The sequence below is a fragment of the Aegilops tauschii genome, chromosome 5, assembly GCF_002575655.3.
Source record: "Aegilops tauschii subsp. strangulata cultivar AL8/78 chromosome 5, Aet v6.0, whole genome shotgun sequence".
NCBI classification, from domain to species: Eukaryota; Viridiplantae; Streptophyta; class Magnoliopsida; order Poales; family Poaceae; genus Aegilops; species Aegilops tauschii.
Window position 1 is genome coordinate 354,960,156 of NC_053039.3, and position 72,089 is coordinate 355,032,244.

Sequence of the window (72,089 nt, forward strand, 5' to 3'; positions counted from 1 at the left end):
CTCGAGTTTGAAAGCAAGCACACCAGTTCATGGAAGGATTTGAACAATGTATTGGCAATTAACACATGGCTCTTTCTCGAATATGATCTGTATTTTGCGCACGCTATTTCCTACTAGGATTTTGCTGTTCAATTAGCTCGAATTTGACAGCAAGCGCACCAGTTCATGGAAGGATTTGAACAATGTGTTGGTAATTAACACTCAGCTACGCATGGCATACATGAAATTAAAATTATGTGTACTAAAAGTGGATCTAATTGGTCGTATACTCATCATCCGTATGCTAGGAATGGTGCCATATCCACCTTATAATAGTTTCGAGTTAGGATGTACTGTATAATAGTTACTTGGTGTTGATGTGGTGGCCGGTTGAGTACCGGCTACTGTTTTATGATACCTTGAGTTGCTCGCTTCTGTAGCTTCCCCGTTCTGGTTTCTAGTTATTAGTGATTGTTAGGAGTTCGGGCTGGGACTAGAAGGTGCTGCTCAAGGTTTCTAGTCCATCTCCGTCTCAAGGTTTCTAGTGTTAATATTCAATGTCAATTGCTTAGTTGCAGGCGTTCTCTCCTGCAGCATCTTGCACTCATCCACCCATGCGCCATCCAATCTCTATTTTGTTTCATGCAAGAAGTCAAGAACTATCATCCAACTTGAACTTTTGGGGATCACTGTTCACACCTTACAATTGATTTGCAGGATAACCTTCGCCCCGACTGTGTAGCACTGCAGTATGGCTACGGTGCTTGGCCTGTGCCTCAGGCTTAAGTTGATGCAAAACCCGCGAGACTACACCACTGGTCGTCGACCTGCCCCACAGCAGGCAGACCCTCGACATCATTGTCATCATGGCCGGGACGCCAGGTGAGACGCGCCATTGCCAGATTCCTTGTTCCTACTGGTCGATACTCTTTGCTGCATTGACATGACCAGCTTGTGCTGGAAGACAGTGTAATGAAACTGTCTGAAGAACAATTTACTGAAACTAAACTGTTGTTAATCTTCAGTTAGAAATTCGGAGATGTCTGGACTCTTGTAGTATTATACATAAGTAGAAGGAGTTGAATGGAAACAATTGGTATTTGCATTATGCCTACCGTAAAGATGCTAGAAGGCAATCTGAACCAGTTTGCGAGAAATTATTTCATAGTACTATCCTTGATACAAATAATTCAATTTTCGGATACATATTTACACTACAGAACTCTGGCTAGTTCGCTTGGAAATGACAGTAGGATTATGCTGAATAAACTGAATGTATGTATGATGGCAGCAGGCTGGATACAGGCATGTGGACACAGCCACGACCACAGCTCTCCGGCAACCAAGACGGCGACAGCGTCGACGAGATCCTTGGACGACCTGCGTCCTTCCCCGACCATGCCCGTGACCTGCATCCAGCTGCTCCTGCCCCGGCCCTCCTCAACTTCGCTCATGGTGAGCTGCTGTAGGTGAGACAATTGACTCGATCTGTTGCTATCGGTAGAACTGTTGATGTAGTTTGGGTGTAGCCGCAACTGCTGTAGATTGGGTGTATAGGAGGCTGACCTACTGCTCTTCTTAGTACCATGGCTGCTGTAGGTTGGTTTTATCTGCAATACATACTATCTTGGTTTAGTTTAGGGGCAAATAGAGATGTTTCTGTTGGACTGTGTTATGTGATTGATAGGTCACTGTCCCATTACATACTATCATGTAAACCTCCTGTTTTCCTGAAATGCTATTATTGATAAGTCACTGTCCCATGACATACTACTCTATTTGAGCAGGAATAGGTCGTGCCAGCGGTGCTGGGTGCGGCATGAGTGGTTTAGGTGAGTTCTTTGGTCCCTCCCCTTTCTTGCCTACGTGGTCTTTGATACCACGATCGTCGAGGCATGGCTGGCTTTTGTTACACTGTTATTTAAACGCGTTGAAACTATTATAACATCCAAGTAGTTCTCTTGAACTTTCAGTCTTGATGGACAGATAAAGTAAAACATTAAAGGGACCTGTGTCATTATAACTTAGTTCCTGTATTCGCAACCATGACATGGTTTCAACCTATTGTTTGCGAGCAGAAAATATGTGGCTTATTTTTTATCTTATCTTGTATTAAGCTGCCCTGTATTGAACTCTGTAATTCCAGCAGCGACCACCACATCTGGTGAGAGAGACACTCTCTCTGCTGTATTTTCTGTTTATTGTTTGTAGTGAATGACTTTCTATGTCTTGGTAGGTAACTGGTATCATGTCCATGTTGTTCCTGGCTAGATGGTAATGGTTATCAGAATATGTACACATGAGTGTATCATGTAACGAATGACAGGGTCACCAGAATATTGACACAGTTAATCCATTGTTCTGTTTTATCATTATGCTTCATATGTTAACGTGTTGCAGTCAAGTTTTGGAAGTTTTGCTATGCCATGCTTAGTGCTTGCTGAACTGAGGCATTTGGGCATTTATGTATAATTTTTATTCTCTTGAATGGATATATTTTATTGGCAATTATTTAACTTCCACTATATCTCACTAATAAGGTCGTTATTTCAGTTTACGACCGCCAGCTTTTGACCTTCTGTTTTTGGTCAAAAAAAGGTCGCAAATGAAAAACTATGACCTTTCAGCAGCCAATAGTGAGGGTCACAAGTTGACATATTTCTTGTAGTGGAACTTTGGAGTGATTCTTTATCGCACTTTAAGGGATGGTTATATGATCCAATTATATTAGCACTGTTGAGAGATTGCACTAGCGAAAGTACGGACCCTAGGCCTTTTCAAGCATTGCAATACCATTTTTGTGTCCGTTTACTATTTGCTACCTTGCTATTTTTATTTATTCAGATTATAAAAGTATATTTCTACCATCAATATTACACTTTTATCACCATCTCTTCGCTGAACTAGTGCACCTATACAATTTGCCATTGTATTGGGTGTGTTGGGGACACAAGAGATTTCTTGTATCTGGTTTGCAGGGTTGTTCGAGAGAGACCATCTTCATCCTACACCTCCCACGGATTGATATACCTTAGGTCATCCACTTGAGGGAAAATTGCTACTGTCCTACAAAACTCTGCGCTTGGAGGCCCAACACAAGTCTACAAGAATAGAGTTGCGTAGTAGACATCAAGCTCTTTTCTGGCGCCGTTGCCGGGGAGGTGAGTGCATGAAGGTATATCTTTAGATCTTGAAATTGAATCTTTTAGTTTCTTGTTTTATCACTAGTTTGGTTTGTAAAAGAAAACTACAAAAAAAAATGGAATTGCGGTTAGATCATATTGCTCATCTTTATAATGTCTTCTGTGAAAATGATGGAAAGGAAAATTGTGCTCAATTGATAGAAGAAGAATTCAATAGAATATCTGGTATAAATGATGAGCATGATTGCAATGTTGTTAGTATGAATTCTTTGAATATCCATGATGCTAATGAGATGCAAAGCCATAAGCTTGGGGATGCCATGTTTGATGAAGATGATCTTTTTAGTCCCCCAAGATTTGATGTGCAAATTTGTTATAATGATTGCATGCCTCCTATTTATGATGATAATAATGATGAAAGTGGATTTGGAGAGGTCGTGACTTTATTTAGTGATGAATCCACTATTTTGGAAAAGGCTGAAATTGACTATGGCAACAAAGTTGCTATCTATGATGATTATTGTGGTGACATGTATGCTATATTGAATAATGATAACCATGAACTTGTCATCATGATTTTAATTTTCACTCTCATGATAGTTATTTTGTTGAGTTTCCTCCCACTACTATTGATGAGAAGAAATTTGCTTATGTGGAGAGTAATAAGTTTTCTATGCCTTTGTGTCATGAAAAGAATGCTTCATGTCATAGTTATATTGTTGATTTTCTTCATGATGCTACTGAAAATTATTATGAGGGGGGAACTTATGCTTGTAGGAATTGCAATAATATCAAGTTTCCTCTCTATGTGTTGAAAGTTTTGGAGTTATGCTTGTTTTGCCTTCCTATGCTAGTTGATTCTTGTCCTCATAAGTTGTTTGATCTCAAAATCCCTATGCATAGTAAGTGGGTTAGACTTAAATGTGCTAGTCATATGCTTCATGATGGTCTCTTTGTGTTTCAATTCTTATCTTTTATGCAAGCATCACTGAAATCATCATGCCTAGCTAAAAGGCATTAAAGAAAAGCGTTTGTTGGGAGACAACCCAACACTTTTACCTACTGTTTTTGTGTGCTCACATGATTATTATACTGTATTGATCATGTTTTATTGATTTTGTTTCAATAAAGTGCCAAGTAAAGCCTTTGGGATCATGGTGGGTGAAAGTTGATTTGACCTTGCTGAAAAACAGAAACAATTGCGCTCACGAAAATAAGTCTCATTTTTAACAGAAGAGTGATTTTGAGTTTATTATTTTTGCATAAGTTTAATATACAAATGTCTCACGTGGTCCTAATTTTTTTATAATTTTTGGAGTAGCATAAGTATGGTAGTTATCCAGATCATTACAGACTGTTCTGTTTTTGACAGATTTTGTTTTCAATGCATAGTTTGCTTGTTTTTTAGTTTCTATCGCTTATATTGCTTGATATAAATTGTGGAAATGATATGCTACAGTAGGCATTGTGTGGAAACAATTATGAATCTTGTATTTGACAGTACCAAAGTGAAATGGTTTGCTCTTTATCATACTAACCTATCTCACGAAGTTCCGTTAAGTTTTGTGTGATTGAAGTTTTCAAGTTTTGGGTGAGATATCGATATGAGGAGAATAAGGAGTGAAAAGACCCTAAGCTTGGGTATGCCCAAGGCACCCCAAGGTAATATTCAAGGAATATCCAAGCAACTAAGATTGGGGATGCCCCGGAAGGCATCCCCTCTTTCGTCTCCAACATCATCGGTAACCTCACTTGGAGCTATGTTTTCATTCGTCACATGATATGTGTTTTTCTTGGAGCGTCAATTTACTTTGTGAGGATTTTCTTTCTGTTATTTAGAATAACATTTTGCATCTTTTATTTCAATAAAAGTGGCAATTATAGCCTTTACTATGCTTATTTTGCAAGTATACATGTTGCTGTTTGAAAACAGAAAGTTTATCGATGTTGCAAAAATTCCCGAGGAAAGTCAGAATGTCATAAATGTTGAATTTTATTGCAAAATGAGCTTTGACAAATTTTCTACAGTGTGGCAAATTTTCATAATGTTTGGAGTTGAATAAGTATTGATACTCTTGCATTCTTTACAGACTGTACTATTTTGGCAGATTGCTGTTATGTTTGCATTGTTTGCATATGCTTGCTTGTTTAATGAATCTATTTGAGGATAGGAGTATTAAATATGCATAGGCATTTAGTATGCAATGTTGAATAATAATTTTAGTGATTTGCTACAATAGAGAATGATAAGGTTTTTGCATTGGTTTGTACTAACTTATCTCACGAGTTCTTGTTGAGTTTTGTGTGGATGAAGCTTTTGAGATTTAGGGAAACCGTGATATAAAAGGAATTAAGGAGACACAAAAGCTAAAGCTTGGGGATGCCCAAGGCACCCCAAGATAATATTTCAAGAAGTCTCAAGCATCTAAGCTTGGGGATGCCCCGGTAGGCATCCCACCTTTCTTCTTCAACAATTATCGGTTAGTATCGGTTGAGCCTAAGTTTTTGCTTATTCACATGATGTGTGCTATTCTTGGAATCTCATATTGTTTTGCTTGTTGTTTTAATAAAATACTTAGATCTAAAAGTTTGTAAATAAGAGAGAGTCCTCAAATAGCTACCCATTTACATAACTACTCGCTTGATCTTCACTTATATCTTTTTGGGGTAACTTATCATTTACTCTTGTGCTTCACTTATATCCTATGAGTAAATTGTTAAATAAATTGAATGTCATGAAGTTGAAATCATATCATGCCTAGTGGTAGCTTCACATTGGGTTTAGAAAGTGAATCTTTTGAGGCTTGACAATCACAATATTGGTCATACAAGCAATTCACGAATAATTAGTATAAGGAAGTGAACTTTCACATGCAAATACACTATCTTGGAAATCTTTTGTGATTGTGAGCCCCCATCAAAATATTATATGCCAAAATTGTTGACGTTGGACAAGGAAGACAACGTAATGATTTATGTTTGTGCATATTCACATAGAAGTTATATTGTCATAGATCCTTCAATATGTGGTGCTTGCCCCCTATCTTTGCTAGCCAAAAATTCCGCACTAAGTAGAGATACTACTTGTGCATCCAAAAACCCTTAAACCCAAATCTTATTTTCAAGTCCCCACCATACCTACCTATGGATTGTGCAAGATCCTTCAAGTAAGTTGTCATCGGTGCAAAAAGGCAATAAAAATTGCTTCTAAAAGTGTGAGATCATTTAGTGTAAGAGAAAATTGAGTGTTGCACGATGATACGTCTCCAACGTATCTATAATTTTTGATTGTTCCATGCTATTATATTATCTGTTTTGGATGTTTAATGGGCTTTAATATGCTCTTTATATTATTTTTGGGACTAACCTATTAACCGAAGGCCCAGTGCAAATTGCTGCTTTTTTGCCTATTTTAGTGTTTCGCAGAAAAGGAATATCAAACGGAATCCAAACGGAATGAAACCTTCGCGAGGATCATTTTTGGAACAAACGCAATCCAGGAGACTTGGAGTGGAGGTCAAGGAAGCCACGAGGCGTCCACGAGGTAGGAGGGCGCGCCCAGGGGGGTAGGCACACCCCCACCCTCGTGGGCCCCTCGCAGCTCCACCGACCTACTTCTTTCGCCTATATATACTCTTATACCCTGAAAAGATCCAGGGGAGCCACGAAACCACTTTTCCACCGCCGCAACCTTCTGTACCCGTGAGATCCCATCTTGGGGCCTTTTCCGGTGCTCCGCCGGAGGGGGATTCGATCACGGAGGGCTTCTACATGAACTCCATAGCCTCTCCGATGATGTGTGAGTAGTTTACCACAGACCTTCGGGTCCATAGTTATTAGCTAGATGCCTTCTTCTCTCTCTTTGGAGCTCAATACAAAGTTCTCCTCGATCTTCTTAGAGATCTATTCGATGTAATTCTTTTTGCAGTGTGTTTGTCGAGATCCGATGAATTGTGGGTTTATGATCAAGATTATCTATGAACAATATTTCATTCTTCTCGGAATTCCTATATGCATGATTTAATATCTTTCCAAGTCTCTTCGAATTATCAGTTTGGTTTGGCCTACTAGATTGATATTTCTTGCAATGGGGGAAGTGCTTAGCTTTGGGTTCAATCTTGCGGTGCTCGATCCTAGTGACAGAAAGGGAAACGACACGTATTGTATTGTTTCCATTGAGGATAAAAAGATGGGGTTTATATCATATTGCTTGAGTTTATCCCTCTACATCATGTCATCTTGTCTAATGCGTTACTCTGTTCTTATGAACTTAATACTCTAGATGCATGCTGGATAGCGGTCGATGTGTGGAGTAATAGTAGTAGATGCAGAATTGTTTTGGTCTACTTGTCACGGACGTGATGCCTAGCTCATGATCGTGCCTAGATATTCTCATAACTATGCGCTTTTCTATCAATTGCTCGACAGTAATTTGTTCACTGTAACGCCCACGATGCGGCTATATCTCCCACGTGTCGAGGCACGACTTAGAGGCATAACCGCATAGTGGTTTTGTCGCAAGAAGGGTCATCTTCACACAATCCCATGTAATGAAAAAGAATGGGATAAAGAGTTGGCTTACAATCGCCACTTCACACAATACAAGAATATAAATCATACATCATCCAAAATACAATTATATAGACCGACTACGGTCAAAATCCAGATGAAAATAAGACAACCCCAAATGCTAGATCCCCGATCGTCCCAACTGGGCTCCACTACTGATCATCAGGAAAAGACACATAATAACGACCACATTCCTCGTCGAACTCCCACTTGAGATCGACCCCATCCTCTGCACTGGCATCGTCGGCACCTGCAACTGTTTTGGTAGAATCTGTGAGTCACGGGGACTCAGCAATCTCACACCCGCGAGATCAAGACTATTTAAGCTTATAGGAAAGGATGGTGTAATGAGGTGGAGCTGTAGCGGCAATAAGCATAATGGTGGCTAACATACGCAAGAGAGAGCGAGAAGAGAAGCAACGGAGCGGTCGTCATCTAGCAATGACCAAGAAGTGATCCTGAACACCTACTTCCGCCATACATAACACAGACCGTGTTCACTTCCCGGACTCCGCCGAGAAGAGACCATCACGGCTACACACGGAGTTGATGTATTTTAATTGGGGTCAAGTGACAAGTTATCTACAACCGGACATTAACAAATTCCCATCTGCCTCATAACCATGGGCACGGCTTTCGAAAGATAATACCCTGCAGGGGTGTCCCAACTTAGCCCATCATAAGCTCTTACGGTCAACGAAGGATAAACCTTCTCCCGGAAAGACCCGATCAGTCTCGGAATCCCGGTTTACAAGACATCTCGACAATGGTAAAACAAGACCAGCAAAGCCGCCCGAATGTGCCGACAAATCCCGATAGGAGCTGCACATATCTCGTTCTCAGGGCACACCGGATTGTCCAAGCTTCCGATAGGCCAGACCAGAGTTGCCCCTGGTGGCCACCGGCGACTGACAGTTTGGACCAATACTCAGAGGAGCACTGGCCCGGGGGTTTAAAATAAAGATGACCCTCGGGCTCTAGAAAACCCGGGGGGGAAAGGCATAGGTCACAAATGGTAAAACCAAGGTTGGGCCTTGCTGGAGGAGTTTTATTCAAGGCGAACTGTCAAGGGGGTCCCATAAATCACCCGACCGCGTAAGGAACGCAAACTCAAGGAACCTAATCCCGGTATATCAGTAACTAGGGCGGCAAGAGTGGAACAAAACACCAGGCATAAGGCCGAGCCTTCCACCCTTTACCAAATATATATAGATGCATTAATTAAATAAGAGATATTGTGATATCCCAACATATCCATGTTCCAACATGGAACAACTTCAACTTCACGTGCAACTAGCAACGCTATAAGAGGGGCTGAGCAAAGCGGTAACATAACCAAACAACGGTTTGCTAGAAAAGGATGGTTAGGGGCTGACATGGAAAAATGGGTGACATGATATAGCAAGTGATAGGTAGCGAGCATGGCAATAGAGCGAACAACTAGCATAGCAAAGATAGAAGTGATTTCGAGGGGTGGTCATCTTGCCTGCAAGGTTCTCAGAGTTGTCGAAAGCTTGATCCTCGTAAGCGTACTCAACAGGTTCCTCGTTCACGAACTCGTCTCCCGGCTCTACCCAAGACAAGAACACAAGCAAACGGAACCACAATCAACCACGAGAAATGCACAAGCAACATGATGCAAAACATGTATGGTATGCAAGATATGATATGCGGTGCATATGCGTGCTCCGGAAGGAAAAAGATGAACATGGAAGTAACATGGCAAACCAAGCATGCCACTGGAAAGATGATATGATTTCGGTCGAAATCGATATAAAGATCACCGGAATCGGATGCACGGTTTGCAAATGGCAAGCAAAACAAGAATGACACTAATCTGCGATAAACAGCAAGATAGCACTTAAAATGCAACAAACAACAATGCTACAGCACCCCAATATAGCAACAAAGCATAAGAAAGTAATCTACAGGAGATGCTTGACAAAAGATGAACACTGAGCTATGGCTAGATCACAACATATCAAGCTCAAACAAGCATGGCAAAAGTGCAAAAGATAACAGGATCACAGACTTAGTGAAAAACTGGACATGGCAGAAAACAGCATCAGGTAGCAATGTTCAGAGCACGAAATCAACATGCTACAGGAACTTAACATAGCAAAACAAGGCATGGCAGTGTTCTACTAAATGCACATGACAAAAGTCCCTTACTGACCATAAGCCAAAAAGGACAATAATAAATGATGGCAAGCATGTAAACATAGCAAGTTTCGTTATCAGGTTTCAGACAGCAGAAAACAGAGCATGACTGAAATAATAATATGTAGGCCTCTTTGGGAGCTTGATGCACTCACTACAAAGCAATGCACTACAAACCAAGCACGCCTACAGCAAGATGGAATGTTTATGAAGCTAACCATGGCAAGAAAAAATGCATAGCATGTATGGATCAACTACAATAAGCTAGGCAAAATTGCATATCATGTTAAGAATCTGCCAGAAATATTTTATAGCAAAAGTAAAGCATGATTGAGTCATGCTGTGGCACTCCATAATTGCAAACAATTCCAGTAATGGATCAATTACAACTATAGCTACAAAACATCCTTACTGAACATCTCCAAAATATGCATAGAGCTCTCTGTAGCATCAAGTTTAGATGGCAACAAAATTACAGCAGACAAGGACTTCGAGAAATCACTAAGTCCCTGAAATCAGAAATATTACGGGGCCTACTTTACATTCTTGTGCTAGTCACCACAGAGATCACAAAAATACATGGACTACACCACTGGAAAGATGGCATGGCATAATTCAAAACACATGTAGAGCTCATTCCCAAAATATGCACAGATTTAATGATACAAAAATGACAAATCTCCAAGTTCTGTCAAGAACCAGAGAATAACAGCAACTAGCCCTCTTCCAACAGAGATTTGGGCATCAAGATGACCTCTAATGAACATGGTGCAATTGAACAAAATGAAGAGCATCATGAGACAAACAATTTGACATATTACACGGCGAATCGGAGCTACATGCAAGGAGTTACGCACTGAGGAACCTGAGCATATGCTGTGAAAAAATGAGGACTTGGAAGAATTTCGGGGGGCTCGGGGAAAAAGTCAACCGTACGGGAATGATCGGATCGGGCTCGAGCTCGGGCTCCGGTGGCCGGTGCGCTGCTCGCCGGCGCGGAGGAAGGAGCGGCGCCGGCAGTCGGAGCTGCGGGAGGAGGGGGGCCGGCGACGGGAGAGGACGAGGCGCCGGCGGGGTCGGGGTCCCCGGGAGGCGCGGCTGCCGGCAGGGGAAGGGGCGGCGCCAGCGGAACGACGGCGGCGGCGCGGGCACGGCGGCCGCGACCGCGGCGGAGGGCGCGGGCGGAGGAGACGGCCGAGGAACGGGCGCGGGGAGGCGCCGTGGGCCGCGGGGGCCGGCCACGGGCTCGCCGGGCCGCGGGCGGCGCGGGGTATGGCCCGTGACGTGGCGGCCTGCGATTGGCCGGGCGCGGCGGCGCGTTTTGTCCGGCGGCGGCTGGACGCGTCCGGTGGCGGCGGGGATTTTTAGGGTTACGGAAGACTGCGAACGTATTTCGGTATGCCCACATATTTATAGGTAGAGGGAGCTAGGAGGCTCCAAATGAGGTGCGGTTTTCGCCCACACGATCGTGATCGAACGACCTAGAGCATGGAAGAGAGTTTGGTGGGCTTTGGGCTGGTTTTAGAGGGGGGTTTTGCTGGACACTCAAATGGACTTTGCGGATGCCCGGTTAACCGTTGGAGTACCAAACGACCTCCAAATGGAACGAAACTTGAGCGCTGGTCTCCGGGTGGTATATTAAGGCCACTTGACAAGCCTCGGTCCATTCCGAGAAAGTTTGACACCCGCACACGAAAGAAAACCAGAGGGATGCGCCGGAGGAGATAGGAGCGCCGGATTGCAAAACGGACAACGGGAAAAATGCTCGGATGCATGAGACGAACACGTATGCAAATGCAATGCGCATGGTGACATGATATAAAATGCATGACATGAAAAAATACAAAACGAAAGACAAAACCCGACAACGGAGGAAAAATCATAACACATAGCCGGAAATGGCAAGAGTCGGAGTTACCAATATGGCAAGTTACATCCGGGGTGTTACAACACTCCACCACTACGAGAGGATCTCGTCCCGAGATCTAGGACTGAAAGAACTCCGGATATTCGGAATGGAGATGGTCCTCGCGTTCCCAGTTGGCTTCCCGGTCGGAATGGTGCGACCACTTCACTTTCAGGAATTTGATTGACTTGTTGCGAGTCTTGCGCTCAGTTTCTTCAAGAATAGCAATGGGGTGCTCATGATAAGACAGATCTTCTTGGAGGTCAATCTCTTCGAAGTCGATAGTGCACTCAGGCGTCTTGAAGCACTTGCGGAGCTGTGACACGTGGAACACATCGTGCACGTTCGCGAAGTTGGAAGGAAGCTCAAGTTGATAGGCGAGGTTGCCTCTTTTGCCAATGATCTTGAAAGGACCCACGTATCTAGGGGCAAGCTTCCCTTTGATACCGAAGCGACGAGTGCCTTTCATTGGAGAGACGCGGATGTAGACATGGTCTCCGATCTCGAAAGCCAAATCACGATGCTTACTATCATAGTAACTCTTCTGGCGCGATTGCGCGGCTTTGAGATTATCACGGATGACTTTACACATTTCTTCAGCTTCAGTGATTAATTCATTGCCAAGAAGTTGGCGTTCACCAGACTCTGACCAATTGAGAGGAGTACGGCACTTTCTGCCATAGAGAATCTCGAATGGGGCCTTGCCCGAACTCGCTTGGAAGCTGTTGTTGTAGGAGAATTCAGCATATGGAAGACAATCTTCCCATTTCATGCCAAAGGAAATGACACAAGCCCTGAGCATATCTTCAAGAATTTGATTGACTCGCTCGACTTGCCCACTAGTTTGAGGATGGAAAGCTGTGCTGAAACGAATGTTTGTGCCCATGGCCTTCTGGAAGGAGTCCCAGAACTTAGAGGTGAAGATGCTTCCACGATCAGAAGAAATCAATTGTGGAATGCCGTGCAAGGAGACAATTCTGGAGGTGTATAGCTCTGCCAGCTGAGCTGCTGTGATAGATTCTTTGATTGGAAGGAAATGAGCCACTTTAGAGAGCTTGTCAATGACAACGAAGATAGCATCACTTCCGCGCTTGGACTTTGGAAAACCAGTCACGAAGTCCATTTCGATATGATCAAACTTCCATTCTGGGATAGCAAGAGGTTGGAGGAGACCAGCTGGTCGTTGGTGTTCTGCTTTCACTCTTCGACAGACATAACATTCATTCACGAATTGAGCAATTTCTCGCTTCATTCGAGTCCACCAATACGACTGCTTGAGGTCATGGTACATCTTCGTACTTCCAGGATGAATGGACAGGAGGGAATTGTGCGCCTCGTTCATTATGACTTTCCTTAGATCACCTTTCGGAACCACAATCCGGTCCTCGAAGAATAAAGTGTCTCTGTCATCAATGCGATAGCACTTGTATTTGGAAAGACCCTTGTCGATACCACGTTTCACCTTCTTCACCATGGCATCAAGGAGTTGTGCCTCACGAATTTGATCTTCCAAAGTAGGAGATACTATGAGGTTGGCAAGAAAGCCTTGAGGAACAACTTGGAGATTCAGCTTGCGGAAAGCTTCACAAAGATCCGGTTGGAAAGGCTTGAGAATTAAGCTGTTGCAATAAGCCTTCCTGCTTAAAGCATCTGCAATGACATTGGCCTTGCCTGGAGTATATTCAATACTCGGATTGTACTCTTGAATCATTTCAACCCATCGAGTCTGCCTGAGGTTGAGGTTGGGCTGAGTGAAGATATACTTGAGACTCTTGTGATCGGTGAAAATGTCCACTTGTCTTCCCAACAAGAGATGTCTCCACGTTATCAATGCATGGACAACTGCCGCCAACTCAAGATCGTGAGTGGGGTAGTTCTTCTCATTGGGCTTCAACTGACGAGAGGTATAGGCCACAACTTTCTTCTCTTGCATTAACACCGCACCGAGACCTTGGAGAGAAGCATCACAGAAAACTTCATATGGCTTTGATTCATCAGGAGGAGTCAAGACAGGAGCTGTGACTAGTTTCTCTTTGAGAGTGTTGAAAGCAACGTCACACTCAGGAGACCAGACACACTTCACATGCTTCTGAAGGAGGTTGGAAAGAGGCTTTGCAATCTTGGAGAAATTCTCAACGAATCTTCGGCAATAGCTTGCAAGACCCAGAAAACTGCGAAGCTGCTTGACATTTTGAGGAGGTTCCCAATTCACAACTGCGGACACCTTCTCGGGGTTAACAGCGATGCCCTTGGCAGAGATGATGTGACCAAGGAAAAGAACTTCATCGAGCCAAAACTCACATTTGGAGAACTTCGCATAGAATTGATACTCTCTGAGCTTGTTGAGCACCAATCGCAAATGTTTGGCATGATCCTGCTTATTCTTGGAGAAGACCAAGATATCATCGAGATACACCAGGACGAATTCATTGGTATAGGGGTTGAGGTGAAATTCATCATCTGAGAAAAAACTGGAGGAGCATTGACAAGGCCGAAAGATACGACAGTATATTCATAATAACCAAAGCTTGTTCTGAAAGCTATCTTGGGAATATCTTCTTCACGAATGCGAATCTGATGATAACCCATACGAAGGTCAAGCTTCGAGAATACTTTAGCCCCTTTGAGTTGCTCAAATAGCTCATTGATGTTGGGAAGTGGATACTTGTTCTTAATTGTCTTCTTGTTCAATGGACGGTAGTCGACACAAAGTCGGTCCGTGCCATCCTTCTTCTTGACAAAAAGAACACCACAACCCCATGGAGAAGAACTCGGTCTGATCAAACCCAGACGCTCTTGTTCATCGAGCTGTTTCTTCAATTCCTTCAGCTCGTTGGGTCCAAGCTTGTATGGACGCTTGCAAACGGGTTCAGTGCCAGGCTCTAGTTCGATAACGAAATCAACTGGCCGATGAGGAGGCATACCCGGAAGCTCTTCCGGAAAGACATCTTGATACTCGCAAACGACTGGAATTTGAGAGATGGCATTCAATTCGCCCTTCTCATTGAGAGAGAAAAACTGAATGGTTTCATCACGAGCGGCGAAAATAATCACATCCTCAGAAGAGTGTGTTAGTTGAATTTCCGTGGCAGCACAATCAAGTTGAGCCTTGTGCTTAGAAAGCCAGTCCATCCCGAGAATAAGATCAATATCCGAGTCACCAAGAACAATTGGAGAAGACTGAAATTTATAGTCGCCCATCTTGATGGTAACATTCGGAACCATGGAACTTGCATTCATGCATTTGCCCGGAGAGACAACTGCTAACGGTCTAGGCAATCCTTGGAAATGCAATTCATGCTTGGATGCAAAAGGTCTTGATATGAAAGAAAGCGATGCACCAGTATCAAAAAGAACTTTTGCAGGAATATCATTAACAGGAAGATTACCCATTATCACATCAGTAGATTCCTCCGCTTGAGCTGCATTCATCATGTTCACCTTTGCAAACTTTGGATTATGCTTGACCACTGCATTGCTGGAAGATCTGACAGGAGGAGGAGGAGGCAGACGCCTTTGGTTGAAGCACTTGTTAGCATAGTGACCTTTCTGCTGACACTTGTTGCAAGTCACCTCTGAGAGTGGACGGTGATAAGGAGCATTGGACTTTGGCGCTTGATTCTGAGACTTGTTCTGATAGCCAGAGTTGGAAGAGTTGGAAGAACCATGGCCACCTTTGTTCTTCTGCTGATAAGGCTGACGAAACGGAGGAGGAGGAGGCAACCAGAACTTCTGTTGCTTAGCTGTCACAAGTGAGGAAGAAGAAGACTGAACTGCGTCTCTGACTCTCTTCTTAGAAGCCTCACACTTGAGCTGAGCAGCCTCTTGCTTCAGTGCCATATTGTAGAATTGATCAAATTGAGTAGGCTCAACAAGAACGAGAGCTAACTGCAGATCCTCTTTAAGGCCACCTCTGAAGTGATAGATCATGCTCTTTTCATCAGGAACGTCCTATTTAGCGAAGCGAGCAAGTTTCTGAAACTGGATGTTGTATTGATACACGGACATGTTGCCTTGCTTGAGATTGCGGAACTCCTCACGCTTGCTCTCAACAACACTTTGTGGAATGTGGTGCGCTTTGAAGTCCCGACAGAAATCAGTCCAAGTGGTCACACGACCTCCTCTGGAATCTTTGTATTGTTGATACCAATCAGCAGCTTGGTCCTTGAGCTGGAAAGAAGCGAACTTGACATAGTCCTCAGGCCTGACATTGCTACATTCAAAATGCTTGTTGATGTCCACGAGCCAATCATCGGCATCCGTGGCCTCGGCACAGTAGCTGAAAGACTTGGGCTCATTTGCGAGAAACTGGTTGAGAGTGGCAAAGTGAAGCTGATTGTTGCCTTGACCTTGATTGCCTTGATTGCCTTGCCCTTGAGTACGTTCTTGCAAGAGTTGCAGAATCATTTGAGCATTGGCGTTGGTGGCTGCCATGATTGCTTGCCATGCCTCCGGAGGTGGAGGTGGTGGCGGAGGGTTCGCTTGACTCCCTTCATTGCGATCCGGATTCTGACGCGTTGGCGGAGCCATCCTGAAGAGGGTGACATCCGTTAGCATCTTGATAGACAAATAGATAAGTAGAATCGACGGATAGAAATTGCAACATATAGTCTTCACAATAAACATTCGAACGAAGATGAACGAATGAATTCCGTAGTAAATCATCACACTTCCATAAGTTGAGAAGCCACTTGACAAAGATATGGAATGAACATATGAATTCGAAGCAACTCGAATGCCACAATACAAAATAAAACAAAGTATTGGCTTGCAGAATAAGCCGGAACAAACATATGATAGAGGTTTCGTCCAAAGTTTTCGTGGTGGGGCCCACACGGGCTCAATCGTACAGCACCATCATGTACAAGGCTGTGCACATGACATACGAAGCGTCCCCGAGTCGGCATAGCCATGGACTCTTTAAGACACTACGAGACCACTGTAAAATCAACCGTGTACAGGCAGACCACTAGACGTCGAACCCCAATCTCATATCATGCGTCTGTCGGAAAGATATCCTAAGGCTACTTGAATTCCCACTTATAAACTCCCGAAACTTTCTGGTTATGCAATCTGGTGTAGGGGATACAGGGGACACAAAATATATCACCCAAACTAGCAATCCCTAGATCCAGCTGTATCCATCCGTCAACACATAACCAAGAAACCTTCGGAAATCGTTTACCTCAACCTTCGAAAAACATCCGTTATACAAGTTATGGCAATACTCCCGAACTCTCGCCCCAGTACTGGGTGGCGTCGAGGTGATCTCACCAACAACTGCATAAAAGAGATTTCGATGACGGCGAAACTCAGGTATTCCAGAACTGCAACGATAAAATTGTGACGACAACACCTCGGAGCTCAACTCCCCGGGACACTGCCACAACCCCTAAATGTCAGGAGGCACCAAGAACAATGTTCTCGTCACAAAACCATCGGAACGATTCCAAGATACCCGCGTGATCCTAAAAAAAATTAGTGAAATTTGAGGAGAGAATAGTCAAAACTTCTACGTCAGGAGACCTCACCAGAGCGACGAAGGGACTGAGGAGTAAAAAGAATCCTACTCTCCGATATATATAATCCTAAGACTCAAAACATTTTTGTTCTAGACTCAACAACGCCAGCGATTCGATCAAGCAGGGGGCTCCTAAGTCGGGGATGGCTCTGATTACCAACTTGTAACGCCCACTATGCGGTTATGCCTCTAAGTCGTGCCTCGACACGTGGGAGATATAGCCGCATCGTGGGCGTTACATTCACCCACCGTAATATATGCTATCTTGAGAGCATCCACTAGAGAAACCTATGGCCCCCGGGTCTATTTTACATCATATTAGTTTCCCGTCAACTAGCTATTTCTGTCGCCGTTTATTTTGCAATCTTTACTTTCCAATCTATACAACAAAAATACCAAAAATATTTATCTTATTATCTTTATCAGATCTCACTTTTGCAAGTGGCCGTGAAGGGATTGACAACCCCTTTATCGCGTTGGTTGCAAGGTTCTTGATTGTTTGTGCAGGTACTAGGCGATTTGCGTGTAGTCTCCTACTGGATTGATACCCTGGTTCTCAAAAACTGAGGGAAATACTTACACTACTTTGCTGCATCACCCTTTCCTCTTCAAGGGAAAACCAACGCATGCTCAAGAGGTAGCAAGAAGGATTTCTGGCGCCGTTGCCGGGGAGATCTATGCACAAGTCAAGACATACCAAGTACCCTTCACAAACTCTTCTCCCTCGCATTACATTATTTGCCATTTGCCTCTCGTTTTCCTCTCCCCCACTTCACCCTTGCCGTTTTATTCGCCCTCTTTTTCCGTCCGTCTCTTTTCGCTTGCTCCTTCTGTGTTTGTATGTTGGATTGATTGTTTGTCACGATGGCTCAAGACAATACTAAATTGTGTGACTTTTCCAATACCAACAACAATGATTTTATTAGCACTCCGATTGCTCCTATTACTGATGCTGAATCTTGTGAAATTAATGCTGCTTTCTTGAATCTTGTTATGAAAGATCAGTTTTCTGGCCTTCCTAGTGAATATGCCGCTACCCATCTAAACAACTTTGTTGATTTGTGCGATATGCAAAAGAAGAAAGATGTGGATAATGATATTTTTAAATTGAAGCTATTTCCGTTTTCACTTAGAGATCGTGCTAAAACTTGGTTCTCTTCTTTGCCTAAAAGTAGTATTGATTCATGGAATAAGTGAAAAGATGCTTTTATCTCTAAGTATTTTCCTCCCGCTAAGATCATCTCTCATAGAAATGATATTATGAATTTTAAGCAACTTGACCATGAGCATGTTGCACAAGCTTGGGAGAGGATGAAATTAATGATACGTAATTGCCCTACACATGGTTTGAATTTATGGATGATTATACAAAAAATTTATGTTGGATTGAATTTTGCTTCTAGAAATCTTTTAGATTCGGCCACGGGAAGCACTTTTATGGAAATCAATTTAGGAGAAGCTAATAAACTCCTAGATAATATTATGGTTAATTATTCTCAATGGCACACCGAAAGATCTACTAGTAAAAAAGTTCATACGATAGAAGAGATTAATGTTTTGAGTGGAAAGATGGATGAACTTATGAAGTTGTTTGCTAATAAGAGTGCTTCTTATGATCCCAATGATATGCCTTTGTCTACTTTGATTGAAAATAATAATGAATCTATGGATGTGAATTTTGTTGGTAGGAATTTTTTTGGTAACAACGCGTATAGAGGAAACATTAATCCTAGGCCATTCCCTAGTAATTCCCCTAATAATTAAGGTAATTCCTACAACAACTCTTATGGAAATTTTAATAAGATGCCGTCTGATTTTGAGACTAGTGTTAAAGAATTTATGATTTCGCAAAAGAATTTCAATGCTTTGCTTGAAGAAAAATTGCCTAAGATTGATGAGTTGGCTAGGACCGTGGATAGAATTTCTCTTGGTGTTGATTCTTTTAAACTTAGATCTATTCCACATAAGCATGATATCAATGAGTCTCTCAAAGCCATGAGAATTTCCATTGATGAGTGCAAAGAAAGAACCGCTAGGATGCGTGCTAAAACAGATTGCTTTGTAAAAGCGTGTTCTTCTAGTTTTCATGATAATAATGATGAAGACTAAAAGTAATTTATGTGTCCCCTATTAAATCTTTGTTTTCCAATATGAATCTTGATAAAGATGGGACTGGAGATGATTCAACTTCAGTTAAAAGGCGTCCCAATTAAAATTATTAAAAGTGGGATTGAAGAGGTCAAAACTTTACATAGCAATGAACCCACTATTTTGGATTTCAAGGAATTTAATTATGATAATTGCTCTTTGATATATTGTATTTCCTTGTTGCAATCCATGTTAAATTCTCCTCATGCTTATGATCAAAATAAATCTTTTACTAAATATATCGTTGATGCTTTAATACAATCCTATGAAGAATAGCTTGAATTAGAAGTTTCTATCCCTAGAAAACTTTATGATGAGTGGGAACCTACTATTAAAATTAAAATTAAAGATCTTGAATGCTATGCTTTATGTGATTTGGGTGCTAGTGTTTCCACGATTCCAAAAACTTTGTGTGATGTGTTAGGTTACCGTGAATTTGATGATTGTTCTTTAAATTTGCACCTTGCGGATTCCACCATTAAGAAACCTATAAATGATTAATGATGTTCTTATTGTTGCAAATATGAATTATGTGCCCGTAGATTTCATTGTCCCTGATATAGATTGCAATCCTACATGTCCTATTATTCTTGGTAGACCTTTCCTTACAACGATTGGTGCAATTATTGATATGAAAGAAGGAAATATTAGATTCCAATTCCCATTAAGGAAAGGCATGGAACACTTTCCTAGGAAGAAAATTAAATTACCTTATGAATCTATTATGAGAGCCACTTATGGATTGCATACCAAAGATGACAATACCTAGATCTATTCTTGTTTTTATGCCTATCTAGGGGCGTTAAACGATAGCGCTTGTTGGGAGGCAACCCAATTTTATTTTTGTTACTTGATTTTTGATCCTGTTTAGTAATAAATAATTCATCTAACCTCTGTTTGGATGTGTTTTTATGTTTTAATTAGTGTTTGTGCCAAGTAGAACAAATAGGATCTTCTTGGGTGATAGTTGTTTGATCTTCCTGAAAAAGACAGAAACTTTGCGCTCACGAAAATAATTGTTAAAATTCACCAGAACATGATAAATTACTAATTCTTTTTGCATTAGATCAATATACAAATTATCTAGGTTGTCCTAGTTTTTCAGAATTTTTGGAGTTCCAGAAGTATTCGAAAAAATCAGAGTGCTACCGACTGTTCTGTTTTTGACAGATTCTATTTTTCGTGTGTTGTTTGCTTATTTTAATGAATCTATGGCTAGTATCGGGGGGTATGAACCATTGAGAAGTTGGAATACAGTAGGTTTAACACCAATATAAATAAAGAATGAGTTCATTACAATGCCTTAAGTTTTGTGTTGTGAAGTTCTCAAGTTTTTGGGTATAAATTTGATGGATTTTGGAATAAGGAGTGGCAAGAGCCTAAGCTTGGGGATGCCCAAGGCACCCCAAGGTAAAATTCAAGGACAACCAAAAGCCTAAGCTTGGGGATGCCCCGGAAGGCATCCCCTCTTTCGTCTTCGTCTATCGGTAACATTACTAGAGGCTATATTTTTATTCACCACATGATATGTGTTTTGCTTGGAGCGTCTTGTATGATTTGACTCTTTGATTTTTAGTTTACCACAATCATACTTGCTGTACACACCTTTTGGAGACACACACATGAATTAGAATTTATTAGAATACTCCATGTGCTTCACTTATATCTTTTGAGCTAGATAATTTTGCTCTAGTGATTCACTTATATCTTTTAGAGCACGGTGGTGGTTTTATTTTATAGAAATTATTGAACTCTCATGCTTCACTTATATAATTTTGAGAGTACTTTAGAACAGCATGGTAATTTGCTTTGGCTATAAAATTAGTCTTAATATGATAGGCATCCAAGATGGGTATAATAAAAACTTCCATATAGAGTGCATTGAATACTATGAGAAGTTTGATACTTGATGATTGTTTTGAGATATGAAGATGGTAATATTAGAGTCATGCTATGTCGGGGGAAACGACGCCTATGGGATCACTGGAATCCCTTCTACGGTTGGCAGGCGTGGGGTTGTGCAAAGAGCGGGTCTGGCGGTCAGCGCAAGGATCGTTTACCCATGTTCGGGCCGCGAGGATGCGTAATACCCTAGTCCTGCTTTGGTGTATGTATTTGAGTGTTCTTGAGTTCTTGAGCTAGCAACGGTGCGTGTCCAACCCAAAAGATCCGAATCCTTCTCCTGGACGCCTCGGGCCTCCTTTTGTAAACAAAAGGGGTTGCCACAGTGGCACAAAGGAGGTGGAAAGGTGTACAGTGGATGAGTCTATCCTCTGGCACCGTCAGACAAACGCATTTAATGCGCTGCCGACGTGCCCCTCTCGCTTTATTGGGGACGACAAGGAAGCTCGTCCCAGCTGTCGCCGCCTCGCCTGGTTCCGACGCGCGTCCGAGCTGATGAGGCGTTGCAGCGCCACGTTGGCTGGCTGCTGGGCTGGCGCGGTGGTGGAGTCTTCACGAAGATCTACATGCCACCACGCAGGTGCTAGCTGGGTCGGTGTAGAGGCCGCATGCTGCCACGCAGGTGCCTGCCCAGCTGGCTGAGCTAGCAGCTGCATGGGAGCAGCGGTGTAGTCTTGGCAGACGCGGGCCTGGCTGCGGCCCTGTAGGTGTCTTCGGCATGGGTCTTGCGGGGGCGCCGGCAAGGGTCTTGCCGTGGCATCCTGGTCGTCCCCGGCAAGGGTCTTGCCGGGGGTCTCGTGGATTTCCTCGGCTAGGATCCCGCCGAGGATCGTCATCTTCTGGTCCTCATCTGGTCTTGTGTGTTTATGATCTTGACAAAGATCTGCATGCCACCACAGAGGTGCCTCCCGAGCCTTGCCTCCAACGTGGTTGTTGGCGGCATTGGAACCCTCGGGCCCAAGGGTTGCTCGCTCTACTGGTGTTGGGCAAGTTGCCCCAGCAAGGATCTTGCCGGGGCTGCGGAGGCCGCCCCGGCAAGGGTCTTGCCGAGGGATTCCACCTCGCCCTCTTGCTCTTTGTGTCTCTGGTCTTGGCGTTGCTTTGGTCGTCTTGTGCTCCGGCTTCCCTCCTCTACCCTGCTCAGTGTGGCCGCGGGCGCGGCTCTGACTGCCCGTGCACAAGTAAAGGAGTACAAAGGAGAGCCCCTACTTTAGTACACCGACAGGAGCCCCCGGGCCTAGGCCACACATAAGCGCGACGCGTTGTTGGGCTAGGCCCAGAACGGTGCGCGGGCAGGCGGGGCGGATTTTTACCGCAGTAACTTCTTTGTCTGTTGTGCTTCTCCACGACCCGCGTTGAATGCGCGACGTGGACGGTCATGCGTGACGTGGGGGTCATGCGTGGGGCGGCCGCTGCCCTCATGCGTCACTTCGCAGTAAATGGAAAAGAGGCGGCCCGCGCCTTCCCCGTAAAAAGGAATAACCGCAGGCGTGCTGCTCATTTACCCCCTGTGCCCTCGCCAATCTCGAAACCGTCGTCCCCTCCTTCTTTCTCAAGCTCTCGCTTTCGCTCACCGCCACCGCGCCTTCACTGTTCTTCATCCCCCGCCTCTCGCGGCCACCATGGCACCCAAAACCAACAAAGGCAAGGGAGTGGCCAAGGACACCGGGGGGAAGGAGCCGCCCGAGAGTGAGTTGGCGGCGCGACGGACGCAGTCCGCCTACTTTCCCTCGACGGACGATGCGGTCCACCTCCGGGACTACTTCAAGCCCCTGTGGGGGTGCAAGACGGGGGGAGACGACGGGGCATCCGGCCATGCGTATCATCCCTGCTGATTTCACCGAGGCCGGCCCGAATCGGTACCCATTCTTCGTTGATTACTTTTCCTGCGGCCTCTGCCCCCCTTTCTCCGATTTCTTCAATGATGTCATGCACACATACGGCTTCCACCTCTTGGATTTCACTCCGAATGCCGTGGCGTGGATGGCTCTTTTTGCCCATCTCTGCGAGGGCTTCGCCAGAGTGCTCCCCAACACGGCGCTCTTCCGCCACTACTTCTTTCCTCGCATCCAAAAGGGAGGCGCCATTTCTGGCTGTGTCGCCTGGATCCCAAGGACCCAGGGGAAAGGAACATATCCGTAGGGTGCCCAGAAGGAGAGGTGGGAGGAGTGGCAGGGCCGGTGGTGCTGGATAGAGGAGGAGGATCCGCAGGAATTTTGCCGGGTTCGCCAGGCGCCGCCGGTCCACCGAGATGACTCGAGCAACGTCGATGCTGATGATGGGAAGCTCACCATCGCCACCACCAGGATCCATCGCCTCACCGTTGCCGGGCTTACCCTGGAGATGAATGGGGCGGACTTCATCCGCCGCCGAATCGCTCCTCTGCACAACAAGGGGAGGCCAGCCTGGCTTTTCAGGAATGCGGCCGACATCATGAGGCTTCGCCCCGGTTTGAATCACAACTTCACAGTGATGGGGCACGCCCACTTCTGCCAGCAGCTCTTTCAGCTCGACGTGAGTTGCAACGGCAAGGTCGAGAGGTCCGGCAAGGCTGCGAAGGCCGGCAAGGTCGCCAAGGGGCCCTTGTTTGGGTTGCCGGCGGGGGTGGTCCCGCTGAGCAATAACTCGCGCCATAACGACATCATCGCCATGATGCCGGACTTCAACGCGCACGGGCTTAACCCAAATTGGGCCAAGCCGGGGGAGTATCAGGTGCAGGAGTTCTTTGACAAGCTGTCGGAGAAGTACGTCCATGCCGAGCCGCTGCTCGTTCAGGACACCACCCAGGCAGAATTGGACTATATCGCCGCCAAGGCGGCGGAGGCGGAGCTTGCCAAGGAGGCCGGCAGCACTGGCGGCGTGGAGGACGAGGCCGCGGCGGCCGCAAAGGAGAGGGAGCTCGCCCAGTGGGCGGAATCCGCTGGGGAGGCCAACAGCACCGGGGGCCCTCTAATTGAAGATGTAGTCGACGAGTCATCGGAGGGGGAGGTCGAGACTGTCGACCCTCCGGCCACGGGAAGATGGCGAGTCTTGCGGCGGGCCAGCTCTGGCGAGCCGGTCCCCCCCGGCAGGGCTACGCAAGCGCAGCAAGCCCAGGAGGCGTCCGTGCGCCAAACGAGGGCCGCTGCGGCGAGGAAGGTGGTGAAGGCTGCGGTGGCGAAGAAGAAGGTGACTGCATCTTCTTCGTCCAAGAGTCCTCGGACTCCATCTTCTTCCCCTCCTCCCGCAGATGACGACACGGAGGTCGTCTTCAATTTTGGGTCTCTCAGCCCAAGGAGGAAGAGGAAGTCAGCGGAATAGCAGGTGGAGGATGAGTAAGTATCTTGCTCTTTTTTGTCTTCTTCATCCCCTCAGACCGTGCCACTTTCCTTGATTTCTTTTCATCTTTGCAGGGATGTAGAGACGCTGGCCCAGAGGGTGAAGAGCGCCAGGGCCACGGCGGGCGGCCAGCCCCCGGCGGGCACCTCCAGTACACCACTGGTGGTGGTGAGCAGTCCGGACAGCAGCCCCCAGCGCAGCCCCCAGCGTAAGTCCACTACTCTCCCCTTGTTAACGTGTGTTGGGGGTGTGATCCCTTGGCGCTAACCTTGTCATGATTGCAGGAGCAGGACAGCAACAGGGGGAGCCACTGGGGGCTACCCCCAACACGCCGCCCCCATCGACCACGTCGCCTCGAGGGGCGTCCCTAGCAAGGGCGCCAAGCACCGAGCCCATGCACACGGAGGAGGAGGAGTCAAACTTGGGCGCTGGTGGCTCCGCCTCGGCGCCAGATGTTGGCGGGGAGGGGGCCGCTTCTTCCCAGCCCGGCATGGGTAAGTCACCTGCCTTCTGTTCCTGTTCTTGTTTCTTCTTCTTGAAACTTGGTCTTGGCTTCGCCTCACTCCCCTTCTCGACGTCCAGATCCTTCCCCGGCGGACCCGGAGGATGTTGACACCGTCATCGAGGAGGTCTCCAGGGATGCCGCAGCCGAGGCCGACAAGATCGCTGCCGAGGAGGCCGCCAAGACTGCCGCTGAAGAGCCCGCCAAGGGGTCTATTGAGGAGGCTGGCAAGGCTGCTGCCGAGGAGGCCGGCAAGGGGCCTTCCGGGGAGGCCAGCAAGGCCGCTGCCGAGGAGGGGGTGATCGACGACCAACCTTCCTCCTCCGCTGCCTCTGGCTCGGGCAGGTACCTGAGGGTGAGCGACGACCTGTTCGTCCACCTCCCAGGGACGGCGAGCATCGGGACGCCCGCCGAGGGGGAGGTGTTTGATGATGAAGTGCTTGCCGCCGCCGGGCTTGAGGTTGTTGACGAGCCGAGCGCTGGTGGCGGCGGTTCCCAGGAAGAGCGGCTCCTCCAGGCCATGAGTGCCAACTTCCAGAGGCTCCAGGCGCTTCACCGCGCCCGCCTGGACAAAGCCAAATCCAGGATGGCGGGGGTGGACAAGGCGGAGGTGGACCTCGAGGAGCGCGTCGCCGAGGCGCAGGCTTGGTTCCGCCAGGCCCACGAGGACTTGAAGGCCGCCCAGGACGTGTTGGCTGAGCGCAAGCTGGAGCTCATCATGAAGCAGGCCGACATCGAGAAGGCCCAGGATGAGGCGAGGGCGCAGGCCTCCAAGGACGAGGCCGCCCGGCACCAGCACGAGGCTGAACTGAACTCCCAGGAGGAGGATCTCGCCGCCCGTGAGGAGAAGCTTGCCGCAACACTCCGCAATAAGGATGAGGAGGTGAAGAGCTCCTCGTGCAGCGGACCCGAGAGCTGGAGTAGAGGCATGAGGAGGACCGCAATGCCCAGGCTCTGGTTCACGCCGGCAAGGTGACAGGGCTGGAGGTGGAGCGGGACGGGCTGAAGGATCAGGCCCTGAAGTTGGCCAAGGAGAAGGACACGCTCAATGGTGCTCTGGTGGAGGCGTAGGGCGCAGTCCTCGGCAAGGCTGAGCAGCTCTCCAAGGCCAACGACTCCATCAAAGACCTGAAGCAGAAGCTGGAGGGTCTCGAGGGGACGCTGTCAGAGGTCAGGGCCCGGGAGGAGACCCTGACCAAGAATCTGGAGAAGGAGAGGCAGCTGTGGAAGAACGAAGCTGCCAACCACGAGGATTTCGTGAAGGGCGAGAAGCTCTGGGTCAGCCGTCTCGCCGAGGTCGCCGGCAGGATCACCACGCAGCTGGCCACCATGGGGATGCCAAATGTGAGGTACGTCTCGGAGCCGAGCATGAGTCCTAACGCCAAGCTGACCCTGTTCTTCGAGGGTATTCTCGGGGCCCAGGAGCAGTTTCGCTCCAACAGGGCGGCCTCTCTGGCCGACGAGGCCCGGAAGCTTTGCCGGGGCGTGCTACCCCTTGAGCACTGGGTTGGTTTTCCCTTGAATAGGAAAGGGTGATGCAGCAAAGTAGCGTAAGTATTTCCCTCAGTTTTTTAGAACCAAGGTATCAATCCAGTAGGAGGCTACGAGTGAGTCCCTCGTACCTACACAAAACAAATAAATCCTCGCAACCAACGCGATAAGGGGTTGTCAATCCCTACACGGTCACTTACGAGAGTGAGATCTGATAGATATGATAGGATAATATTTTTGGTATTTTTATGATAAAGATGCGAAGTAAAATAAAAGGCAAAGGAAAAAGCAACGGAAATAACTAAGTGTTGGAAGATTAATATGATGAAGATAGACCCGGGGGCCATAGGTTTCACTAGTGGCTTCTCTCGAGAGCATAAGTATTTTACGGTGGGTGAACAAATTACTGTTGAGCAATTGACAGAATTAAGCATAGTTATGAGAATATCTAGGTATGATCATGTATATAGGCATCACGTCCAAGACAAGTAGACCGACTCCTGCCTGCATCTACTACTATTACTCCACACATCGACCGCTATCCAGCATGCATCTAGAGTATTAAGTTCATAAGAACAGAGTAACGCCTTAAGCAAGATGACATGATGTAGAGGGATAAATTCATGCAATATGTTAAAAAACCATCTTGTTATCCTCGATGGCAACAATACAATACGTGCCTTGCTGCCCCTACTGTCACTGGGAAAGGAGACCGCAAGATTGAACCCAAAGCTAAACACTTCTCCCATTGCAAGAAAGATCAATCTAGTAGGACAAACCAAACTGATAATTCGAAGAGACTTGCAAAGATAACCAATCATACATAAAAGAATTCAGAAGATTCAAATATTGTTCATAGATAAACTTGATCATAAACCCACAATTCATCGGTCTCAACAAACACACCGCAAAAGAAGATTACATCAAATAGATCTCCACGAGAGAGGGGGAGAACATTGTATTGAGATCCAAAAAGAGAGAGGAAGCCATCTAGCTAATAACTATGGACCCGAAGGTCTGAGGTAAACTACTCACACTTCATCGGAGAGGCTATGGTGTTGATGTAGAAGCCCTCCGTGATGGATGCCCCCTCCGGCGGAGCTCCGGAACAGGCCCCAAGATGGGATCTCATGGGTACAGAAGGTTGCGGCGGTGGAATTAGCTTTTTGGCTCCGTATCTGATCGTTTGGGCGTACGTAGGTATATATAGGAGGAAGGAGTACGTCGGTGGAGCAACATGGGGCCCACGAGGGTGGAGGGCGCGCCCAGGGGGTAAGCGCGCCCCCTACCTCGTGGCTTCCTGGAAGCTTCCTTGACGTAGGGTCCAAGTCTCCTGGATCATGTTCGTTCCGTTTGGACTCCGTTTCATTCCGTTTGGACTCCGTTTGATATTATTTTTCTGCGAAACTCTGAAATAGGCAAAAAACAGCAATTCTGGGCTGGGCCTCCGGTTAATAGGTTAGTCCCAAAAATAATATAAAAGTGAATAATAGATCCCAATAATGTCCAAAACAGAAGATAATATAGCATGGAGCAATCAAAAATTATAGATACGTTGGAGACGTATCAAGCGTCCCCAAGCTTAATTCCTGCTCGTCCTCGAGTAGGTAAATGATAAAAACAGAATTTTTGATGTGGAATGCTACTAGGCATAATTTCAATGTAATTCTTCTTAATTGTGGTATGAATATTCAGATCCGAAAGATTCAAGATAAAAGTTCATATTGACATAAAAATAATAATATTTCAAGCATACTAACTAAGCAATTATGTCCTCTCAAAATAACATGGCCAAAGAAAGTTCATCCCTACAAAATCATATAGTTTAGTCATGCTCCATTTTCGTCACACAAGAATGCTCTCATCATGCACAACCCCGATGACAAGCCAAGCAATTGTTTCATACTTTAGTAATCTCAAACTTTATCAACCTTCACGCAATACATGAGCGTGAGCCATGGACATAGCACTATGGGTGGAATAGAATATGATGATGGGGGTTATGTGGAGAAGACAAAAAAGGAGAAAGTCTCACATCAACGAGGCTAATCAATGAGCTATGGAGATGCCCATCGATTGATGTTAATGCAAGGAGTAGGGATTGCCATGCAACGGATGCACTAGGGCTATAAATATATGAAAGCTCAACAAAAGAAACTAAGTGGGTGTGCATCCAACTTGCTTGCTCACGAAGACCTAGGGCACTTGAGGAGGCCCATTGTTGGAATATACAAGCCAAGTTCTATAATGAAAAATTCCCACTAGTATATGAAAGTGACAAAACAAGAGACTCTCTATCATGAAGATTATGGTGCTACTTTGAAGCACAAGTGTGGTAAAGGATAGTAACATTGTCCCTTATCTCTTTTTCTCTCATTTTTTGGGCCTTCTCTTTTTTTTGGCCTTTCTCTTTTTTTATTCCTCACTTGGGACAATGCTCTAGAAAATGATGATCATCACACCTCTATTTATTTACAACTCAATGATTACAACTCGATACTAGAACAAAGTATGACTCTATATGAATGCCTCCGGCGGTGTACCGGGATATGCAATGAACCAAGAGTACGTGCATGGTACCGAAGAGGCTAGCAATGATGGAAAGGTGAGAGTGCGTATAATCCATGGACTCAACATTAGTCATAAAGAACTCACATACTTATTGAAAAAATCTACAAGTCATCAAAAACCAAGCACTACGTGCATGCTCCTAGGGGGATAGATTGGTAGGAAAGGGCCATCGCTCGTCCCCGACCGCCACTCATAAGGAGGACAATCAAAGAACACCTCATGTTTCAAATTTGTTACATAACGTTTACCATACGCGCATGCTACGGGACTTGCAAACTTCAACACAAGTATTTCTCAAATTCACAACTACTCAACTAGCACTTGATATCACTACCTCGATGTCTCAAAACGATCATCAAGCGTCAAACTTCTCTTAGTATTCAAAACACTCATAAGAAAGTTTTTACTAATCTTGAATACCTAGCATATTAGGATTATTAATCTAAGTGAAGCATGAGAGATCAATAGTTTCTATAAAACAAATCCACCACCGTGCTCTAAAAGATATAAGTGAAGTACTAGAGCAAAACTATATAACTCAAAAGATATAAGTGAAGCACATAGAGTATTCTAATAATTTCCGAATCATGTGTCTCTCTAAAAAGGTGTGTACAGCAAGGATGATTGTGGTAAACTAAAAACAAAGACTCAAATCATACAAGACGCTCCATGCAAAACACATATCATGTGGTGAATAAAAATATAGCTCCAAGTAAAGTTACCGATGGAAGTAGACGAAAGAGGGGATGCCTTCCGGGGCATCCCCAAGCTTTGGCTTTTTGGTGTCCTTAGATTATCTTGGGGGTGCCATGGCCATCCCCAAGCTTAGGCTCTTGCCACTCCTTGTTCCATAATCCATCAAATCTTTCACCCAAAACATGAAAACTTCACAACACAAAACTCAGCAGAAAACCTCGTGAGCTCCGTTAGCGAAATAAAACAAAAGACCACTTCAAGGTAATGTAATGAACTCATTATTTATTTATATTGATGTTAAACCTACTGTATTCCAACTTCTCTATGGTTTATAAACTCTTTTACTAGCCATAGATTCATCAAAATAAGCAAACAACACACGAAAAACAGAATCTGTCAAAAAACAGAACAGTCTGTAGTAATCTGTAACTAACGCAAACTTCTGGAACTCCAAAAAAATCAGCCAAAATAGGACGACCTGGGCAATTTGTTCATTGATCAGAAGAAATTGGAATCAATATTTTATCACGTTCTGGTGATTTTTAACAATTGTTTTCGTGAACAGAACGTTTCTTTAAATTATAGCAAGATCAAATAACTATCATCCAAGAAGATCCTATAGGTTTAACTTGGTACAAACACTAATTAAAACATAAAACACATCTAACCAGAGGCTAGATCAAATATTTATTCCTAAACAGAAGCAAAAAGCAAAAAACTAAAAATAAAATTGGGTTGCCTCCCAACAAGCGCTATCGTTTAACGCCCCTAGCTAGGCATAAAAGCAAGGATAGATCTAGGTATTGCCATCTTTGGTGGGCAATCCATAAGTGGCTCTCATGATAAATTCATATGGTAGTTTTATTTTCTTCCTAGGGAAGTGTTCCATGCCTTTCTTTAATGGAAATTGGAATCTAATATTCCCTTCCTTCATATCAATAATTGCACCAATCGTTCTAAGGAAAGGTCTACCAAGAATAATAGGACATGAAGGATTGCAATCTATGTCAAGAACGATAAAATCTACGGGCACATAGTTCCTATTTGCAACAATAAGAACATCATTAATTCTTCCAATAGGTTTCTTAATAGTGGAATCCGCAAGGTGCAAGTTTAAAGAGCAATCATCAAAATCACGGAAACCTAGCAAATCGCACAAAGTTTTTGGAATCGTGGAAACACTAGCACCCAAATCACACAAAGCATAGCATTCATGATCTTTAATTTTAATTTTAATAGTAGGTTCCCACTCATCATAAAGTTTTCTAGGGATAGAAACTTCCAACTCAAGTTTTTCTTCATAAGATTTCATCAAAGCATCAACGATATTTTTAGTAAAAGCTTTATTTTGACTATAAGCATGAGGAGAATTTAGCACGGATTGCAACAAGGAAATACAATCTATCAAAGAGCAATTATCATAATTAAATTCCTTGAAAACCAAAATAGTGGGTTTATTAATATGTAGGGTTTTGTTTTCTTCAATCCCACTTTTATCAATTTTAGCATCAAGATCTAAAAACTCCGAATTTTTGGAACGCCTTCTAGGTAAAGGTGGATCATATTCAGTCCCATCATTATCAAGATTCGTATTGAAAAACAAGGATTTAATAGGGGACACATCAATAACTTTCAGATCTTCATCTTTATTTTCATAGAAATTTGAAGAACACGCTTTCATAAAGCAATCTTTCTTAGCACTCATCAATGGAAATTCTCATGGCTTTGAGAGACTCATTGATATCATGCTTAGGAGGAATAGATCTCAGTTTCAAAGAATCAACATCAAGAGAATTCTATCAACGTTCCTAGCCAATTCATTAACTTTAAGCAATTTCTCTTCAAGCAAAGCATTGAAATTATTTTGCGAATTCATAAATTCTTTAACACTAGTCTCAAATTTAGAGGGCATCTTATTAAAATTTCCGTAAGAATTGTTGTAGGAATTACCATAATTATTAGAGGAATTGCTAGGATAAGGCCTAGGATTAAAGTTTCCACTATACGCGTTGTTACCAAAATTATTCCTACCAACAAAATTCACATCCATAGATTCATTATTATTCTCAATCAAAGTAGACAAAGGCATACCATTAGGATCAGAAGAAACACTTTTACTAGCAAATAATTTCATAAGTTCATCCATCTTTCCACTCAAAACATTAATTTCTTCTATCGCATGCACTTTTTTATTAGTAGATCGTTCAGTGTGCCATTGAGAATAATTAACCGTAATATTATCTAGGAGTTTAGTAGCTTCTCCTAAAGTGATTTCCATAAAAGTGCCTCCCGCGGCCGAATCTAAAAGATTTCTAGAAGCAAAATTCAATCCGGCATAAAATTTTTGTATAATCATCCACAAATTCAAACCATGAGTAGGGCAATTACGTATCATTACTTTCATCCTCTCGCAAGCTTGTGCAACATGTTCATGATCAAGTTGCTTAAAATTCATAATATCGTTTCTAAGAGAGATAATCTTAGCGGGAGGAAAATACTTAGAGATAAAAGCATCTTTGCACTTATTCCAAGAATCAATACTATTTTTAGGCAAAGACGAAAACCAAGCTTTAGCACGATCTCTAAGAGAAAAAGGAAATAGCTTCAATTTAACAATATCATTATCAACATCTTTCTTCTTTTGCATATCACACAAATCAACAAAGCTGTTTAGATGAGTAGCGGCATCTTCGCTAGGAAGGTCGCCGAATTGATCTTTCATGACAAGATTCAACAAAGCAGCATTGATTTCACAAGATTCAGTATCGGTAAGAGGAGCAAATGGAGTGCTAAGGAAATCATTATTCTTGGTATTGGTAAAGTCACACAGTTTGGTATTATCTTGAGCCATCGTGACAAACAAGCAATCCAACACACGAGCAAACAAGAAGCAAGCGAAAAAGAGGCGAACAAAAAAGAGAGGGCGAATAAAACGGCAATGGTGAAGTGGGGGAGAGGAAACTGAGAGGCAAATGGCAAATAATGTAATGCGGGAGATAAGGGTTTGTGATGGGTACTTGGTAAGCTGACTTTTGCGTAGACATCCCCGGCAATGGCACCAGAAATCCTTCTTGCTACCTCTTGAGCACTGCGTTGGTTTTCCCTTGAAGAGGAAAGGGTGATGCAGCAAAGTAGCGTAAGTATTTCCCTCAGTTTTTGAGAACCAAGGTATCAATCCAGTAGGAGGCTACGCGCGAGTCCCTCGTACCTACACAAAACAAATAAATCCTCGCAACCAACGCGATAAGGGGTTGTCAATCCCTACACAGTCACTTACGAGAGTGAGATCTGATAGATATGATAGGATAATATTTTTGGTATTTTTATGATAAAGATGCAAAGTAAAATAAAAGGCAAAGGAAAAAGCAGCGGAAATAACTAAGTGTTGGAAGATTAATATGATGAAGATAGACCCGGGGGCCATAGGTTTCACTAGTGGCTTCTCTCAAGAGCATAAGATTTTACGGTGGGTGAACAAATTACTGTTGAGCAATTGACAGAATTGAGCATAGTTATGAGAATATATAGGTATGATCATGTATATAGGCATCACGTCCAAGACAAGTAGACTGACTCCTGCCTGCATCTACTACTATTACTCCACACATCGACTGCTATCCAACATGCATCTAGAGTATTAATTTCATAAGAACAGAGTAACGCCTTAAGCAAGATGACATGATGTAGAGGGATAAATTCATGCAATATGATAAAAAAAACCCATCTTGTTATCCTCGATGGCAACAATACAATACGTGCCTTTCTGCCCCTACTGTCACTGGGAAAGGACACCGCAATATTGAACCCAAAGCTAAGCACTTCTCCCATTGCAAGAAAGATCAATCTAGTAGGCCATACCAAACTGATAATTCGAAGAGACTTGCAAAGATAACCAATCATACATAAAAGAATTCAGAAGATTCAAATATTGTTCATAGATAAACTTGATCATAAACCCACAATTCATCGGTCTCAACAAACACACCGCAAAATAAGATTACATCGAATATATCTCCACGAGAGAGGGGGAGAACATTGTATTGAGATCCAAAAAGAGAGAGGAAGCCATCTAGCTAATAACTACGGACCCGAAGGTCTGAGGTAAACTACTCACACTTCATCGGAGAGGCTATGGTGTTGATGTAGAAGCCCTCCGTGATGGATGCCCCCTCCAGCGGAGCTCCGGAACAGGCCCCAAGATGGGATCTCGTGGGTACAGAAGGTTGCGGCGGTGGAATTAGGTTTTTGGCTCCGTATCTGATCGTTTGGGGGTACGTAGGTATATATAGGAGGAAGGAGTACGTCGGTGGAGCAACGTGGGGCCCACAAGGGTGGAGGGCGCGCTCGGGGGAGGGGGGGTAGGCGCGCTCCCCTACCTCGTGGCTTCCTAGAAGCTTCCTTGACGTAGGGTCCAAGTCTCCTGGATCATGTTCGTTCCGAAAATCACGTTCCCGAAGGTTTCATTCCGTTTGGACTCCGTTTGATATTCTTTTTCTGCGAAACTCTGAAATAGGCAAAAAACAGCAATTATGGGCTGGGCCTCCGGTTAATAGGTTAGTCCCAAAAATGATATAAAAGTGAATAATAAAGCCCAATAATGTCCAAAACAGAAGATAATATAGCATGGAGCAATCAAAAATTATAGATACGGTGGAGACGTATCAGGGCGCCATAACCAAGGTCCTCACCAAGGTGGCGTACTGGAACCCCGACCTCGATTTCGGGGCCGCGCTGGAGAGCTTGCCGGAGGAGGTGGACCTCGCGCCGCTCGAGGAGCGTATCAAGCCCATCATCAGCCGCGTTGGCGGAATCCAGAGGGTGGAGGGCCAGCGCTGGCATTAAGCGCCCCATTTCTCATCGTCGCTACTGGTTCATGACCAAGACAGTTTTTATCTTTAGTTAGAACCGCAGCAACAATTGATGTAATATCACTCTGCAGTACTTTTAGTATTATGCATGCTATCTTCCCGTTAGATCTTTCTCTGTAGGTTCGTACCCTACGCCTGTTGAGATAAGGCTGCCGGCGTGTAAACCCCTGTCACGGTGCTTTAAGGACGGATCCTTAGCACCCTGCCGGAAGGGCGCTTGCTGTAGGGCAAGCCACCTTGCCGCCGCCAGCGCGGTCGCTTGAACTATCGAGCGGACTCGAAGCAGGACAAGAGCGCAGCTGGGAACGGGTAGGTCACCTTGCCGCCGTCAGCGCGGCCGTATGAACTGTCGAGCAGGCTCGAGATAGAAACAAAGGTGTTGCCAACAGTGGAAAGGTCCCATCGCGTGCAGGTTTCTCGTTCAAAGAACGAGATCTCTCGGGGAGAACAGCCTTATATAAGTGAAAATGAACAAGATTTCGCGTGACTTAGCTTTTCTGTCGTAGCGCGGACGTTCACCGCATCCGCAGGCGACGCCGCCCATTTGGTCGTCTTCTTCCTTGGAGTGACGACCACGATGAAGCCGCTGCTCCAACCAGACCAGATTTCCACAACTGCGCCCCCCTACCTGGCGCGCCAAAGATGTCGGGGGAAACGACACCTATGGGATCACTGGAATCCCTTCTACGGTTGGCGGGCGCGGGGTTGTGCAAAGAGCGGTTCTGGCGGTCAGCACAAGGATCGTTTACCCAGGTTCGGGCCGCGAGGATGCGTAATACCCTAGTCCTGCTTTGGTGTATGTATTTGAGTGTTCTTGAGTTCTTGAGCTAGCTACGGTGCGTGTCCAGCCCAACAGATCCAAATCCTTCTCCTGGACGCCTCGGGCCTCCTTTTATAGACAAAAGGGGTTGCCACAGTGGCACACAGGAGATGGAAAGGTGTACAGTGCATGAGTCTATCCTCTGGCACCGTCGGACAAACACATTTAATACGCTGCCGACGTGCCCCTCTCGCTTTATCGGGGACGGCAAGGAAGCTCGTCCCAGCTGTTGCCGCCTCGCCTGGTTCTGACGCGCGTCCGAGCTGATGAGGCGTTGCAGCGCCACATTGGCTGGCTGCTGGGCTGGCGTGGTGGTGGAGTCTTCACGAGGATCTGCATGCCACCACGCAAGTGCTAGCTGGGTCGGTGTAGAGGCCGCATGCTGCCACACAGGTGCCTGCCCAGCTGGCTGAGCTAGCAGCTGCATGGGAGCGGCGGTGTAGTCTTGGCAGATGCGGGTCTGGCTGCGGCCCTGTAGGTGTCTTCGGCAAGGGTCTTGCCGGGGCCCCGGCAAGGGTCTTGCCGTGGCATCGTGGTCGTCCCCGGGAAGGGTCTCGCCCGGGGTCTCATGGATTTCCTCGGCTAGGATCCCGCCGAGGATTATCTTCTTCTGGTCCTCATCTGGTCTTGTGTGTTTATGATCTTGACAAAGATCTGCATGCCACCATAGAGGTGCCTCCCGAGCCTTGGCTCCAATGTGGTTGTTGGCTGCGTTGGAACCCTCGGGCCCAAGGGTGGCTCGCTCTGCTGGTATTTGGCAAGTTGCCCCGGCAAGGGTCTTGCTGAGGGAGTCCACCTCGCCCTCTTGCTCTTTGTGTCTCTGTTCTTGGCGTTGCTTTGGTCGTCTTGCGCTCCGGCTTCCCTCCTCTGCCCTGCTCAGTGTGGCCGCGTGCGCGGCTCTGACTGCCCGTGCACAAGTAAAGGGGTACAAAGGAGAGCCCCTACTTTAGTACACCGACATGCTAGTTGAGTAATTGTGAATTTGAGAAATACTTCTGTTGGAGTTTGCAAGTCCCGTAGCATGCACGTATGGTAAACGTTGTGTGACAAAGTTGAAGCATGAGGTGTTTCTTTGATTGTCCTCCTTATGAGTGGCGGTCGGGGACGAGCGATGGTCTTTTCCTACCAATCTATCCCCCTAGGAGCATGCACGTAGTGCTTGGTTTTTGATGACTTGTAGATTTTTGCAATAAGTATGTGAGTTCTTTATGACTAATGTTGAGTCCATGGATTATATGCACTCTCACCTTTCCATCATTGCTAGCCTCTTCGGTACCGTGCATTGCCCTTTCTCACCTTGAGAGTTGGTGCAAACTTCGCCAGTGCATCCAACCCCCGTGAGACGATACGCTCTATCACACATAATCCTCCTTATATCTTCCTCAAAACAGCCACCATACCTACCTATTATGGCATTTCCATAGCCATTCTGAGATATATTGCCATGTAACTTTCCACCGTTCCGTTTATTATGACACACTTCATCATTGTCATATTTCCTTGCATGTTCATGTAGTTGACATCGTATTTGTGGCAAATCCACCATGCATAATTTCATACATGTCACTCTTGATTCATTGCCCATCCTGATACACCGCCGGAGGCATTCATATAGAGTCATTCTTTGTTCTAGTATCGAGTTGTAATCTTTGAGTTGTAAATAAATAGAAGTGTGATGATCATCATTAATAGAGCATTGTCCCAAAAAAAGGAAGGCCAAATAAAAAAAGAAAGGCCAAAAAAGGGGGAAATAAAAGGGAGAACGCTACTATCCTTTTTTCCACACTTGTGCTTCAAAGTAGCACCATGATCTTCATGATAGAGAGTCTCTTATATTGTCACTTTCATATACTAGTGGGAATTTTTCATTATAGAACTTGGCTTGTATATTCCAACAATGGGCCTCCTCAAGTGCCCTAGGTCTTCGTGAGCAAGCAAGTTGGATGCACACCCACTTAGTTTCTTTTGTTGAGCTTTCATATATTTATAGCTCTAGTGCATCCGTTGCATGGCAATCCCTACTCCTTGCATTAACATCAATCGATGGGCATCTCCATAGCTCATTGATTAGCCTCGTTGATGTGAGACTTTCTCCTTTTTTGTCTTCTCCACACAACCCCTATAATTTTATTCTATTCCACCCATAGTGCTATGTCCATGGCTCACGCTCATGTATTGCGTGAAAGTTGAAAAAAGTTTGAGAATACTAAAGTATGAAACAATTGCTTGGCTTGTCATCGGGGTTGTGCATGATGAGAGCATTTTTGTGTGACGAAAATGAAGCATAGCCAAACTATATGATTTTGTAGGGATAAGCTTTCTTTGGCCATGTTATTTTGAGAAGACATAATTGCTTAGTTAGTATGCTTGAAGTATTATTATTTTTATGTCAATATTAAACTTTTGTCTTGAATCTTTCAGATCTGAACATTCATGCCACAATAAAGAAAATTACATTGAAAATTATGCTAGGTAGCATTCCACATCAAAAATTCTGTTTTTATCATTTACCTACTCGAGGACGAGCAGGAATTAAGCTTGGGGATGCTTGATACGTCTCCAACGTATCTATAATTGTTTATCTTTCCATGCTATTATATTATCTGTTTTGGATGTTTAATGGGCTTTAATATGCTCTTTTATATTATTTTTGGGACTAACCTATTAACCGAAGGCCCAGTGCAAATTGCTGTTTTTGGCCTATTTCAGTGTTTCGCGGAAAAGGAATATCAAACGGAATCCAAACGGAATGAAACCTTTGCGAGGATCTTTTTTGGAACAAACGCAATCCAGGAGACTTGGAGTGGACGTCAAGGAAGCCACGAGGTAGGAGGGCACGCCCAGGGGGGTAGGCGCGCCCCCACCCTCGTGGGCCCCTCGCAGCTCCACCGACCTACTTCTTTCGCCTATATATACTCTTATACCATGAAAACATCCAGGGGAGCCACGAAACCACTTTTCCACCGCCGCAACCTTCTGTACCCGTGAGATCCCATCTTGGGGCCTTTTCCGGCGCTCTACTGGAGGGGGATTCAATCACGGAGGGCTTCTACATCAACACCATAGCCTCTCCGATGATGTGTGAGTAGTTTACCACAGACCTTCGGGTCCATAGTTATTAGCTAGATGGCTTCTTCTCTCTCTTTGGTTCTCAATACAAAGTTCTCCTCGATCTTCTTGGATATCTATTCGATGTAATTCTTTTTGTGGTGTGTTTGTCGAGATCCGATGAATTGTGGGTTTATGATCAAGATTATCTATGAACAATATTTGATTCTTCTCTGAATTCTTATATGCATGATTTAATATCTTTGTAAGTCTCTTCGAATTATCAGTTTGGTTTGGCCTACTAGATTGATCTTTCTTGCAATGGGAGAAGTGCTTAGCTTTGGGTTCAATCTTGCGGTGCTCGATCCCAGTGACAGAAAGGGAAACGACACGTATTGTATTGTTTCCATCGAGGATAAAAAGATGGGGTTTATATCATCTTGCTTGAGTTTATCCCTCTACATCATGTCATCTTGCCTAATGCGTTACTCTGTTCTTATGAACTTAATACTCTAGATGCATGCTCGATAGCGGTCGATGTGTGGAGTAATAGTAGTAGATGCAGAATCATTTCGGTCTACTTGTCACGGACGTGATGCCTATGTTCATGATCATGCCTAGATATTCTCATAACTATGCACTTTTCTATCAATTGCTCGACAGTAATTTGTTCACCCACCGTAATATATGCTATCTTGAGAGAATCCACTAGTGAAACCTATGGCCCCCGGGTCTATTTTACATCATATTAGTTTCCCGTCAACTGGCTATTTATGTCGCCGTTTATTTTGCAATCTTTACTTTCCAATCTATACAACAAAAATACCAAAAATATTTATCTTAGTATCTTTATCAGATCTCACTTTTGCAAGTGGCCGTGAAGGGATTGACAACCCCTTTATCGCGTTGGTTGGAAGGTTCTTGGTTGTTTGTGCAGGTACTAGGCGATTTGCGTGTAGTCTCCTACTGGATTAATACCTTGGTTCTCAAAAACTTAGGGAAATACTTATGCTACTTTGCTGCATCACCCTTTCCTCTTCAAGGGAAAACCAATGCATGCTCAAGAGGTAGCACACAAACTTGTGATGGTGAAGAATAAAAGTGACAGACTGCATAATAAAGGTCGCTATCACAAGGGGCAATGTGACGTGACGTTCTCTTGCACTAAGGGGTTGAGCATACAAACAAATAAGCGCATGGCAACCTCTGCTTCCCTCTGCGAAGGGCCTATCTTTTACTATTCAGTATTTACTTTTATGCAAAGAGTCAAAGTTTTTCTCTCTATTCCTTTTTATTTTTCTTTTTGGGCAAGCATCATGTGGTGAGGAAAGATCTAGGCACATATGTCCAGTTGAATATGGGTAGCATGAGTTATTATTGTTGACATCACCCTCGAGGTGAATACGTTGGGTGGCAAAACAATAAGGCCCTATCTTTCTATGTGTCCAGTTGAAACATTTTGCTCATGTGTACGCGGTGAGTGTTAGCAATCATAGAAGACTATATGATGGTTGAGTATGTGGAGCTGTTACTTAAACTCGGTTGAATAAGTTGAATTGCAATTGCTTGATGACTAAGAACATAGGTTGTTGAGTTTCAAGAGAGTTCATTGTTTAAACCTTAACATGTGAATTGGTTGCTACTATAACATGAGAAGTTTTATAAGAAAGAATTGATGTTATGATGCTAGGAAAAGTGATTGAAATTATTATTGATCAAACTTATGCACTTTGCTAGCATTCACACTTCATAAATTATTTCTTTTATGATTTAACTACTTGAGGACGAGTAGGAATTAAGCTAGTGGATGCTGATACGTCTCTAACGTATCTATAATTTATGAAGTATTCATGCCATGTTTACAACAATTTTATATGGTTTTGGTATGATTTGCATGGAACTAACCCGGACTGACGCTGTTTTCAGCAGAACTACCGTGGTGTTGTTTTTTGTGCAGAAATAAAAGTTCTCGAAATTGGACAAAACTTTTTGACGATTTTTTTTGGAACAAAAGAGACCCCCGAAGCTTTGTGGGAGGGCCAGAAGAGCCACGAGGAGGGCACAACCCACCAGGGCACGCCTGGTGGGCCGTCCGTGCCCCCGTGGGTTGTGCTCACCTCGAGGCCCATCTTCGCGTGATTCCAACTCTGAAAAATCCTATAAATACCAAAACCCCCAAAGGTTAACCTAGATCCGCAAGGCTCTGTAGCCACCAAAAACCAATCTAGACCCTTCCCGACACCCTGCCGGAGGGGAGAATCATCTCCGGTGGCCATCTTCATCATCCCGGCGGCCACCATGATGAGGAGGGACTAGTCCACCCTCGGGGCTGAGGGTTTGTACCAGTAGCTATGTGTTTAATCTCTCTCTCGTGTTCTTGAGATGTCACGATCTTGATGTATCGCGGGCTTTGTTAATATAGTCGAATCATATGGTGTTTTCCCCTCTCTATCTTGTTGTGATGAATTGAATTTTTCCCTTTGAGATTTCGTTGTTATCGGATTGAATACTTTTATGGATTTGAGAACACTTGATATATGTCTTGCAATTGAATAATCGTGGTGACAATGGGTTATCATATTTATTCACTTGATATATGTTTTGGCACTCAACTCGCGGATTCCCGAGGTGGCATTGGGGCAATCTATGCATAGGGGTTGATGCACGTTCTTGTCTTTGTTTCTCCGGTAGAAATCTCGGGGCACTCTTTGAAGTTCTTTGTGTTGGATTGAGTATCATGAATATGAATTTGCTTTGGTGTTATTTTAGTACGAACTCTAGGATAGATTGAACGGAAAGAATAGCTTTATGTTATTTTAGTACGAACTCTTGAATAGATCGAACAGAAAAATAGCTTTGAGGTGGTTTTGTACCCTACAAACAATTTATTCTTATGTTCCCCACTAGATAGGAACTTTGGAGTGATTCTTTATCGCACTTTGAGGGATGGTTATATGATCCAATTATATTAGCACTGTTGAGAGATTGCACTAGCGAAAGTACGGATCCTAGGCCTCATTTTCAAGCATCGCAATACCGTTTTTCTGCCCGATTAATATTTGCTACCTTGCTATTTTTATTTATTCAGATTATAAAAATATATTTATACCATCAATATTACACTTTTATCACCATCTCTTCGCCGAACAAGTGCACCTATACAATTTGCCATTGTATTGGGTGTGTTGGGGACACAAGAGATTTCTTGTATTTGGTTGCAGGGTTGTTTGAGAGAGACCATCTTCATCATACACCTCCCACGGATTGATAAACTTTACGTCATCCACTTGAGGGAAAATTGCTACTGTCCTACAAAACTCTGCGCTTCGAGGCCCAACACGAGTCTACAAGAATAAAGTTGCGAAGTAGACATCACATTTCCATAGCCATTCCGAGATATATTGCCATGCAACTTTCCACCGTTCCGTTTATTATGACATACATCATCATTGTCATATTGCTTTGCATGATCATGTAGTTGACATCGTATTTGTGGCAAAGCCACCGTTCATCAGTTTTTTATACATGTCGCTCTGGATTCATTGCACATCCCGGTACACCGCCGGAGGCATTCACATAGAGTCATATTTTTGTTCTAAGTATCGAGTTGTAAGTAAATAAAAGTGTGATGATCTTCATTATTAGAGCATCGTCCCAAGTGTGGAAAGGATGATGGAGACTATGATTCCCCCACAAGTCGGGATGAGACTTCGGACGAAAAAAAAGAGGCCAAAAAATGACAGAAGGCCCTACAAAAAAAGAAAAAAAATAAAAAAATGAGAGAAAAGAGAGAAGGGACAATGTTACTATCCTTTTTGCCACACTTATGCTTCAAAGTAGCACCATGATCTTCATGATAGAGAATCTCCTATGATATCACTTTCATATACTAGTGGGAATTTTTCATTATAGAACTTGGCTTGTATATTCCAATGATGGACTTCCTCAAAATGCCCTAGGTCTTCGTAAGCAAGCGAGTTAGATGCACACCCACTTAGTTTTTTTTAGCTTTCATAAACTTATAGCTCTACTGCATCCGTTGCATGGCAATCCCTACTCACTCACATTGATATCTATTGATGGGCATCTCCATAGCTCGTTGATACGCCTAATTGATGTGAGACTATCTCCTCATTTTTTGTCATCTCCACAACCACCGTCTATTCCACCTATAGTGCTATGTCTGGCTCACGCTCATGTATTGCGTGAAAATTGAAAAGGTTTGAGAACGTCAAAAGTATGAAACAATTGCTTGGCTTGTCGGTTGTGCATGATTTGAATATTTTGTGTGATGAAGATGGAGCATAGCCCGACTATATGATTTTGTAGGGATAAGCTTTCTTTGGCCATGTTATTTTGAGAAGACATAATTATTTTGTTAGTATGCTTGAAGTATTATTGTTTTTATGTCAATATTAAACTTTTGTTTTGAATCTTACGGATCTGAACATTCATGCCACAATAAAGAGAATTACATGGATAAATATGTAAGGTAGAATTCCACATCAAGAATTCTGTTTTTATCATTTACCTACTCGAGGACGAGCAGGAATTAAGCTTGGGGATGCTTGATACGTCTCCAACGAATCTATAATTTTTGATTGTTCCATGCTATTATATTATCTGTTTTGGATGTTTTATATGCATTAATATGCTATTTTATATGATTTTTGGGACTAACCTATTAACTTAGAGCCCAATGCCAGTTTCTGTTTTTTCCTTGTTTTAGAGTTTCGCAGAAAAGGAATACCAAACGGAATAAAACTTTTGCGATGATTTTTCTTGGACCAGACACCCAGGAGACTTGGAGTGCAAGTCAGAAGAGCCACAAGGCGGCCACAAGGGAGGAGGGCGCGCCCCCCAACCTTGTGGGCCCCTCGGTGGCCTCCTGACCTAGATCTTCCTCCTATATATACTCTTATACCCCAAAAACATCCAGGGGAGCCACGAAACCACTTTTCCACTGCCGCAACCTTATGTACCCATGAGATCCCATCTTGGGGCCTTTTCCGGCATCCTGCCGGAGGGGGATTCGATCACGGAGGGCTTCTACATCAACACCATTTCCTCTCCGATGAAGCATGAGTAGTTTACTTCAGACCTACGGGTCCATAGCTAGTAGCTAGATGGCTTCTTCTCTCTCTTTGATTCTCAATACAAAGTTCTCCTCGATGTTCTTGGAGACCTATTCGATGTAATACTCTTTTGCGGTGTGTTTGCCGAGATCCGATGAATTGTGGATTTATGATCAGCTTATCTATGAATATTATTTGAATCTTCTCTGAATTCTTATATGCATGATTTGATATCTTTGCAAGTCTCTTCGAACTATCGATTTGGTTTGGCCAACTAGATTGGTTTTTCTTGCAATGTGAGAAGTGCTTAGCTTTGGGTTCAATCTTGCGCTGCTCGATCCTAGTGACAGAATGGGAACCGACACGTATTGTATTGTTGCCATCGAGGATAAAAAGATGGGGTTTTCATCATATTGCTTGAGTTAATTCCTCTACATCATGTCATCTTGCTTAAGGCGTTACTCCGTTCTTTATGAACTTAATACTCAAGATGCATGCTGGATAGCGGTCGATGTGTGGAGTAATAGTAGTAGATGCAGAATCGTTTCGGTCTACTTTACACGGACGTGATGCCTATGTTCATGATCATTGCCTTAGATATCGTCATAACTTTGCGCTTTTCTGTCAATTGCTTGGCAGTAATTTGTTCACCCACCGTAATAATTTGTATCTCGAGAGAAGCCTCTAGTGAAACCTATGGCCCCCGGGTCTATTTTTCCATCATATAAATTTCCGATCTATAATTCTAGTTTCCTATTTACTTTCTTTTGCAATTTTTTACTTTCAGCCCCATAAACCCAAAATACCAAAAATATTATTTTACCATTTATCCATCTCTATCAGATCTCACTTTGCAAATAACCGTGAAGGGATTGGCAACCCCTTTGTTGCATTGGTTGCAAGTTGGTGTTTGTTTGTGCAGGTATTCGGTGGCTTGTTGCGTTGTCTCCTACTGGATTGATACCTTGGTTCTCAAAACTGAGGGAAATACTTACGCTACTTTGCTGCATCACCCTTTCCTCTTCAAGGGTAAAACCAACGCAAGCTCAAGAGGTAGCATCGGCCCAGCGGGAACCGAGGTACCATGGGCCATCTGCCTACGTCTCAGGAAGGGCCCCTTGGCCCAACTCAGGAGGCGGCCAACCGGCGGGCGCCTAAGCTAGCAGCCTCGCAGGGGCCTTGCCCCGCGAGGGGCTTCCCTGACAAAAGACTTCACCAAGACCAATATCACAGCAAGCAGACCCACGAGGCCTCTCTCGTGAGGCGCTGTTCCATGAGGCCTCTGAGGAGCCCACGTGGCACCGATCGTGTGCCCATGACATGGGTGACGTCGCCGCGACAGGCGCCGGCCTGTGTGGCCAAGGCAGTTTCCCTTTTCTTGCTAAGGGAGCAGCTACGCCTGCCTACCCCCAAAACGAGTCCCAAAGGTTTCCCCTTTCATGAAACAAGACAAAGATGATGGCGCGGCAGGACAGAGGTCATCGTGGATCCCCCTACATGTCATGGATAACACTTTAGCAAGCGAAGACCGACTTTTGTCAGGATAAGAACCGGTGCCTGCCCCCTTTCGAAATTTCCACCCTGTAGTAGCCCTTTCCCGCTCAAATTTTTGGGGAAGAGGCCCAAGGCACCTATAAAAGGGGCAGAGTGGCAATCGTAGCAGAGGATCGGCTTCTTGTGCCATTGTAGACCCCAAGAGCTCTTGCTCGCCTTGTAGCTCCAAGAGCACTGTCCACAAGCAATTCCACCAAGCAGGAGTAGGGTTTTACACCGCATGGTGGCCCGAACCTGGGTAGCTCGTTGTGTCCTTGTCATGCCTAGCTTGTAGCCTCGTAGATGTGAACAAAGCCCCAAGAGCTCGAACCAGGGTTTTGGAGGATTTCCCATGGCTCAGAATCAATCCCCCAACAATAATAATATATGAATTGTATTTTTTACCTACGACGATAATTGTGACGAAAATGAATGCCATCACCCTTCTCTGGTCCCACATGTAAGCACTCACGTCAGCGTCCTTCGGGCCAATCTGTTATTAGTACTGTTGACTGGTCCAAACTGACAACCGACCTATTACTAACTACCACCATCGGTGATAAAACCACAGCCGAACCCACATGGACAGCCACGTCGGCAACAACTGGCCTCATTTTTCAAATAAATCTTTGACCGGTCAAACCGACGAACTAATAACAGATTATTGTCACAAAAAATGATCTTAGGTGACAAATCGACCTATCATAGGTAACACTTTGGGTCGTTGCCGAAAATGTCCACTCATGACAAACTGAGGTCGTTGCCTATGATACGATCTTAGGTGACGAAAAAGTGGTACCGTCAAGAATTTATTTATTTATTGACAACACTTCGGTGATGGTGGGGGTGATGGTCGAAAACCGTCACCGGAAAGTATTCGATGACGAATTTTTTTATGTGACACAAGTGGGACATCACAAAAGAATCTCCATTTTGTAGGGGCTGCTTGGCCTGACCTGCACCCACTATTCAAACATGGCCTCACCCGGTTCCATCCGCACAACAAACACATATGCTTCCAATCCTCTTCCGTGCACCACCTCTGCCATGACTTCGAGCTCTAGAGTGTTGTGGAAGTGCCTCTAGACGGAGCAGAAGCACGAGCTAGCCGCCCTTGTGGTAGGCCTGCAGGGCAGCCGTGTGCACTGGATAGAGGCCAGCTTGCTGGCGAGCTCACTGGAGGTCTTCGACAATGACCCAATGATGAAGGAGGCCTCCTCCGACGAGCCAGTGTCCCTGCCCACATCGATCCATGCCGCCTTGGCCATTGAACAGGCGCAAACGCACTTTGATGTCGCCATGGTGAAGAAGAAGCCGCGCCGTAGCCGGTGTCAGTGTTTCAGCAGGCGCATGAGGAGCAACATTGCAACCTCACTCTCCTCATGCACCATCGCCGATAAAGGGCTTGATATCCAGCAAGTTCGTGAGCAACAAGGCCAAGCTGGCCATGGCCGTGGAGAACCCACACTTCGCACAGGAGACACAGGTGCTCTACGAGGCCATGTGCAACCACTACTGCAGGATGCTGCTAACGCGACACTACGATAAGAGACCCTTTCACGAAACTGTGTGCGATGCATCAATAACAAACGGGGATGTTAACTGTCAAAAAAGGTGCAAAACGTTTGAAATGGAGGATGCATCAAACACGGTTCAGATTTTAGTTGCGTGTGCGATCCAGGGCATACGGTTCAGTCCAATGAACTGTTTGCGATGAGGCGGAACAAAAGAAACGGGAAGCCTGATGAAGGCGTGTGCGATATAGAGCATACGGTTCACTCGGATGAATTGTTTGTGATTAGGCAACACAAAAGAAACGGGCAGCCAGATGAAGGTGTGTGTGATATACAGCATACGGTTCACTCGGATGAACTGTTTGTGATTAGGCAACACAAAAGAAATGGTCAGCCAGATCAAGGTGTGTGTGATTGAGGGCATATGCTTCAGAAGGATTAACTGTTTGCGATTAGGCAACAGAACAGAAACGGGTAAGCCAGATCAAAGTGTCTGTGATTGATGGTATACACTTCACATGGATGAACCGTTTGCGATTAGCCACAACAAACTGAAACAGTTAGATATATCAATGTGTGTGCGCTAGACGGGCATACCCATTCTAATTAAAAGAAGCGTGCGCGATGGTAATAACGAGTGCGCACGGTTGTTGGAACAAGACGTGTGCTGACATAGCCTATTGCGGTGCACCCTATGGTGCAAACGCCACATACGCGGCCGAGAAGGCGTACGTGCCCACGTTACGCCTTCCGGGAATAGTGCCGCACTTATAACCATCAGTAAAGTTTGAGTATGCGTCCCGTCACAATTTTTTTAGAAGAACTGGGAGGCCGCGTCCCGTCACATTCCAAATTGCAAACCTGTTCACACTGATCAAAACCTAAACGGTTTCCCACTTAGGAGCGTATTACTACGCGGTTATAAATACTACTACTCCAAGATGACTGCACATTCCTCCTCAACTCCTCATCCACAAAAAGTCAAAAACAAACAAGTCATTCATCATCGTTCCCTTGCGTCCGCCATGGCCAGCATAAGTTCTGGGTTGAGAGATTTCCACCAGGGCGAGGCGAGCCTGGAAGCGGGAGCACGAGAGATGTCCCGCCTTGTCACGAAAGCAGCCAACATGTCCTGCCGCACGGCCGTAGCCGCAGAGAGGTCCCGCCGCACCGCCGAAGCAGCACGGAGGACCCGCCGCGCCGTCGATGCAGCAGACTGGTCCGGCCGCACCGCGAAAGCAGAAGAGATGTCCCGCCGCGCCGCGAATGCAGCAGAGATGTCCTCCCTTGCCGCGGCCGCCTGGGAAAATGCCTCGCGGGCAGGCGAGGAATCTTACAGGCGCATGCGTGCCCTCGTCCTTAGGCAGATGGATCAGATCTCCAGGTGGGAGAGGTTGCAGGATGACCTGAAAGCCTCATTTGAACAGTCTACCAACATCATCCGGCAACTAAATGAGAGCAATGCGAAGCTCCGGGCCGAGCGCAACCTGCTGAGGGAGAAGATCGTCGGAAGTGCGGAGCAGCAGGAGCAGACCACTGCCTTGTTGAAGAGGACCGGCGTCATCATCGAGAAACTTATGGACGAGAATGCCATGTTGCGCATCGAGCGCAGAAGGCTGGTGGAGGAATCCGTGGATGCTCTCAAGCAGCATCTTGAGGACAAGAAAGAGCTCGTCGCCGCTTGCCGCGGAGACTAGTTCCCGTGGCCTGCAGCAACGCATCAAGAAAGTAGAGATCAGCGAGCCAGATCGTTGTGTTCCTTCTTCTTTTGCCCTTGTGTATTTCGGGCATTGCCGCATGTGGCTTTTTTTATTTTGTTTCTAAATATGTAAGACAATTATTATCCACTGTCATCGTCCTTATATTCATCATGCTTGCTATAAGTCACAGTCGATGCTATATAGGTCCGTCGGATCTTACATCAAGATCCATGCAAAACTTTCTTTTCAGATTTTCATTTTTCTCCCTTAAATCTCAGTCCAGTAAGACATATAGCCATGCCGTAGAATAGGTGCTCGAGCGCCATTAATGGAGACGTTGGGAGGGAGGTGCGCGGCGGGTAGCGGTCAAAGGGCTCTCCTCCCGATGAGCACGCGCAGGGGTCTGATCGCATGCCTCCCGTACTCAAATAGCTACCCCGCACGGCACCTCCTAGCCAATAAAAAAAGGGGACGCGTGGCCGCACGTAATTGGTAAGTCGAACACCCATGGTTTCAATAATACTTGTGTTTCTGATTTGTAACGTGGCAGCACTTGTTCCAAAATGACTTTGTTGATTGTTAATGTGTGGACCTTCGTAAATCGGACAGAAAAATTACCACAGCATGTTGGTGCCATGTCATGAGACCATGCCAAGTTTCATGATTTTCAGGCGTGTTTTGGAATTACAGGAATTAAAAAACCAAGTTTCTCAATATTTCCGGTCGAGCCATGACGCCCAGATATTTGAATTTCACTCCCATCTCTTGCATGGGACCTAGAAATTCACCCAAGGACACACATGTGATTTTTCAAACAACTTTGGTGCACTGGAGCATGTGCTTGTAGTTCAAATTTGAATTATGCACATTAAGTGCCCAGAAACTCAATTAATGTATAAAAAAGGCCAAACGGACCCGGAATAATTCCAAAATTTAGCACGGTACTTCTATTTGGTCAAACCTGGCTGTGTAAAAAAATTAAGGCGGGAGAAGGCAGTGTACGTATGTCGTTTCGCACTCGGAGGTGACACGTTCCCTCTCGGAACCACGAGCCTTCTTGAGGGAAGCTCCGGTTTGCAAGAAGCTTACACCAAAGCTTGTCCCAATTCAGCCAAAAAAATTACCGCAGCATGTTGGTGCCATGTCATGACACCATGCCAAGTTTCATGATTTTCAGGCATGTTTTGGAATTACAGAAATTAAAAACCAAGTTTCTCAATCTTTCCGGCCGAGCCACAACGCCCATATGTTTGAATTTCACTCCAATCTCTTGCATGGGACCTAGAAATTCACCCAAGGACACACATGTGATTTTTCAAACAACTTTGGTGCACTGGAGCCTGTGCTTGTAGTTCAAATTTGAATTATGCACATTAAATGCCCAGAAACTCAATTAATGTATGAGCCTGGAATAATTCCAAAATTTAGCACGGTACTTCTATTTGGTCTAATCTGGCTGTGTAAAAAAATTAAGGCAGGAGAAGGCAGTGTACATATGTCGTTTCGCACACAGAGGTGACACGTTCCCTCTCGGAACCACGAGCCTTCTTGAGGGAAGCTCCGGTTTGTAAGAAGCTTACACCAAAGCTTGTCCCAATTCGGCCAAAACAATTACCGCAGCATGTTGGTGCCATGTCATGAGACCATGCCAAGTTTCATGATTTGCAGGCGTGTTTTGGAATTACAGGAATTAAAAAACCAAGTTTCTCAATTTTTCCGGTCGAGCCACGACGCCCAGATATTTGAATTTCACTCCCATCTCTTGCATGGGACCTAGAAATTCACCCAAGGACACACATGTGATTTTTCAAACAAATTTGGTGCACTGGAGCACGTGCTTGTAGTTCAAATTTGAATTATACACATTAAATGCAGAAAGTTAATTCATGTATACAAATGGTCAAACGAACATGGAATAATTCCAAATTTTAGCACGATACTTCTATTTGGTCTAATCTGCCTGTGTAAAAAAATTAAGGCGGGAGAAGACAGTGTACGTATGTCGTTTCGCACACGGAGGTGACAAGTTCCCTCTCGGAACCAGGAGGCTTCTTGAGGGAAGCTCTGGTTTGCAAGAAGCCTGCACCAAAGCTTGTCCCAATTCGGTCAAAAAACTTACCGCAGCATGTTGGTGCCATGTCATGAGACCATGCCAAGATTCATGATTTTCAGCCGTGTTTTGGAATTACAGGAATTAAAAAACCAAGTTTCTCAATCTTTCCGGCCGAGCCACGACGCACAAATGTTTGAATTTCACTCCCATCTCTTGCATTGGACCTAGAAATTCACCCAAGGACACACATGTGATTTTTCAAACAACTTTGGTGCACTAGAGCACGTGCTTGTAGTTCAAATTTGAATTATACACTTAATTAATGTATAAAAAGGGTCAAACGAACACGGAATAATTCCAAATTTTAGCACGATACTTCTATTTGGTCTAATCTGCATGTGTAAAAAATTAAGGCGGGAGAAGACAATGTACGTATGTCGTTTCGCACACGGAGGTGACAAGTTCCCTCGGAACCAGGAGCCTTCTTGAGGGAAGCTCTGGTTTGCAAGAAGCCTACACCAAAGCTTGTCCCAATTCGGTCAAAAAACTTACCGCAGCATGTTGGTGCCATGTCATAAGACCATGCCAAGATTCATGATTTTCAGCCGTGTTTTGGAATTACAGGTATTAAAAAACCAAGTTTCTCAATATTTCTGGTCGAGCCACGATGCCCAGATGTTTGAATTTCACTCCCATCTCTTGCATGGGACCTAGAAATTCACCCAAGGACATACATGTGATTTTTCAAACAACTTTGGTGCACTGGAGCACGTGCTTGTAGTTCAAATTGGAATTATGCACATTAAATGCCGAGAAACTCAATTAATGTATAAAAAAGGCCAAACAAACACGGAATAATTCCAAAATTTAGCACGATACTTCTATTTGGTCTAATCTGCCTGTGTAAAAAAATTAAGGCGGGACATGGCAGTGTACATATGTCGTTTCGCACACGGAGGTGACACGTTCCCTCTCGGAACCAGGAGCCTTCTCAAGGGAAGCTCCGGTTTGCTAGAAGCCTAGACCAAAGCTTGTCCCAATTCGGCCAAAAAAATTACCGCAGCATGTTGGTGCCATGTCATGAGACCATGCCAAGTTTCATGATTTTCAGCCGTGTTTTGAAATTACTGGAATTAAAAAACCAAGTTTCTCAATCTTTCCGGCCGAGCCACGACGCCCAGATGTTTGAATTTCACTCCCATCTCTTGCATGGGACCTAGAAATTCACCCAAGGACACACTTGTGATTTTTCAAACAACTTTGGTGCAATGGAGCATGTGCTTGTAGTTAAAATTTGAATTATGCACACTAAATGCCCAAAAACTCGATTAATGTATAAAGAAGGCCAAACGAACACGGAATAATTCCAAAATTTAGCACGATACTTCTATTTGGTCTAATCTGCCTGTGTAAAAACTTAAGGCGGGAGAAGGCAGTGTACGTATGTCGTTTCGCACACGGAGGTGACACGTTCCCTCTCGGAACCAGGAGCCTTCTTGAGGGAAGCTCCGGTTTGCAAGAATCTTACACCAAAGCTTGTCCCAATTCGGCCAAAAACTTTACTGCAGCATGTTGGTGCCATGTCATGACACCATGCCAAGCTTCATGATTTTCAGCCGTGTTTTGGATTTACAGGAATTAAAAAACCAAGTTTCTCAATCATTCCGGCCAAGCCACGACACCTAGATGTTTTAATTTTATTCCCATTTCTTGCATGGGACCTATAAATTCACCCAAATACACACATGTGATTTTTCAGCAAACTTTGGTGCATTGGAGCATGTGCTTGTAGTTCAAATTTGAATTATGCACATTAAATGCCCAGAAACTCAATTAATGCATAAAAATTTCAAACGAACCCGGCATAATTCCAAATTTAAACACGACACTCATGTACTAGTTGCATGTTCACTGTACATAAATGTTCTAGCAATTCAAACATCATCGTTTCCCTCCGTAACACCATTTTGTCTTTCAAAACATAATGAAAAAATCAGGTATACCACAAACAGTTTGCTAGAAAGAATCGTGGGGGATGCGATATAAAATATCTTGGCGCACCGTCTTGTCTGGCTTAGGCAGGAAGCTTCGTCGTCTACAGTCCACCGCCCCCGCTTGAACCACACTTGCGCGCCAGTTTCTCGCGGCACCGAGCGAAAATTTGTGGGCCAGCGCGGAAATATCTATCTCCCCGCCCCCTCCCTCCTACCAAAAGCCACATTTCCACTGTTCCTCCTTTCTTTCCAAGTTCAAACCTTCACTGCTGCTTACTGGCAGCTCAGCCTCCTCGTCGGCGACCCTTCTTCTTGCAGCCCGCCTCCTCGCCGGCTATCCTTCTTCTTGCAGCGCCACCTCCTCACCGGCGACCCTTCTTCTTACAGCGCTGCCTCCTAGCCGGCGACCCTTCTTCTTGTTGTGCGGCCTTCTCGCCGCCGACCCTTCTTCTTGCTGTGTGGCCTCGTCGATATGGTCAGGTAATCCACACCCCACCCACACCATCCTTCTCCTTTCCCGTCCCACATGCCCCGACTGACGGAGCGACACCTTCCACCGAAATCACTGCCCCCCTCCTCCAATTAAGCGCCGCCCACAGCCATTTTACACGCAGTATAACGTGGAGCTAAGTAGCATGCGGCCGCACGCACGAACGAGGTCGCTATGGCTGACATGTGTGTCGACCGCCAGATCTTGGAGGAGCACCTCGTCTTCGAGGCCACCGTCGACACCGCCGCGCGGTTCTCTACTTTAAAATATAGTTCATGATGTTTTCTCGAGGCCACCGCCAGTGCCTTCTAGTGATTTGTCCTCTGTAATGTTATTATGCAATCTGATGTTCAGTTAACAGTTTGGTCCTCTGAAATGTAATGTTCAGTTAACACTTTGGTCCAATAATTGCTACATTTCATAGTATTGTTCTCAAGCATTCTTTGTTTTGTTAACTGTCTTATCTTCTAGTACATGTTTCTATTCTGCAATGTCGTGCTCAGTTAACTATTTTGGTTCATTTGGTCTACTGTCAATTTAACTGTTTGGTACAGTTCTGTAATTTGATTTTCATTTGTTGTGGGTACAATTTTGTATTGTTATGCATGTGACACCAATCGAATTTGGCTATACTCAATACATATTATACTGATAGTATGGCAACTCTCAGTTAACCTGATCAAGATCTTCCTTATGTGTGTTGCAGGGAAACAATGGGAGACACTGTGGTTTACCATCGAGGTTTGTTCAAGCAGGGTCCTTTGGCTAATAGCACATTATTGTGCAGTTGCAGGAATCATTCTAATATTTAGGTTTCTTACAATTTGGTCTTGCACATGTAGGTCCTGCTGTCAGAGGCTTAGACCCACTGTTCAACCCATTTTGCATATGGGGAAATGAGATGTCCATGAATATCAGTCAAGTCAAGAAACTCATAAAGATTGTTAGGATGAAGAAATTTGCGACGAATAATAGCAATATCTTTGTTTGCACAATGAAGAAGACATCAGTCAACTATAGGATGGTACCAACTCTTTTACCTTGTTTTTACCCCTTGCGCCATTTCAAAATTTACAACAGTGATTTATGCATAGCTTTGTTTTCAGTACTTTTCAAAGCAGTTCACCGATGATTACCTCTCAAACCCCCTGCATGGTCAAGAGGCGAGGAAGGTACTCATTCAACACCCACGGTACAATATTGAAGTCTTGCTGAAGAGGACGAAGGTTGGGCGGGCAATTATCCACAGCCACTGGCCTAAAGTTGCAAGGACATTCAACATCACTGAAGGCTCAATATTTGCCTTCCGCTTCTGCAGTTTCCCAGATGAGATCCATCTGTCTATTTACCGTGTATGATGCTACTTTCCAAAGGTTTTTGATGCTGCATGTGAAAATTGGTGCTGTTGTGTAATGGCGTAACTGAGTGCCGAAGCTATCTGATGTAATTCGATTATGAAATCCTGGTTGCTTTTATACGGATATGAAATATTTGGCATGTTTTATAAGAAATATCAGTTTGATTAGTACATGGATTATCAATAATAGGCTAATTACCCTGCTTATTGGGGTTATCTATTACAAACGGTTACTTAGACAGCACCGTGGGCGATGAACTCAAACAACCCGCACGGTTTCTATAAAGTAGGCGTGTTTGATCAGCTAACAATCACACACGGCTTCCGGCATCAAACTGTTTGCGTTAGGCCACCTTGCACAAACGTTTCCACACAAAGAACTGTGTGGGATGTACATACCTACGGAAATGATTTTCTGGGATTCACCGTGTGGGGTGTACATACCTATGGAAATCATTTCTAGGATTCACCATGTGGGATGTACATACCTACGGAAATGATTTCTAGGATTCACCGTGTGGGGTGTACATACCTACGGAAATGATTTATGGGATTCACCATGTGGGATGTACATACCTACGGAAATGATTTCTGGGATTCACCGTGTGGGATGTACATACCTATGGAAATGATTGGGTTTCCATGCCTCGCCCGATCGCACACGGCCCCGGCCTGGGTCCCACGAGGACCTATCCCCGACGATTTCTGAGTCTGTGTGGGAAGGACCCCCTATCGCCCACACTCACTTGGCGACGGTTCCAAATGCCGTCGCGGAAAGGGGTTTTAAACCGTTTGTTTAGGACGTCGCTGTACCAGTCAACACTCGTGCGACGGCAGCGAACGCGCGGGCTGTCGCAGACGGATATGCCGCCAGTTGCGCCTCGTTCACCTGACAGCTGCCTGACATTGGTGTCGCTATGACGATGAGGATAGCCCGTCAACATCCATCGTCGACCTCACCTCCACCGATGATGGCTAGGTGACAGACTCGAGCAAGGAGCAGGGCATGGGAGACGGCAGCATCTCGTGTTCCATGTGGGGTAGTCTATGTCCCACATGTCCTATGCTTCCATGTTGGCGACCGCACCTTCACTTTCCGGGGCTCATGGTCGTTGGACATTGACACTGAGGGAAAGGAAAAGGACTTGGAGTATGGCGCTAATACGTCTCCAACGTATCTATAATTTATGAAGTATTCATGCTGTTATATCATCATTCTTGGATGTTTTACAATCATTTTATAGCAACTTTATATCATTTTTTGGGACTAACCTATTGACCCAGTGCCCAGTGCTAGTTGTTGCTTTTTTGCTTGTTTTTTACATCGCAGGAAATCAGTATCAAACGGAGTCCAAACACCGCGAAATTTTTTGAGGAATTTTATGGACCAGAAGACTCCCGATGGGCCAGAGCAGCACCTGGGGGGTGCCCCGAGGGGGCCACAACCGACCAGGGCGCGCCTGGGGGCCCAGGCGTGCCCAGGTAGGTTGTTCCCACCTCGGTGGCCTCCCGCACCCCCTCTTTACCATATAAATTCACAAATATTCCAAATACCCTCGGGGTTAACCGAGATCAAAAGTTCTGCCGCCGCAAGGCTCCGTAGCCACCGAAAACCAATCTAGACCCTTTCTAGCACCCTGCCGGAGGGGGGGAATCATCACCGGTGGCCATCTTCGTCATCCCGGCGGCCACCACGATGAGGAGGGATAGTCCACCCTCGGGGCTGAGGGTTTGTACCAGTAGCTATGCGTTTAATCTCTCTCTCTCTCTCTCTCTCTCTCTCTCGTGTTCTTCAGATGTCATGATCTTGATGTATCGCGGGCTTTGTTAATATAGTCGGATCATATGGTGTTTTCCCCTCTCTATCTTGTTGTGATGAATTGACTTTTTCCCTTTGAGATTTCGTTGTTATCAGATTGAATACTTTTATGGATTTGAGAACACTTGATATATGTCTTGCAATTGAATACTCGTGGTGACAATGGGGTATCATATTGATTCACTTGATATATGTTTTGTCACTCAACTCGCGGATTCCCGAGGTGACATTGGGGTAATCTATGCATAGGGGTTGATGCACATTCTTTTCTTTGTTTCTCCGGTAGAAATATTGGGGCACTCTTTGAAGTTCTTTGTGTTGGATTGAGTATTATGAATATGAATTCGCTTTGGTGTTATTTTAGTATGAACTCTAGGATAGATCGAATGGAAAGAATAGATTTGTGTTATTTTAGTACGAACTCTTGAATAGATCGAACGGAAAGAATAGCTTTGAGGTGGTGGTTTCGTACCCTACAAACAATTCATTCTTATGTTCTCTGTTAGATAGGAACTTTGGAGTGATTCTTCATCGCACTTTGAGGGGCGCTTATATGATCCAATTATATTAGCATTGTTGAGAAGTTGGACTAGCGAAAGTACGGACCCTAGGCCTCATTTTCAAGCATTGCAATACTGTTTTTGTGCCCGTTTACTATTTGCTAAATTTCTGATTTTATTTATTCAGATTCCAAAAATATATTTCTACCATCAATATTACACTTTTATCATCATCTCTTCGCCGAACTAGTGCACCTATACAATTTGCCATTGTATTGGGTGTGTTAGGGACACAAGAAATTTCTTGTATTTGGTTGCAGGGTCCTTTGAGAGAGACCATCTTCATCCTACACCTCTCACGGATTGATAAACCTTAGGTCATCCACCTGAGGGAAAATTGCTATTGTCCTACAAAACTCTGTGCTTGGAGGCCAACATGTGTCTACAAGAATAAAGTTGCGTAGTAGACATCAAGCTCTTTTCTGGCGCCGTTGCCGGGGAGGTGAGTGCATGAATGTATATCTTTAGATCTTGCAATTGAATCTTTTAGTTTCTTGTTTTGTCACTAGTTATGTTTATAAAAGAAAACTACATAAAAATGGAATTGAGGTTGCATCATATTATTGATCATCTTTATAATATCTTTCTTGAAAATGATGGATCGGAAAATTGTGCTCAATTGTTAGAAGAAGAAGTCAATAAAATGTTTGGCACAAAATATTTGAATGATGAGCATGGTTGCAATGTTGCTAGTATGAATTCTTTGAATATCCATGTTGCTAATGATATGCAAAAGCATAAGCTTGGGGATGCTATGTTTGATGAAGATGATGTTTTTAGTCCCCCAAGTTTTGATGAGAAAATTTATTATGATGAAATCATGCCTCCTATTTATGATGATTATATTTATGAAAGTGGATTTGGAGAGGTCATGACTTTATTTAATGATGATTCCACTATGTTGGAAGAATCCACTATTGATTATGACAACAAAGTTCCTATCTATGATGATTATGGTGATGACATGTGTGCTATAAAGAATAATGATAACCATGAAACTTGTCATCATGATTTTAATTTTCAATCCCATGATAGTTATTTTGTTGAGTTTGCTCCCACTACTATTCATGAGAATAAATTTGCTTATGTGGAGAGTAATAAAATTTCTATGCTTGTGGGTCATGAAAATAATGCTTTATGTGATAGTTATATTGTTGAATTCATTCATGATGCTACTGAAAATTATTATGACAGTGGAATATATGCATCTAAATATCTCAATAATATCAAGTTTCCTCTCTATGTGTTGAAGTTTTCGAAGTTATGCATGTTTTGCCTTCCTATGCTAGCTGATTCTTGCTCCCATAAATTGTTTGCTCACAAAATCTCTATTCATAGGAAGTGGGTTAGACTTAAATGTGCTTGCCATGTGCTTCATGATGCTCTTGTTATGTTTCAATCCTTATCTTTTATGCGAGCATCATTGAACTCATCATGCCTAGCTAAAAGGCATTAAAGAAAAACGCTTGTTGGGATACAACCAACAAATTTACCTACTGTTTTTGTGTGTTCACATGATTATGCTACTGTATTGATCATGTTTTATTGCTTTTGTTTCAATAAAGTGCCAAGTAAAGCCTTTGGGATCATGTTGGGTGATAGTTGATTTGATCTTGCTGAAAAACAGAAACTTTTGCACTCACAAAAATAATTCTAATTTTTAACAGAAGAGTGCTTTTGAGTTGATTCCTTTTGAAGAATATTAATATACAAATTTCTCATGTGTTACTAATTTTTTCATAATTTTTGGAGTAGCAGAAGTATGGTTGGAGCACAGATTACTACAGACTGTTCTGTTTTTGACAGATTATGTTTTCAATGCATTGTTTGCTTATGGCTTATATTGCTCAATATAAATTTTGTAATGATATGATACAGTAATCATTGTGTGGTAAAAATTATTAATCTTGTCTTTTACAGTACCAAAAGTGAAATGGTTTGCTCTTTATCATACTAACCTATCTCACAAAGTTCCGTTAAGTTTTGTGTGATTGAAGTTTTCAAGTTTTGGGTGAGATGTCGATATGAGGAGAATAAGGAGTGACAATACCCTAAGCTCGGGGATGCCCAAGGCACCCCAAGGTAATATTCAAGGAATATCCAAGCAACTAAGCTTGGGGATGCCCCGGAAGGCATCCCCTCTTTCGTCTCCAACATTATCGGTAACCTCACTTGGAGCTATGTTTTCATTCGTCACATGATATGTGTTTTGCTTGGAGCGTCAATTTATTTTGTAAGGATTTGCTTTCTATTATTTAGAATAATGTTTTGCATCTTTTATTTCAATGAAAGTGGCATTGATAGCCTTTACTATGCTTATTTTACAAGTCTACATGTTGCTGTTTGAAAACAAAAGTTTACTGTTGTTGCAAAAATTCCCTAGAAAAGCCAGAATGTGATAAAATGTTGAAACTTTTTGAAAAATAAGATCTGATAAATTTTCTACAGTGTGGTAAAATTTCATAATGTTTGGAGTTGAATAAGTATTGATACTCTTGCATTCTTTACAGGTTGTACTGTTTTGGCAGATTGCTGTTATGTTTGCTTGTTTAATGATTCTATTTGAGGATAGGAGTATTAAATATGCAGAGGCATTTAGTATGCAATGTTGAATAATAATTTTAGTAATTTCCTACAGTAGAGAATGATAAGGTTTTTTGCATTGGTTTATACTAACTCATCTCACGAGTTCTTGTTGAGTTTTGTGTGGATGAAGCTTTTAAGATTTAGGAAAACCATGATATGAGAAGAATTAAGGAGACAAAAAATCTCAAGCTTGGGGATGCCCAAGGCATCCCAAGATAATATTCAAGAAGTCTCAAGCATCTAAGCTTGGGGATGCCCCGGTAGGCATCCCACCTTTCCTCTTCAACAATTATCGGTTAGTATCGGTTGAGCCTAAGTTTTTGCTTCTTCACATGATGTGTGCTATCCTTGGAATGTCATTTTATTTTGTTTTGCATGATGTTTTAATAAAGTACTTAGATCTGAAAGTTTTTAAATAAAATAGAGTCCTCAAATAGTTGCCAGGGAGGCTAAGTAAGCGGCATTCACTTCCCGTCAATGAAGCTCTTTTCTATGGAATTGCTCTAGTGCTTCACTCATATCTTTTTGAGCACGGTGTGCTTTAGAATTTTTTGAGGAAATTCTCTCTTGCTTCACTTAAATTAATTTGAGAGAAACAAATATTATGCTCATGATCTTCATTTATATCTTTTTGGAGTAGCGTGTCATTTGCTCTAGAGCTTCACTTATATCCTATGAGTAAATTGTTGAATAAATTGAACATCATGAAGTTGAAATCATATCATGCCTAGTGGTAGCTTCACATTGGGTTTAGAAAGTGAAATATTTTGAGGCTTGACAGTCACAATATTGATCATACAAGCAATTCACGAATAATTAGTATAAGGAAGAGAACTTTCACATGCAAATACACTATCTTGGAAATCTTTTGTGATTGTGAGCCCCCATCAAAATATTATATGCCAAAATTGTTGACGTTGGACAAGGAAGACAACGTAATGGTTTATGTTTGTTCATATTCACATAGAAGTTATATTGTCATAGATCCTTCAACATGTGGTGCTTGCCCCCATCTTTGCTAGCCAAAAATTCTGCACCAAGTAGAGATACTACTTGTGCATCCAAAAATCCTTAAACGCAAATCCTATTTTCAAGAGTCCACCATACCTGCCTAAGGATTGAATAAGATCCTTCAAGTAAGTTGTCATCGGTGCAATAAGGCAATAAAAATTGCTTCTAAAAGTGTTAGATCATTTAGTGTAAGAGAAAATTGAGCGTTGTACGAACTTGTGATGGCAATGAATAAAAGCGACAGACTGCATAATAAAGGTTGCTATCACAAGGGGCAATATAATGTGACGTTCTTTTGTACTAAGGGGTTGAGCATATAAACAAATAAGCGCATGGCAACCTCTGCTTCCCTCTGCGAAGGGCCTATCTTTTACTTTTCAGTATTTACTTTTATGCAAAGAGTCAAAGTTTTCGCTCTATTCCTTTTTATTTTCTCTTTTGGCAAGCATCATGTGGTGAGGAAAGATCTAGGCACATATATCCAGTTGGATATGGGTACCATGAGTTATTATTGTTGACATCACCCTTGAGGTGAATACTTTGGGAGGCAAAACAATAAGCCCCTATCTTTCTATGTGTCCAGTTGAAACGTTGTGCTCATGTGTATGCGGTGAGTGTTAGCAATCATAGAAGACTATAGATGGTTGAGTATGTGGAGCTCTTACTTAAACTCTGTTGAATAAGTTGAATTGCAATTGTTTGGTGAATAAGAACATAGGTTGTTGGGTTTCAAGAGAATTCATCGTTTGAACCTTAACATGTGAGTTGGTTGCTCCTTTAACATGGGAAGTTTTATTTGAAAGAATTGCTATTATGATGCTACGAAAAGTGATTGAAATAATCATTGATCAAACTTGTGCACTTTGCTAGCATTCACACTTCCTAAATTATTTCTTTTATCATTTACCTACTCGAGGACGAGTAGGAATTAAGCTTGGGGATGCTGATACGTCTCCAACGTATCTATAATTTATGAAGTATTGATGCCATTATATCATCATTCTTGGATGTTTTACAATCATTTTATAGCAACTTTATATCATTTTTTGGGACTAACCTATTGACCCAGTGCTAGTTGATGTTTTTTGCTTGTTTTTTTACATCGCATGAAATCAATATCAAACGGAGTCCAAACACCATGAAACTTTTTGAGGAATTTTTATGGACCAGAAGACTCCCGATGGGCCAGAGAAGCACCTGGGGGGTGCCCCGAGGGGGGCACAACCCACCAGGGCGCGCCTGGGAGCCAGGCGCGCCCAGGTGGGTTGTGCCCACCTCGGTGGCCTCCCGCACCCCCTCTTTACCCTATAAATTCACAAATATTCCAAAAACCCTCAGGGTCAACCTAGATCAGAAGTTCCGTCGCTGCAAGGCTCTGTAGCCATTGAGAACCAATCTAGACCCTTTCCGACACCCTACCGGAGGGGGGAATCATCGCCGCTTCACCATCCCGGCGGCCACCACGATGAGGAGGGAGTAGTCCACCCTCGGGGCTGAGGGTTTGTACCAGTAGCTATGCGTTTAATCTCTCTCTCTCTCTCTCTCATGTTCTTGAGATGTCACGATCTTGATGTATCGCGGGCTTTGTTAATATAGTCAGATCATATGGTGTTTTCCCCTCTCTATCTTGTTGTGATGAATTGAGTTTTTCCCTTTGAGATTTCGTTGTTATCGGATTGAATACTTTTATGTATTTGAGAACACTTGATATATGTCTTGCAATTGAATACTCATGGTGACAATGGGGTACCGTATTGATTCACTTGATATATGTTTTGGCACTCAACTCGCGGATTCCCAAGGTAACATTGGGGTAATCTATGCATAGGGGTTGATGCATGTTTTTATTATCTTTTCTCCGATAGAATCTTTGGGGTCTCCTTGTAGTTCTTTGTGTGGATTGAATATTATGATCATGAAGTTGTTTGATGCATATCGTAGAATTAACTCACGGATACTCGTGGTGACATTGGAGTATCTAGGTGACATTAGAGTTGGTTGATGTGTGTCATATGGTGTTATTTTATAGATCGGAAACTTATATGATGGTAAATAGAACTTGTATGACAAAAGATAGACACGGAGGCCATAGGTTTCACTAGAGGCTTCTCTCAAGATAGCAAATAATACGGTGGGTGAACAAATTACTGCCGAGCAATTGATAGAAAAGCGCAAAGTTATGACGATATCTAAGGCAATGATCACGACTATAGGCATCACGTATGTGTCAAGTAGACTGAAACGATTCTGCATCTAATACTATTACTCCACACATTGAACACTATCCAGCATGCATCTAGAGTGTCAAGTTCATAAAGAACAGAGTAACGCTTTAAGCAAGATGACATGATGTAGAGGAATTAACTCAAGCAATATGATGAAAACCCCATATTTTTATCCTCGGTGGCAACAATACAATACGTGCCTTGCTTCCCCTACTGTCACTGGGAAAGGACACCACAAGATTGAAACCAAAGCTAAGGACTTCTCCCATTGCAAGAAAAACTAATCTAGTTGGCCAAACTAAACCGATAGTTCGAAGAGAATTACAAAGATATCAAATCATGGATAAAAGAATTCAGAGGAGATTCAAATAATATTCACAGATAAGCTGATCATAAATCCACAATTCATCGGATCTCGGCAAACACACCGCAAAAGAGTATTACATCGAATAGATCTCCAAGAACATCGAGGTGAACATGGTATTGAGAATCAAAGAGAGAGAAGAAGCCATCTAGCTACTAGCAATAGACCCGTAGGTCTGTGGTAAACTACTCACGCTTCATCGGAAGGGCAATAGATTTGATGTAGAAGACCTCCGTGATTGAATCCCCCTCCGGCAGGACGCCGAAAAAGGCCCCTAGATGGGATCTCATGGGTACAGAAGGTTGCGGCGGTAGAAAAGTGTTTTCGTGGATGCCTCTGTTGGTTTGGGGATAATGGGTATATATAGGCGAAAGAATTAGGTCAGGAGGTGCACGAGGGGCCCACAAGGGTGGGGGCGCGCCCTCCGTCCTAGTGGCCGCCTCGTGGCTCCTCCGACTTCATCTCCAAGTCTCCTAGTTGTCTTCTGGTCCAAGAAAAATCATCGCGAAGGTTTTATTCCGTTTGGACTCCGTTTGGTATTCCTTTTCTGCGAAACTCAAAAACAGGGAAAAACGGGAACTGGCACTGGGCTCTAGGTTAATAGGTTAGTCCCAAAAATAATATAAAATGGCATATTAATGCATATAAAACATCCAAAACAGATAATATAATAGCATGGAACAATCAAAAAATTATAGATACGTTGGAGACGTATCAGGCCACATCACCGAGTCCTCCTCCTCCGAGAGCACGTGCAAGAGGGCAACAAGACGCTACCAATCTTCCAACTCGACAGGAGAAAGGGACCGGTGAAGCTCCAGGTCCCAGTTGTTTTCTGAGAGCTCAAAGATAGAGATCTCAGGGTTCGGGCAGTAAGATTAAAGAACCGAAAAGGAAACCACCAGTGGGGCCGTACCGCACCACCAATCATGCCAAGAATGCGCGGACCTGCCATTGTGAACAACAAATTTGACGAGAGATTTCAAAACTCGCCAAACTTTAACTATGTCTTTCCAAAATTGAGACGCTCGCGTAGCCGAAGCAAACATAGGACTAGAATTAGGGAAATAATTTGCTTTAAGAATGTTAAACCAGAGTGGGTCCTCAGAATTAGTCATGATCTTCCACCACCATTTGATAATAAGACACTTGTTCATGATCAAGGTATTGATAATACCCAACCCCCCCAAGGTTCTTTGGCCTGCAAATGTGTTCCCATTTCACCAATCTATACTTGCATTTATTATCAGCCGCATTCCAGTAGAAAGCACCCCCGTGCTTGTCAAACGTGACATGGGTGCCGTTAGAGAGGAGGTAGAAACCCATCAGAAACATGGGAAGGGATGACAAACAAGCATTGATTAGGGTAATCTTACCAGCCTGAGTATTGTATCTACCCCTCCAAGGCATGACACGATTGCCTACTTTGGCCACCGCAGGGGCAAAATCTTTTGCCAAAAGTTTATCAGAGGAGATAGGTAGCCCGAGGTATTTTAGAGGAAAGGAGCCTAGAGAGCAGTTCAATAGTTGAGAGACGCGCAGGGCCTTAGCATCCGAAACCCCAGTAAGGATCACTTCACTCTTTGCGAAATTAATCTTGAGCCCCGACAAGGCCTCAAAACAAAGCAGTAAGAACTTAAGGTGGGTAATAATGAGGTGAGAACTTACAGGGGAGATGTGCCCTGCCACAGCCGCCCTAGATAGGAAGCCGGATCGCCCTGTCTGAGGCCCCTGGAGTTACGAAAGAAATTGCTCACCCTACCATTCATCGACACCGCCGTGTGACCACCCGACACCAATTGCATGACCTTATGGACAAAGGCTCCTTCAAAGCCTTTTGCTAGTAGGACCTGCCGTAAAAACTTCCAACACTACAAAAAAAAGACACATCCGTGACATTTTGCGCCGAACGAATTTTTTTTCTGTCATACATATGACACTTCTATGACGATAATTGTGACAAAACCCGGTATCATCATATATGTGGTGGGCTCCTACTTCTATGACAAAAAATCATGACAGAAAATGGGCTTTTCGTCCTGCACGGGCCGGGGACGCAGCTGCATGACATTCTTTGGGCCGTCCATGACGGAAAAACCCGTGGTAGAAGCGAGGGGGAGGAAAATTTCGGGGAGTTCCCGGTTACGGTGGGAGGTCGGGGGCCGAGCGATGCGCGTTCTCTCGTACACGTACGCGCGTGTGTGCGAGGCGTTGGCTCTAACTGAACCCGAGCGAGGCGTTGGGCTCTAACTGAACCCGAGCGATTGCACTGCAGGCTACACGTTAGTGAACCCGAGCGATCGATCGATGGCTGTTAACTGAACTCGATCAAGCGATTCCTTCGCTACTGCTGCTAACTGAAGCCGGTCGATTGGATGAACAGTGAGCGTTGCGGGGGGGTTGGATGAACAGTGAGTGGTGGCGTTGCCTCTGGATGAACAGGACCCCGTGGTGTGGAGGACTGGATGAACAGTAGACGGTGGAGGGGTGCCCGTGGAGGGGTGGTTGAACAGGACCCCGTGGTGTGGAGGACTGGATGAACAGTAGACGGTGGAGGGGTGCCCGTGGAGGGGTGGTTGAACAGGACCCCGTGGTGTGGAGGGCTGGATGAACAGTAGACGGTGGAGGGGTGCCCGTGGAGGGGTGGTTAAACAGTAGCCGGTGGAGTAGCGTGCGGTGGAGGCTGGATGAACAGGAGCCCGTGGAGGCTGGAGGAGGTCGACGGTAGCCCGTGGAGGCTGGAGGAGGTCGACGGTAGCCCGTGGAGGCTAGAGGAGGTCGACGGTGGAGATGAACAGTATCCCGTGGAGTCCCGTTTTGCGGTACGCCACACCCCTCCCGATGAACAGGACCCCCGTTTCGAGCGTAGGAGGTCCGTTTCGTCCGTTTTGCGATACGCCACACCCCTCCCGATCAACAGGACCCCCGTTTCGACCGTAGGAGGTCCGTTTCGTCCGTTTTGCGGTACGCCGCACCCCTCCCGATCAACAGGACCCCCATTTCGACCGTAGGAGGTCCGTTTCGTCCATTTTACGGTACGCCACACCCCTCCCGATCAAAAGGACCCCCGTTTCGACCGTAGGAGGTCCGTTTCCTCCGTTTTGCGGTACGCCACACCCCTCTCGATCAACAGGACCCCGTTCCGAACGTAGGAGGTCCGTTTCCTCCGTTTTGCGGTACGCCAGGCCTCGTTTCCATCGCCTGTTACGTCCAAGCCCTCCCGATGAACACGACCACGCAGTCCGTTCCGACCCAGCCGGTTGGCTCCCACGCGTTCCGTTGCCTCCCGATGAACACGACGCATTCCGTTGCCTCCCCATGAACACGACGCATTCCGTTGCCTCCCCATGAACACGATGCATTCCGTTGCCTCCCCATGAACACGACGACGATGATGTTTCTCCGTTCCGACCCAGCCATGTACACGAGCCCTGGCCGTACGTATGCGCGAGTAGGCGTTCAAGATCCCGCCCGTATGTACACATACGTGGCCATATTTTCTTTCTTGCACCCTGGCCGATGTACGTACGTGTACATGCTACGTGCGCGCCTCTACTACGACACGTGTGCGCCTCTACATCGACCAGTATGTACGTACACGTTCGCGACCAGAATGACAACGCTACGTACGCTTCGACCAGGTGGGTCCCGACTGTCAGGCACTTCCTTGCCTGCGAAGATGTAGCTGGTGGGTCCCAGCAGTCAGGGGGGCAAATCATTTTTTTTTGCCCGGACGCACTTCCTTGCATGCGAAGATGTAGCCGGTGGGTCCCAGCAGTCAGGGGCGAATCGTTTTTTTTTTTGCCCGAACGCACTTCCTTGCGTGCGAAGGTGTAGCTGGTGGGTCCCAGCAGTCAGGGGGCAAATCGGTTTTTTTTTGCCCAGACGCACTTCCTTGCGTGCGAAGATGAAGCTGGTGGGTCCCAGCAGTCAAGGGGAAACGTTTTTTCCGCGAAATACAGTGGCCCGTCCGGTGGGTCCCAGCTGTCAGGTGCAGGAATCATTACTTTCCGCGTAATAAGGAGGCACCTCCTTGCTGCGGCCGTGGACCCAGCTGTCAGCCTCTCCACGTACAGTCCAGGTCCGATGGAAGTCGTTCCTTGACCACGTTGACCAGGCCGCGCCGAGAGCACCACGGCGGTGGACGACGGCGAGGCCTAGGAAGGGGACGACGCGGAGCCGGGGAAGACGCGGCAGTGGAAGCCCGCGCGGAGAGGAGTACAAGGGTTCACTGGTTCGGCTGCGGTGTGAGGCTGCCGTCGTCGCAGGGCCTGGCCAGCGGTGGGAATAGTAGGGGCAGTGAGGCCTCCGCGGCAGCACAGCCGGCCACGGGAGACAGGAGCATGCGGCACGACCGGCGCTGCTTTGGGCGGCTGGAGCAAGAAGACCAGAGGTTGAAGAAGCACTACGGCCGTTGGATGGACATCATACGGTCACTGGAGCTAGAATCGTTCATATTGACTAAGTTGACAAAGCCCTCCGTCCCCGTCAACTTAGTTGGCCCACAAGTCATCCTCCCACTATGGTGGGTCCCAGCTAGCAGGGGGTATTCATTTTTTTGTGCGTAATAAGGAGGCACTTCCTTGCGTTATAGCTGGTGGGTCCGACATGTCAGCGGGGGGAATGTTTTTTCGCGAAATACAGAGGCCCTTCCGGTGGGTCCCAACTATCAGGTGGAGGAATCATTATTTTGCGCGTACAGTCCACGGCCGATGGATGTCGTTCGTTGACCATGTTGACCAGGCCGCGCCGAGAGCACCATGGCGGTGGACGACGGCGAAGCCTAGGAAGGGAACGACACGGAGCCGGGGAAGACTCGGCAATGCTTGCCCACGCGGTGGGGAATACGAGGGTTTACTGGTCCGGCTGCCGTCGCCGGAAAATAACAGGAGGTGTGGGTGAGTAGAGGAATGGCCTGGCCAGCAATGAAGTAGGGTGGGGCGGTGCGGCCTGTGCGGCAGCACAGCCGGCCACGGGAGGCGGGAGCAGGCAGTCCCACCGGAGCTGGTTTGGGCGGCTGGAGCAAGAAGGTCAGATATTGAAGAAGCAGCACGGCCGTTGGATTAACATCCAACGGTCACTGCTGCTAGAATCGTTTGTGGACTAAGTTGACAAAGCCAAAGTACACGTCAACCTAGTAGACCCACAAGTCAGCCTCCAAATCTGTCCCAAACAGCATACAGCCCAAAATTTCTAGCCAGATTCAAATTAATTTTAAATCTAAATATACCTTAATTTAAATTCAATGAAATTTTACCCACACAAAAACAATGAAATTTAAAATATCAAAATCCGAAAGAAAACAGTATTTTGGAACTAATTGCCTGTTTGCTGTATTTTTTCATTTTACAGCCCATTTATTATTACTTATAGCCCATTTCTTATTACTTATAGCCCATTTTCTAGGCAAAATGCATCCCTCCTCGTCTTGAAAGATTTCCGGCCCAGCAGGGCATAGAAAAGCAAGTAGGCCTACGTTGGTTATTCTGCAAAAAACAAAATAGCTGGCTAGCCATTTTCAGAAAGGAAAAAAAACAAACTGGGCTAGTAATGTGCTAAACATATGAAATAAAAGCCTGGGCTAGACGGGCCACGGGTCCCGCACAACCCAGTTGATACCCTTCTCCGTCCCGAAAAACAAAATTACTGCGCGCGCTGTTGGGTCCCTACTGTCATCCTCAACATGTACAGTCATCTCCTTATTCCTCTCGGTTGTTGACCATGTTGACAACACCGGAGGGCGGCGCAGCGGCGAGCGAACCAAGGCGGAGGACGATGGTGAGGCCTCAGACGGGAACGAACAGGAGCCGGGGAAGATCACAGCCAGCCGTGGGAGGCGGGAGTAGGCGGTCCCGCCGGTGCTGGTTTGGCTTTGGCGGCTCGAGGAAGAAGAGACTGAAGAAACGTGACAGACGTTGAATGTCAATCCAACGGTCAAGGTTGGCACAATCGTTTGTTGACTAAGCGGACACCAAGTAGCATACTTTTTTATATATAGGAAGAAAACTGCGAGGAAAATGCGTTCGTCTGCCGTCCTCCTCACAGGGAACATTTGCCACATAAGTGACTAGCACCCTTGGTTTTCAACCGGGAGGTCTTGGGTTCGAGTCCCAGGAACTCTCAATTTTGTCCTCCTTCCTTCCTCGCAAAAAAAAGGGAAAGAAAATCAAAGACTTGGGAAGGCGTACAGAACAAGCTAGTGTACCAGTAAAGAGACGTTGCCGAGTTTTAGAAAAAAGAAAGACGTGCTCCTGTAGCTGGTTCGAATCCAAACCTAGACTATGACTATATATGGTGCTATGCTACTCTGCAAGTAATGAAACTGACATATCCAACGTTCGCTTCTCCTCTTCTCTACTTACTCTGCCTAGCATCAGAAGCTCTGGCCGCAGCAACCATGTCCGCTGGCTGCTCGTCCACCTGCTCTTCAGCAGGCAACAACCAGATATGCGCCAAGCCGCCACCCGTACCATCGCTTGTGGGTCTCATCACACCCCCGCCGGCACGCGCACCGCAGCGGATTGCTCATCGCAACCCGCTATCGTTGGTGTGGTGCCACTGCTGCAAATCATGCAGAGTCATCCGTCACGTCTCAACCACAATCCGCAACCCTGGCCGAGTCTTCTACAAATGCCCGAATCATGGGGTGATAATATGTTTAAGTGTTGTTCTGCTGCTTTCAGTTGCTGATTTTTTTAATAGTTTGGTTGATGATCTTCCAATTTGATTCGTGCAGAAAAGGGAAGATTCGTGTGATTTGTATTTCTGGGAAGTTGCTGATGTGGGGGAATGCAACTACGCTGATTATTTGGTTAGCCGAGGAATCCCAATACCAGCAGGTTGGGGTGTTGGACAAGTAACTGAAGGAACGGCAGAAGAGGAAGATGCGGAGCAGAAGGTTAAAGATGCAGCTCCTCTGATCATGGCCAAGCAACAGCTGCTGAACGTCCTTGACAGCAATGAGGAGATGAAAGAGCTTGTGAAGATAATGGGCAAAATCGATGTGCTCTGTAGGATGATTGTCTCTTTATTTGCAGTGTATGTAGCACTCGTGATGTATTCAGTGGCTACGACATGAGCACTTTGCTGAAACTAGTAATGAATGAAACCTGTGTAGCAGGCTGGGCGTAGTGTTGTGAACATCTAATGATTTCTATTAACGGAAATCAGGGGGTATCCCCTTTTGCTCATATAAATAAATAAATAGCAGAGGCCCTGTCGGGTCAGCTTTGTTCTCATTCGAAGACGTCGAGCAAATTGCAGTCCAACAGCAAACTATGTCATCAAATTCAAGTTTCACAACCAAATATGAGTACAACTAAACAACAATGTCATCATGTTTTAGTTGTCATACAATCACCAAACACAAATCAGCATACATAACAAGTGATGTTCTCACAGCAAAATACTAAACAACAAGTTCATCAGGTTTCAGTTGTCATAGCAAACACAATTTCACAAAGTAGATAAAAAACGTCTTCTGACAGGCAAATACGACAAAAGCAATGTAATCATCATCCGCAGCAGCAGCGTCAACATCTTCGCCATGTGTATCAGTCTGAATCGTAATTCCCCACGGTGTCATCTTCTTCTTCGTCCTCAACGTCCTCGAACATTGGCTTCTTCTTGATCAACTCTTATATGTCCACAGCACGACAGGCAATATTTTCGCCGGCGTCATTGACGTGATGGTTCTCAAAGATATTAGGAACATCTGTGTTATCTTGTACATCAGGAGCAGTGTAAGCATCATCTTGTTGTGCAACTTCATTAAACGAATTCCTCTGCTCAAACCTTTGAAATACTCTCCAGTCATCGCTACGTGCAAATGTGTCTTCCAAGAAAAATATCTGTGTTGCTTGATTTGCCAAAATAAAAGGCTCGTTGGTCTGGTACGCCGCCTGACATTGATGGATTTGAAATAATCATCAGCTCTGGGTTTTGCGATCCTGGAAAACAGGTTATACCAACGACAGCACAACAGAACCACACACCGATGATCCTCGAAACTGGAGATATACTGCAACTGAACAATGTCTATTATGTTAGCATACATTTCAGTTGTCTCTTTGTCATACGTATCCGTGCTCATGATGGCACTGTTTTGTGTCTTCCTGCCTTCGTCTCGTGCAAGGGTGTTGTAGCGCACATCTCCAACAACGCAAGATTCATAATGTCTTACCCGAGTATCAGGACCCATTGCTAGTGAGTAAAGGGCATCATCAACTGCCTGCCCATCCTCCCGCATCTTCTTAACCTATGGTTAGAAAATAGACAAGTTGATCATCTTATGTACTCAATATATTAAAAAAACTGTCAGTGCACTTCAAAATCTTACATGGTTCTTGAACCATTTCGCAAATCCTGCCATAACCAGTTTGTCAATGTTTCTTGGATTTTGCGGCAGTAAACTCCTCTTTGTAGATGCTGCACAACATAGTGATCGCGTCAAACATCTAAATATATAAGAATGTGCTGCAAGTTTAGTAGATTACGATGTATAAGCTGCAGTACTGCACTTACTTGATATAAGGTAGTATCTCAGGACAGTTATTCAACACATACCAAACCATTTTTTCCAAATCTTTAGGTTTGTCCTCTTGTCGACTCTTCCCTGTAACTCGAACAGAATAATCGAAAACAATGAGCCCGGGATTGTCTTCACCCACCTCTTTGCTAAGCTGATCAGCTATTTCAATGTATTCTGAGCAGAATGTCAATGCTTCTGTAGCAATGTAGGCCTCTGCAATGGAACCCTCGGGTCTAGCTCTGTTCCTAACATAGCCCTTGAAAGTGCCTAGCCGCCTTTCAATAGGGTACATCCAGCCATACTGTACTGGACCTCTAAGTAGTGCCTCATCAGGTAGATGAACAGCCAAATGCACCATCACATCAAAAAGGCTGGAGGATATATCTTCTCAAGGTCGCATAGGATAGTTGGTATCTTGTCTCTAAGACGCTCCAAAGCATCTATCCTGATATTCCTACTGCAGAGTTCCCTGAAGAATTGTCCCAACTCTGCAACTGCTCTGTATAAGTCAGGGCGGCCCAATCCTCTAAGCATAACAGGTAAAACCCTTTGAAGTAGGATGTGGCAGTCATGAGTTTTCAACCCTTGTACCTTGTTTCCATCTGCACTGACTCTCCTTTCAGGGTTGGAAGCAAA